Below are 64893 nucleotides of genomic sequence, written 5' to 3'. Positions count from 1 at the left end.
TTTTCCATCTTAAAAGAATCATGGTCACGTAGAAAACATCTACGCATATATGGATAGACTAATGAAAGTATATCATTTCGGTTAGTATCCCATTGTAGAGTAACATTAATACTATGTTTTTGCGGTCACAATCAATGAAAGCCGATGAATACACGATTCAGCATTAACAGTAAAAGTATTATAATGAAGGGAAATGTCATCCACTGACTGCAACACGCATATGATATTTTATTCTTTTATTATATTCTCCCGAATGAAGTTCATTATTTTGAAACATTTTCCATCTCATTTTGTAGACATAAGTGAAGATAAATAACAGATATATTTGTATAAGCAGATTTTGACATATCAAGTGTTTGATAACATTGGAATTATCCATCCTTGCAAATATTACCACCAGTCATTGTTTCATCTAATTCACATGGGATGACTAGAAATAATATGCTTCCTAGGACAAAGTTACTTGCAAAGTATTGTTCAAAAATCTTGGATAAACAAACATGAAGTCATCCTATTTTGTAGTGTCATACATTAGATCAACTAATATAACGAAATTTCACGAAATCTACTTAGTTTCCAGGTAACTCTACTTGTTAAATATCTTACAGAGAAGCGAAATAATCTCTTAATGTAATTCTAATATTCATGACATCCTTTAGTATTCTGTAAACAAAGAACTACTTCTGATAAGCGGAAGAAACGATACTAATTGGAATTTTGAGTTTCCCTTGTCAACCTTTATGGTATACTTTCTTTTGGTTCGAATTATTTGCGTGTACTTTAAATGTAAGCGTACCATTCATATATAAAAAAATTATTTTCATAGTATAGACCGAATGGATATAATAATAGTGCTTTCACACTGTTGATTCTAATATTTCAAGGAGTAATATGGTTAACTTAGCTTACTACTTTACTGCAGTGGTATGATTTGTTCGTTTTGGTTAGCGTTCTTTTAGCAAGGTTGTTTTCTAGGAGTTGGGGTTGCTGACCCCATACCCAACTCCCCAGCTTTACCCAGGCTTAGGACCGGCAATGACCGTAGAAGAGCTACGGCATGAAAATTACTTACTGTATTTCAGTAATCCTAATCTGAACAAAATTATGAAACACTTAGAGAAGAATATTCGTTTCCCCAACCATAAATGACTCTTTAGTTAAACATCTTGTGCATAAAGAACACCTTCAATACTTAATTATATGTTCTCATGGTCAGTTTATAGACTGGGAATTCGATTATTTTCTGAAATTTATTTGGCTTGAATTTATGGAGTCGTTTCTGTTGTGAATTTATGTCCGGCTTTTATCACGTGATTTATCCACCGATCAAAATACGACTTGTACAATCCTAGCACTGTGCCAAACCAATGGCTTTCGAGCGGTATGAGCAGCCTAGCGTCCTTATTGGTCCTATTTCCGCCTAGCCCGTCCACTTGAGTTCAGAACACCAATACCAGCTTCCATTATGTGAATCGAATCATTTATTTCAGACATACTGGGTTTATGTATCAATCAAACAGACCGCAATGCACTATAAAATAGGAAATAACATTTGTACACAATAAAGCCAAAAAGTGGCTATGAACGTGGAAGGCAGTGGTTAATAAACTGAACATAGCTTAAGAACCGTAAATCGTACAATAATGAATTATAGGTCAAAATAGAGCTTATAATAAGAGGAATATAAATATATATAATCTAATTATTGAATAGTTATACCATCAGAATGTATAGATAATATTAGTCAATTAATATGTCTCAGAAGTTACTCGTGATTTAATCTTCGCTCCGATATAACAGTTGATAAGCAGAGATAAAGCGACATATTAAACAATAAGAAAATAAACTTGATGTATTGTCTATAGGAATCCGTTTGGTTTGACAGCAGTAACTCCATGTTAATTTACGTCAAATATGAAATATATACTAGTGAACATTTAATGACTATTTTACACTTAGTTGATTACAACAAACTACTTGCCACAAGTGTGGTTGTTGGCGATTTAAAGCAAATTCCATTAGTTCACACCGATAAGAATTCTGAGATCCAAGTTATGTAGTCCAGAGAAATATTGTTTTGAATTAATTCATAGTGATATTATAGTAAAACCTTACTCATAATTATTGTTCGATTCAAGTTGTCTTGGTCAAGACATTCTATTATTAATTTCATGCAATTGGTTCCCTTTATGAATCTAAATAAAGCAAGAACAAATATTGGTGCAGAATAGTATGAATTCATATTATTTCGAGGTTTCTCGTCAGCTGCTTACAAACCAAAAAATGTGATAGAATTTTTACATTGAGGTAGAGTGAAAACAAATGACATAGATGAGTGTAAATAACTGGGTTACAATAATAACTATATATATATATATATATATATATATATATATATATGCTAGAACAGGTCAGAGGTCAAAGGAATTAATTCGGGTTGGGTGGTGTAATAATGCAATTGAATAATCATAAGATAGGTTACGTAATAATAATTAAATAGAGTATGAAAAGTTAAGATAATTTAGGAGGATCAGGTGGTGGAAATGCGTAAATAATAATGTGGCTTAAGAATTATGTAATAGGGAGGAATATAAATATTTTAAAATAAATAAAATATTATTGTTATTTTATTTTTATTTATTTTAAAATATTTATATTCCTCCCTATTACATAATTCTTAAGCCACATTATTATTTACGCATTTCCACCACCTGATCCTCCTAAATTATCTTAACTTTTCATACTCTATTTAATTATTATTACGTAACCTATCTTATGATTATTCAATTGCATTATTACACCACCCAACCCGAATTAATTCCTTTGACCTCTGACCTGTTCTAGCATATATATATATATATATATATATATATATATATATATAGTTATTATTGTAACCCAGTTATTTACACTCATCTATGTCATTTGTTTTCACTCTACCTCAATGTAAAAATTCTATCACATTTTTTGGTTTGTAAGCAGCTGACGAGAAACCTCGAAATAATATGAATTCATACTATTCTGCACCAATATTTGTTCTTGCTTTATTTAAATTCTATTATTAGTTTGTCAGTTGTGCTTCTTTGAAAAATAATAGAAATGGATGAATACCCCTTGCCTTTTTAGTGAAAACAAACTTTTTCAACAAGCAAACTGAGGTAACGATCAACTATTTTGTAATAAACTCATTAATGGATATCCATAATACAAATTATTCATGAGATCCAACTAGGTAGATTACATACCACATATCTAAGGCCACACATGTATACATTAGATATCAATTACTATAGCGACTACTCATATTGATGGCGTCTTATGGATTTTTTAAAAGAAAGTTAATTAACTTCAGTTAATTGGAAAAAATATCATTTTTTAAATGAGATAAATGTTAGTCATTTAGTAAATAGAGTTAATTCTTCACTTCTATCTATGCAATTGACATCATGTTCCCTCTAGATGATGAATATAACTTACTTACTTACTTACGTCTGTTACTCCTAATGCAGCATACGCCGCCAACCAGCATTCTCCAACCCACTCTGTCCTGGGCCTTCTTTTCTAGTTCCATCCAATTCTTGTTCATTTTTCTCATGTCTGTCTCCATTTCTCGGCGTAATGTGTTTTTTGGTCATCCTCTTCTCATTTGGTCATGAGGATTCCATGTGAGGGCTTGCCTTGCGGCGCAGTTAGGTGCCTTCCTCAATGTGTATCCTACTCACTTCCAGCGCTTCTTCCTGATTTCTTCCTCCTCTGAAAGCTGATCTGTTCTCTCCCACAGTAGGTTGTTGCTAATAGTGTCCGGCCAACGGATCTGAGGTACTCTGCGTAGACAGCTGTCAATAAAGACCTGTATCTTCTGGATGATGGCTTTCGTAGTTCTCCAGGTCTCCGCATCATACAGTAGAATCGTCTTGACATTTGTATTGAAAATCCTGACCTTCGTGTTGGTTGACAGTTGCTTTGAGTTCCAGATGTTCTTCAGTTGTAAATATGCTGCTCTTGCTTTGCCGATCCGCGCCTTCACATCTGCATCAGATCCATCGTGTTCATCAACGATTCTGCTCAGATATTTAAAGGTTTTTACATCTTCCAAATCTTCTCCGTCAATTGTGACTGGAGTGGTGCATGCTGTGTTGTATCGGAGAATCTTGCTTTTCCCTTTGTGTATATTGAGACCTACTGTTGCTGAGGCTGCTATGACACTGAATATTACAGATAACGAATATAATGCTAAGTGTCAGATCTGTTCTGACTAATACAGATTTAGAACTAGAAGTAGATGTAGAAGAACAGAAAGGAAGCCTGAGCATTCATACAACCTGGACCGTTTTTTCCCAGACAACTACATTTGACCCTATTTTTTTCAATGGTTGAGATCATGAGTCAGCTAAAGCTAGACCACTATGGAAAACCTGGAAGCACTGGATGGCCGTTTCGTCCTGCTGTGGGACTCCTCAGCAGTGCACATCGGCGATCCTGCCTCCCGTGAGATTCGAAGCCAAGACCTATCAGTCTCGCGAGCGAGCGCTTAACCACTAGACCACTGAGCTGGCATCCAACGGTGTCGATGTCTAACTTTAACAAATCCGCGAAGTTGAGCGACACATTCACTATCGTCTTCAGTGTGTTACTGTCTCACAACAGACCCGGTCGAACTCCACTGGTCATTGCATCTCATTAGATTTCCAGGGTTCAAATCTCACGAGGTGGGATCGTGGATGCGCACTGCTAAAGAGTCCCACAATAGACGAAACGGCTGTCAAGTTCTTCCAGGTTTTCCATGGTGATCTAGTTTCAAATGACTCATGATCATAACTATTAAAATTGCTTTAATATCCACAAAACATCTGATATTTACATTTTATACTACCGGTAATATTTACACTTACGATTTCGTTGTTTTCACACCATGAGTGAGGGGAATCGAACATTTATAACATGAATTTCAAGAACATTTAGACATCATGAAATGTGTAGATTTTAGCATAACGACTGTTGAAATGAAGTAGATTATCAAAACTTGTGATTCGGTAGTGATGTAGACTCATTCGATATTCAAGCAGTTTTAGATTATGGACACTTAAGTAAATCATTATTCACAGAATAGATTTAGCATCTCACGCCTAAACGATCAGATATAGATAACTGTTGTGAAAAACGGATCGCCAAAATTACTAATTAAAATAAGTCGTTAAGAGGATGATATTATATTATAGTAAATGAGAACACAAATAAGGGGGGGCAACCAAATGTATTTTGATACATTACAAATCTTGGTAAGATCTAAAACTCATACAGTAAATAATTCACTTGCAAAATATCCATCAATTATCTCAGACCTTGTTGTTTCTTCGTTTCCATACCAATCATTCTCTGCTCACGTTCTCTTCTTTTCCATTATTTCAAACTTCTTCCTCCAAGCATTCTATTTTCGATTGGTAATACCTATTACTTATATCTGTCGATATTAGTAGTACACATCAAAATATCTTTTAAAGACCACTAATTTAATATCACTTCGTACAATTTAAATACAGAGCTATACTTCACTGTTCAGAAAATCACTATAATAACGAGATGGAAACCTTTATGGTACGTAGTTCCAAAAATAGAAAACTGTTAGTATAGTATCAGATATTAGTTACTTAAATTTATCTACCAATTAATTTTATCGTCTAATAAATGCAAAGAATTACTCAGTGACCGAAATAATCAATATGTGATAATTTATTTGGAGCTTCATTATTGAATTATTATATTCAGCTATTTTATCCCAGTTCACAAATTGCAAATAGTACACATCTACATTTTCGCACTGCAACAAACTAGAACCATAAGCTAATTATCATAAGTTAAAAGAAACAAAAAAATACAATATTGACCTCATTTAGTACTTTCCATGAATAATACGTTTCTATGTTTGATTAAATTATCAAATGTAACAGATGGAGTTAATTTATTCTTAAAACGTGCAATTTCTTATTCTCCTGTAATTAATGTATCTTATGATAGAAGTTAATTAAATGTAACTAAGGTTTAATTAACTTAATCCAAATGATCACATTACAAAAAAAAAGTTTTTACTCATTCAAATAAACTTAATTAAATCTTTAATTTGATAACATTGATGGTAAATAATTCATCGTATCATGAACGGAAAATTATTACCCTAGTTTACAAATGGAATTATTGAAATAAAGGGAGATTGTTCATTTTGTTTATTTTATATATATAGTTATAACATTATATATACTTTTGGATGAAACAATAAAATACAACCTGAAATAAATGAAGGAATTGGTTAAAGTTAGACATTAACATCGTCGTTAGATGCCGGTTCAGTGATCTAGAGGTTAAGCACTCACGCACGAGACTGATAGTTCCTGGGTTGCAATCTCGTGGGGCGGGATCGTAGATGCTCACTGCTGAGGAGTCCTGCAGTACTACTAAACGGCCATCCAGTGCTTCCAGGTTTTCCAAGGTGGTCTAGCTTCGAATGAACGAATGGAACGTTGAAAAAGTTAAACAGCGTGTTTGGAATAGTCTTCTTTATTTACTTAATCAAATACGTTTTATGCTATAAAGTATGTAGAATTACTAAAGTCGACTGGAATAAAACTTTTGTAAAGTATTCAGAAGTTGTATTCATTTCGATTAAAATCAAGGAAAATATTTTCATCATTGTGTTAGTGCAATTTCGACAGTTGACACTTTAGTTATAAATGGCGTTCATACTTTTGTGTTTCATAAAATATTTTATCTAGTTTACCAAAGATGTAAAACAATACCCTACTGAGTTCTCATTCAAAGTTTGTAACTTAATATCCATCGCATTGTTAGAGTATTTGAACTTTTGAGGGCGTTTATAGATTGGTTACCACTAAGAGAGTAATGGCATAGTTCAACTGTTTTTATAAAACTATAGGATAAACCTAAGTGATTTTATTATTTCTGGATGATTAGTGAGTAGTTTTGTTTTAATAATAAATATCATTTTTGAAGATGAGAGTTACTGTTAGTTGACTAACAGTTTGTTATTTAAAATTATTAAGCATATGACTTTCATTTAAAAATAAAATTTTAACCATAATTAATTGCTATTCAAACTACTCAGCTGTCATTTAGAAAGTAGTATGATATTAAAACAAAAACCATTTATGACCTATCATATATATATCAATCATTTAGTCTAAGTATTTTTTATGCTGACTGTTTATAAACCTAGTAAAATGAAAACTTGGATGTTTTCAATTCATTAACAATATTATCAGTCTTAATAAGTCTTATCACTAAACATTATTTCCAGTATTCTAACAGGCTTGTAATTGAAGCTAACAATATCATGATGAAAAGAATTCAGATAGAAATAGCGATGTATACGAAAGTGAAATGTTAATGAGTAGTATGTTTAAATGGTAAAAAAAAATTAAATAAAAAGTAGAAGGTAATGAAATGATTGATTTGTAATATTCTAAATAAGTAGGAATTTAAAGTTATCTGCTTTGAAAAAGTCATTTACTCTAAGTCACGAAACGTAAGAAATTCTAGTATCCACTCCTTAGGACATCACAAATGTGTCTTCCAGTTCTGCTTTTTCTTTTCTAAATTTATCTCACTATCACAATGGAAAAGATGAGAAATTGGTTGATCAAGTAGTAAATATTCATCATCTGGGGTAGTTGAGATATATATTTTGAATGCTATCTACATCGACATTAGATGTTAACTGTCTTGAAAGTAAGTTAGAAGAACCAGAACAATGAGGTCATTAACCGTTGAAATGAGTTGTATGGATAGGTTCAAATCACTTGGTTAAAGCATGCTCAATAATCATAGCCACTGATTGGAGATATGAAGTGACATGGCTCAAAATATCTCTTGATGGTGTAAATGAATTTATTCTTGTATCGCAACTTTTTAATAACAATGATTAAATCATTTTCTAAACAGTCTACTAACATTATCAACTAGTAATTACATTGAATAACTTCTAGTTACGCTAATCATCATTTCTGTTACTATAAGTAAAAAGAGTATTAAGAGGATTATATCTATTTTAACGAATAGAATGAATCAATTATTAATAATAATAATTATTATTATTATATGTACTTTCTAAGTTTCAATACTAATGATCTGATATTATTGAAATGCGTTAGTGACAAAAATTGACCTTAGAAATAAGTATATAATCAATGTTGTCACATGATCCTAATATCATTTAGTAACGGTAACAATGAAACCGCTATGATATGTATTAGGTCATATGAAACAATATTTTTTTTATATTTGATATAATAAAATAAATTAAAAAAACTATTAACTAATTTAGTTAAAACTCTCAGCTGGAAAAAAGAAAATGAAACTAATTTATGAACCTTTTAAACTAACTGCTTAAAGTTCATTCAACCTTATTCAATGTCAATACACTGATTACAAAGTAATAATCAGTTTACAATTTGACTATGTACTTGGTCAGTTATCATTTATGTTTATTTAAACTAATCTGTATACACTACTATTACTAAAGAAAACATTTTCAACTTTATAAACTAATACTAATTATATTGTTTAGTAAATTAAAAGATAAAAAACATCTTTCCTTACTATTTCTTATTAATAAAAGTTAGCAAATATTGTTTATATGAAATACAATCTACTAAGAAATAGCAAATCATTTTAAGAATACTTTTCACTAAGAATTAGTGTCATTTGGAGAACTATTGAAAATAAGGTATTATCGAATTGATGTTTCGACTTTTTTTTGTAATCTGATAACAGTGTGCATACATGACTACGTGAAGTATTGAATTTCTGACTGTAAGTAAGAATCTCTCTATAGTATATTTTAATTGCAATTGAAAGCGTAACTAACTGAACTCTGACTCTATGATAGAGAAGTTTCCTAGCTACTTTCATGCTTAAGAGTTCTTATACAGTTTTCTGTGGGTTTTGAGGAGGCCTTAGAACTTAAGGTAAGTTTAAAACCTTCAAAGGTCAGTTAAGGAGTGTTTAGCTGCTTTCAGTGTCTCTTCTGTTGATGTCACTTGGAGGCACAAATTACCTTCAAATTGCACAAATGCTTCATATAACCACCGATTTATAATTTCTTAAACTATCATAAGCAAATGGGTACTATTACCATGGTATGACTTGCTAATTTAGAAAAGCTGAGCAGTGGGCAGGTTTTTTAATAATATAATTAATGATATATTTATTAAATGCCCAGGAGCGGAAAATTAATTTTCTGACGTTTTGTAACTTGGTGTAGTCGGCTTTTTCAGAGTAAACAAATTATTGAACTAAATTAACTGGACTTCAAACAGTACAAAGTAACAAAGTAAAATATTTTGTACAATAAAATGTAGGTCTGGCCAAGTCAATATCATGTCTCTCTAGTCAAGGTTACTGTTGTGCGGAGTACTTGTGTGTTGGTCTTTATTCTAGTGGTTGTGAAAAACGTTGTTTTGTAATATGTGAAAGTAAAATGGAGTTATCTAGTGTTACTGGTGTAAGATGTAAACATAATTACGTATGGTCGCTTAAATAAATGGTCCGCGTTTAATGGATTGTAATCCCTTCTTTCTATGAAGGGTTGTAGAAATTGGGAATATATATAAACTTTAGTTACTCGTCGTTTTTACTGTTGAAAAAGCCTTTTTAGGTATTATTGATGTATTTAATATTGATTTGATGGTCACTGAAAATGGCATGACTCTTCCATATAAAACGCACCGCAATTGACACGATCTAATCTGTGTGCACAATTCTGTTGACGTGAATGGAATCTTATTCTATATTCGAACTAAAGTATTTTGAAGTGTATCAGTTGTCCTGTAGTATGCTTCAATTTTGTGTATTCCTAAATTATTTGTAGTGTGTATCATCGTAGTAAAGTAATACTAAGTTACCAATTCAATTTATTTCATTAGAACTATTATCTAGTGATAAGTCGTTTCACTTTGGTGCTTTTTGAACCGTAAAATGTTGATTATGTGTTTCTGTTCTTTTCATCTTTTTATTACATGCTTCACATATCACTGCCTTCAAACTCATAACAGTTTTGTTAGACGTTTCTAAGGTTTCCACTATGGGATCGCTAAGTTGTCTATGAAAAACGTTTGATTATTGATGAATATTGTTTCCTCGTTTTTTGATTGTTTTCGACCAACACAAATAAAATAGTCGTCCAACCATATAACACAATTGTAAATCAATATGGATTTTTGAGACCACTCAATTGGATGCTATATTTAATAGTAATATAGACAGTAACACCACTTTCCAAACTGATGCTTTGATCAAAATAAGTGATATACATTAAATTCTAATTATTGATTGAACCCTACAGTTAGTAAACAGATTTCTATTAAAACATGATAATACAAGTTTTGTAGCAAGTATCCTTTTGAATGAAACTTCAATTTACAAACATAAAGTTCTATTTTGTCTGTGTTTATTGCAAACAGTTTTTTTCAATTTCATTTTCTCATCTTCAATAAACTTAAGTTGGCACCAGGACAATAATGATATTAACCAAAGAAAAAAGATCAAAGTTTTATCTTACAGTTAATTTAGAAGACAGAAATTCGTTAAGGGTTATTACAACTGAAAATTCAACAATTTCAAATAAAGAATAGAATTAATTCAATATAATGATATTAATAATGACTTAAGGAATATGAATATATACATCAATAAAAGAACAGAACGAGATTGGATAATAAAGTGTTCAAAGATTTCAAGTAACGAAAGAAGGTCGCCTAGTAATCTAGCGTTTAAACTAAACTACAAAAATAGATTCGCATCAATTCAGCCAAGAATGAAAAAGTATTGTGATGTATGCTATTTATGTCATCAGACATAAAACTAATCAGAAGTGGAATGCCTGACATCAGAAGGTTGAAAATATTTGTTTAATTGAAGAGAACAGGAATGTAAACAGAGAGTTATTGTAATAACAATAGGAATGGAAGTATGATGAAGTTTGTAACAGATAATTGATGGAAGATGTGCAAATGAAGTATTTATTATATGTTTTCCACATTTTACAAAAACATTCTATAATTTTGTACTCAACAATAGATTGGTTTCTCCCACCTGAGTGTTTCTTCACTACAGTATTATTCACACATCCATGAACGGAAGGCCGTTTGAAGAATATAATACGAAGCTTGTTTGAGTACGACATTTTTAACATAGACATTGAAGCTACTTTTATGAATCTACATTAATAACTCCTTCACATCCAATATACTTGTAAGGGTCTTCTTTTGAACTGTTAGAGTAGTTCAGGCCTGAACTTTGCGCTCAAAAGTAACATGTGCAATATTTTCATCTTTGGATAACCCTAACACCAATTCAAGTATATTTGTTGATTATCATCAATATCCTTTATATACAGTGATTAGTTACCTTCTAATAGTCTTTCACTATTATTATTGAGTTGTTATTATCACCTTCACGTCTTCTGTTTATTCATTATATCATTCAAATCGATATTTGTCTCTCATATTTCATCTACCCATTCTTCTTTCAACTTTAGATCATTACACAATCGTCTTTTTTGTACTTAAAGTCTCGAAACACTTTATGATGTTTTTCCCTGATTATTTATCATAAATCCTTTAAAATATTAGAGTCCACAGCTTTAACATGGTTTTACGTGATAATTTATCAATAAGACTGTTTAGTTTGTTTCATTGTTAAATTGTTTATTATATATAAGTATATAACAATCGTTTGGTTATTATTTTTTTTAACAATTCATAGATTACAGCCAGAAATTTCAATATGGACAAATACAGTTTGAGATTGTAATGTTATTTCCTCTTCCCTTCACAAATTGTGTATTGCTATATTTTATTTCTAAAAACTCAACCGAATAATTTATAAACAAAAAACACCTACTTTACCCTTGATTCAAAGGATAAAATTTACAGTTTCGGTAAAGGTGTTAGGCTAAAATGAATTGAATCTATTTCTTTTGTAGATTGTCAAAAGTATGTTTGGATCATGCACTATCCATCGTGTTTTGTATTAGCATAAAAACGTTCTTATGATATTCATTTGAACTTAGCTCATATGTAACAATACAACCTTATTTAATACATACATGCAAACCAAGCCGAAAAAGAATCATCACTCAAGTACCAAGGGTGAATGAGATTCATTTTCCCATCATTTTCTAAACCGATACTTGCATACAAGAAGGTATCTTCATTAAAGTAAAGTACAGGTGAATGACAAAATATGTTAATTTGTGCACTACACACAGGATGTACTACCTATTGCATATTGGTCGTAATTAACGACTGCTAATTCAAAGTAGTTTGTGTTTCATCAAATGATAAGAAGATAAAAAGACTTTTCAAACTATCACATAAAATCAGAAACATTGATGAATCAATTAGCTTTGACTGGTCAAGAGAATAAACTACTTAACCAGTGAAATAACTCCATCTAAGTTATACAATGAAAAAAAAATGTGTTCATATGACTTGCATTTATGGTTTTTATATATATACCACAAACACAATTCGGCTTCTCGAATTACTCAAAGGTGCTTAGTTACTAAAACTTTTAGCACGAATAATGGTTAGCTATCACAAACGTTATACATATCCAACATCTGAAATAAAGTGCAATTGAAAATATTCATACTACTTTTTATGTTCTTATTTTCAGATGTAAGATTTGACACAAATATATTCAATCTCTTAAAACTACTTAATGGCTCTGAGCAGAAAATTTTCAATGTTTAATTTGATATATTTTGTTAGTGAAACATATATTCCTGTATTTTGTCTGGAGTTACACTTTTAATGTATTTGATAGTTTATAATTCACTAGTATGGGGGTTGTGGAGATTATTACGTTTTTGATTGAGATCATGAACCGACTGATGTTAGACCACCACCTTTGGAAACCTGGAAGCACTGGACGGCCGTTTTGTCCTATTGTGGGACTCCTCAGCAGTGCGCATCCACGATCCCGCTCGCGGGATTCGAACCCAGAGCCTTCGGTCTCGCACGCGAACGCTTAACTAACTGGACCACTGAGCCGGCATCCAATGGTGATAGTGTCTAACATCAACCAATCCACGAAATTGCTTGACCAACTTCCATTGTACTGAGGTAGATACCTGTCTGTACCCGACATGGATTAGCTCCACTGATCACGGCTTCTCACTAGAACTCCGAGAATTCCCTCACGAAGCTAGTCACTAGTGAGCACATGTTGATTACTAGTATGGGGGTTGTGGAGATTATTACGTTTATAATTCAACTTAGTTGGCAGAACTAACTGTTGAACATAACTATGATTCAATCCTGAAACGTATATAGCAACAAGCTTCAATCATTAGAGACATTAGATTATTGATTTTTAAAAAAAGAAGACTTACAGTTTTTCCAAATCTACAAGTATATTTTCATAATAATAGTAATAATTACAATAATTTGATTACTTAACTTTTACCTAACCCATCACTTTACAATAATTATACTTGTCATTTTGTGTTAATAATCTAGATTATAGTGAATTATAATTGACTTTTTGTTTTTACAAAATACTTTCCTCCTTTTCTAAATCAAATATGAAAACCAAAAAAACAAAATGAGTAAAGAAACAACTGATCAGTTTATGAAGAAAATACAACAAAAATAAAAAGTAACAACCATTACTGTGTCATTAAATTCAATAACTAAATTGAATCAGATTGTCTATGTATATCTCATTGTCATAATATAGATTAATTCAAAAGTAACAAAATGAAATAAAAAAGATTCATTCAATTAACCATATACAAAAAGAATAAGTTTATATCAATTATTATAATAAGTGGAAACATGTACACGCAGACTAATTGATGGTGGTGATAAACACTTAAAAAATAATTGATTAATTGATTAAGTAATTAATCAATAATAATAATAATAACAATAAAGCAGCAACAACAACAAAAAGTTAAAAATAAATAATGAAAAAAAAATAAAATAAAATAGAAAGAGGGATGTTTATGGAAAATGTAAAAGAAGAAGCATATTCTTTATTCATAATGTATTTTAATCTATCATATTCCTCTTTATTCTATACAAATTTCTAAAGTACATACAGTTTTTGTTGTTGCTGTTGCTGTTCGTACTTAAAAATTATAACAAAACTGTTTACAAAATAAGATTTTATTCTATTTTTTTATTATTTATAACTTAGTCAATGTTGTTTTATCTTTGGTTTTTTTATTACCTAACAATAAAAAAAAATTATAAATCATAATATTCTTTAATGAAAGACACGGTATTATACAATACAGAAAAGATGTGGAATCATTGACAGCGTAATGTTTAATCAAAAAGATAGACTTTAATTAATTATTATAATGAACTCTAATTCTAACCTTTATTCATTATGAATGTATAGAATCATTAATTATTATAAACGAAAATACTAATAATAATCATAAATGCTGCTTTTCAATATTCTTAAAAGATGAAAATATCAAAGACAACAAAAAATAAGAACATTTTGAGATCATTCATGATCAACAGCGGTGGAGAAGATTTGTAACTAAGAGAATAAAAACTCCACCATTATCAACAATTGTATGAAAATTCTATGATTATGAAAATAGATTCTGTAATCTAGTTATGCAATTCTTTGATTTTTGTAATTTTTGGCAATTCTAATTTCTTTATATCATTAAGTTTAACATTTTGATTGATATGATCTTTATTAGTATTATTTTTATTAAATAAATCAATTGGATTTTTTTCATTCATTGATTGTTTAAATTCATTATGCTTTTTTTCTAATTCATTTCGATAATCTAATCGACGTTTTTCAAATTCTTCTGATAAATTCGGTAAACCAGAACCAAATACCCATGGATGAGCTAAAGTTTCACGAGCTGTTAATCTTGATTTTGGTGTAATAACTAAAAGTGAAGTGATCAAATCTTTGGCATCTTTACAGAAATATAATTGAATATCAGTAGTATGTAGATTGTGAATGACGGAAAGAGCGAGAGAGATAAAGAAACAAAACAAAACGTTATTACCAAGGTAAATAATGAATTATTTAAATGTAAAATGAGCAAGTTAGTTATATCATCTAGTAATGTAATGATTCTATCTAATATTTATTAAATGTCTCCATTTGTCTTAATTAAAAATAAGTTTATCATTAGATATTCACGCTTAATGACTTTATAAATTATTAATGAATATTTGATATTCATCTTAAACATTAGATACATATGATGCATATACAAAATTAATTTAAAAAATCAAATTTCTAAAAAAAACTAAGGAATGTTCTCTAGAAATAAGTTAAAGTCAATGCATTGCAATGACATAATAGTTTTCTTTTAAATAAATGTTTAATCCTATACTATAATGTACACAGACAAACCGATTATTAGTATGGTCTTTAGTTCAAGTAAGAATTATGGTAGATTAGATTATTTAAAAGAAATACCCACACTAATTATAGTTTTTAACTGAATTCAGTAATTTACTTTTTAACGGCTCATAACTATACGAATATTTTGAGCTGAAAACTTAAAATTCTAGAAATTTACTAAACTTTACTCATAGAAATTTGTTCAATACTATTGTATATGTTACCATGCAGAATCTTTTGAGGGAATTTCTGCTAGAAATATGAATGAATTCAAACAGAAACAGTAAATGTGTTTACGTGAAATATTGATATTCCTTTACTATTTATAATATCCAATAAGAGTTCATTATGTCCTGGAAAAACTAATGTCAAAATCAAATAAAAAAATTAATCCCTTAATCAATTAAAATTATATCGTATTTTAAATGTACAATTATGTCGAATAGTTCAAACAATATGGAACTTTATGTTTGGTACAAAATTGCTCTTAATAAATCAAGTTAGTTAAACTTCAAGAAAAATGTACATTTATAACTAACTGTAATACATATCATTTTCTCATTTTCTTTTTTAGTTTAACCTATGAAATCTATTATCAGTTTGTATAAATTTACTTATACAGTTTATCAGAGTGATCATTCATATTATGATAACTGCTTTCATCACAAATATCTAGCACTTCACTTGGTAGTGTTTGGCTTTTATCTTCACATTGAGGTTTAAGACTGCAATTGATCAGTCTGTTATTGGCATATGTGCATACTGAGAAGATAACGCGATGGCGTTTGAAGCGGATGGTACTGGATTCGAGTTCCAGAGTGAACATCAACTCTGAAATGCAGGTACATCCAGCTGACGAGTCTCAAATAGAACGAAGTGCGCGTCCTGGATTCCACTGCTAGCCACTATTCATCATTGCTTACAAAATATCTAGCACTTGTTCAGTGTTCATTAGTTTTAACTAGTTAAATTCGTAATAAAAACTAACTTCCAAACACAACTGAAAAAAAATAATCTCATTCAATTATATTTGTTTATTGGATATTTTGTTTTAAGATTTAGTGAAAGATGGCTACTTATCATTGTTTATCATTTAACCTACTGCATATTTTATCTTTATCTTACAATTTTAAAGAAAATGAATATCAATTTTTCATTTTGTTTTTTCTTTACCATATCAAATAATGTTCACCTTAAGTATTTGGATTGTCCAGGAATATCTATTTCGTTTGATGTATTAGTTATATATAATATTTTCTTTGGAAATTAATTTATTCCATATAATTATTTAACTAGACTATATTTCTTCAACCAGATGTAATAATAACTTCTTGAAAGTGATTATCTAATTAAAGGTAGAACAAAGTAATTCAAGCTTTTCAGTGGTGGCTACCTTTTAAGCACACTTGATTTGTGACTTTTCCTTACGGTATTTTTGTTCATTATTGCGTACACACAGTTTCATCCATTAAATGAGAACATAAACTACAAAATATAAATTATTTCAAAAAATCTGTGTAATCTTTTTTATGGCAGTGATTCAGATCATGATCGATCGTAGCTATGGAATCCTAATTTATGTTAAATAGTTTTCATAAATCACCCAAATGCCTATAATCTCCAAATTTTAATAAAAATCAGACATTACGCAACGAGAACGATGATTATTTGAAAAAACGGACTTACATGTTGATATATTATCCCAATAAGGACTCAGGAATACAAAATGACCTCGTTTTATACTTTCAAATAACTTTGACTGTCTTCGATCAGTACTACGAAATGGAGCGAACCCACATAACATAATATAGGTTATAATCCCCAACGCCCACATATCGACTTCAAGACCATAACCTAACGTTTGTGAGGAATGAGCAAAAATATACAGGAATGAAATGATAATACTGATTGTGTGCTTAAATGTCCGTTATAGTTAGAGCATTCTCTCAATTCTCCAGTACTTAATATACTAAAGCACAGTTTGTAGTAAAATAAAGATCAAATCAGATTATTATTTACATTGTTTTTGAATTACGATCAGAGATACCATCAACACTGACTGAATCTATGTAGTACATTCACTAAACAAAGGTTTATTTTTAAAGGGTATCCTGAATAGCGTTAGTAAGCGAGAAAGTCGGAGAAGCATAATCACTCATGATGTCCTATATACGTCTACTTCAACATACAAAATCTAGGTATGAATGATTTGATTAGGAGTATTGGTGATCATAAATAAACAAATGAATTGACTTCGAAGCTTTCATTATTATTCATAGTAAAATATTCAGGCCCAACTCAAAATGGAATTGAACATTTTAATATTGGTATACTAATATCAAAAGTAGACGTTTTTGGTGATGGGTCATACAGAAAGGTTCTGTGATGCTCATTTGCATTTGCATTTCTACTCAATCTTTTGTTTGGTTCACTTTTGAATACCTGGTTCTTTGATCTTCGTTATGTGGATTAATCGATCTAATTTAAATCCATTTAATCCATCTTACTTACACCTGTTACTCCTCGTGAAGGAGCATAGGTCGCTCACCAGCATTCTCCATCCAACCCTGTCCTGGGCAATCCTTTCCAGCTCCTTCCAGTTGTAATTCATCCTTTTCATATCTGCTTCTATTATCCGACGTAATGTGTTCTTTGGCCTTCCTCTTTTCCGCTTCCCTTCAGGATTCCAAGTCAGGGCTTGCCTCGTGATGCAGTTTGACGATTTGCGTAATGTATGTCCTATCCATTTCCATCGTCTTTTCCTAATTTCCTCTTCAGCTGGAAGTTGGTTTGTTCTCTCCCACACAAGGCTATTGCTGATGGTATCCGGCCAATGGATGTTGAGTATCTTGCGTAGACAGCTATTTATAAATACTTGTACTTTCTTGATTGTGGTTGTTGTAGTTCTCCAAGTTTCAGCTCCATACAGTAGAATTGCCTTGACGTTCGTATTGAAGATTCTCACTTTGATATTGGTTGAAAGTTGTTTTGAGTTCCATATGTTCTTCAATTGTAGGAATGCGGCCCTTGCTTTGCCAATCCTCGCCTTTACGTCTGCATCTGAACCTCCATGTCTATCGACGATGCTTCCCAGATATGTGAAGGATTCTACATCTTCCAGAGTTTCGCCATCAAGGGTGATTGGATTGCTGTTCTCCGCTTTGAATTTGAGGACCTTGGTTTTCCCTTTGTGTATGCTGAGGCCTACTGATGCAGAGACTGCTGCTACATTGGCTGTCTTTATCTGAATCTGTTCACGTGTACGTGATAGGAGGGCTAGGTCATCTGCGAAGTCCAGATCGTCTAATTGGTTCTGAGCTGTCCATTGTATTCCGTGTTTTCCTTCAGATGTTGAGGTCTTCATAATCCAGTCGACCACCAGAAGAAAGAGGAAGGGAGAGAGTAAACAGCCTTGTCTGACTCCGGTCCTTACTTGGAATGCATCTGTCAGCTGTCCTCCATGCACTACTTTGCACTGTAGTCCGTCGTATGAGTTCCGGATAATATTGACAATCTTCTCAGGAACTCCGTAGTGTCGAAGAAGTTTCCATAATGTCCTCCTATCTACACTGTCGAATGCCTTTTCATAATCAATGAAGTTGATGTATAGTGACGAGTTCCACTCAACTGATTGTTCGACGATGATCCGTAGTGTTGCAATTTGGTCTGTGCACGACCGATCCTTTCGGAATCCAGCTTGTTGATCTCGAAGTTGGGCATCTACTGCATCCTTCATCCGGTTCAGCAACACCCTGTTGAAGACTTTCTCTGGTATTGACAGTAGTGTAATGCCTCTGTAGTTTTCACATTTGCTCAGATCTCCTTTCTTTGGAATCTTGATGAGGTGTCCTTCTTTCCAGTCCATCGGCACTTGTTCCTCCTCCCAAATCTTTTTGAATAGAAGGTAAAGCATGCTTGTGGTTGCTTCGATGTCTGATTTCAGTGCTTCAGCTGGTATGTTGTCGGGTCCTGCTGCCTTCCCGTTCTTGATTTGTCTGACGGCCATTCTAATTTCTTCCGTCGTTGGTGGGTTGAGATCTATGGGAAGATCTATGTGTGCTGCTTCGATGTCCGGTGGATTCATTGGAGCCGGCCTATTCAGGAGTTCCTCGAAGTATTCTACCCATCTGTTTCGCTGTTGTTGAATTTCAGTGATTGGCTTGCCTTCTTTGTCTTTGACCGGCCTCTCTGGTTTACTGTATTTCCCTGATAGTTTCTTCGTTGTATCGTAGAGCTGTTTCATATTTCCTTCTCTAGCAGCTTTTTCTGCCGTCGTTGCTAATTCTTCCACGTATTTCTTCCTGTCGGCTCTAATGCTCCTCTTCACTTGCTTGTTTGCTTCTATGTATTCAGCTTGTGCTTGGACTTTCTCTGCTCGTGTTCGGCTGTTGTTAATTGCTGTCTTCTTGTTCTTCCTTTCTTTGATCTTGTCCAGTGTTTCTATAGAGATCCATTCCTTATGATGGTGTTTCTTTAGGCCCAGAACCTCTTGACACGTTGAAGTCAATGTTTCTTTGATGCCTTTCCAGTTGTCCTCCATAGTAGTTTCTTCTTCCTTCAGTAGATCTTGAAAGGCTTGGAATCTGTTGTTGAGAGCTATCTTGAATTCATCGAGTTTGTCAGTATCTCGAAGGAAGGCTGTATTGAACCTTTGTAGTGCTGTTTGTCCACTTGTCCAGTTCTCCTCCAGCTTCAGTTTTAAATTGGCTACAACTAGGTGGTGATCTGAAGCTACGTCAGCACCTCTCCTGGTTCTCACATCCTCCATTGTCCTTCGGAATTTTTTGTTGATGCAAATATGATCTATTTGGTTCTCTGTAGTGTGGTCCGGTGAGATCCATGTAGCCTTGTGTATACGTTTGTGTGGAAATATTGTGCCTCCTATGACTAATTTGTTGAATGCACACAAATTTGCAAATCTTTCTCCATTTTCGTTCCTCTCTCCCAGTCCATGTCGTCCCATAATATCTTCATATCCAGTGTTGTCTATTCCGACCTTGGCATTTAGATCTCCCATCAGAATGGTGAGGTCCTTTCTTGAGCATTTCTCTATGATTGACTGCAGCCGCTCGTAGAATTGATCTTTAATGTCGTCGTTGCTATCATTGGTGGGTGCATAACATTGGATAATATTCATTAAGATCCCCTCCTTCTTTGTTTTGAATGATGCTTTGATGATTGTGGGTCCGTGAGATTCCCATCCTACAAGTGAATTTCGTGCTACTTTGGGCAGCATTAGAACAGCTCCCTGAGTGTGTGGAGTATTTTCCTCTTCATGACCGGAGTATAGTATCATCTCTCCCGTAGCTAGCCTTTTCTGTCCAGCTTGAGTCCAGTGGGTTTCGCTGATTCCCAGTACTGCCAAGTTGTATCTCCTCATTTCCGTTGCTATTTGACTGGTCTTCCCGGTTTCCCACATTGTTCTAACGTTCCATGTACCTATAAAAATTTTTGCTCTAGTTGTTAGAAGGGGCATCGGCCTCGTGGCTTCCGAAGGAATTCGGCTTTCACCATGAAGCGTCATAATTCTTCTAAATGAAGACCTTCTAACTCTCAGGGCAGAGTTAAAATGGTTTGAATTATTTTTTCTGGTAAGCGTTTTTTTAGCGAGTTAGTTTTCTACGGGATGGGGACGCTAACCCCATGCCCAACCCTCCTCCTTTACCCGGGCTTGGGACCGGCAGTAACTCTAGAAGAGCTACAGGCGGAGTTATTTAATCCATCTAGCCCGCATAAATGAATGTTTGGCAAGTGATATGTAGAGGTTTAAATGAAGCGTCTGTAGAAGTTGTTTGTCGTGACTACGTAGCCTGATAAACAGTCATCCAAGTCAAGATGGAAATTAGGTACGCTCAATAATTAAATAGAAAGATTATAATTCTAAAGCCAAAAATATTAAAATCACTATCAAATAGATAAGAACAGGGGTTAATTTATAGATTGAAGGTCGTCTGAAAAAGAAAATGAATAAACCCATTTTCAGATGTTAGAGAGGGATTAAAATAGTTGATACAATACTTATATCTAGCTTCTGATATTAGTTCAAAATCATTGTACTACTTCGATTTTTTACTTAATTACATATTTTTAATTCGTACTAAGTATCAGAGATACGGACGTTTTGCGGAAAACTCGTTAGAAAATCTCAGAAGTGTTTTCTTTATTTCTCTGTATATTGATGCTTGAATTTATACAGACTAAGTAGAAACTATTAAAATTAATAAAATCTAGAAATCTAACCACTTTTCTGTGTAAGACATGGTATTCGAAGGGCTAAACCTAAACAACTTCATTTTTATTTTGGCTTAAAATTCCTGTAAATGACGTCGTCATTTACAACAGAAATAGTTTGTACTACCATGTGTACCAACTGACTAGATGGAATTTAAACGTTTATACACCCAATGTATATTAATTTCTGTTCACTGGTAAGATTAAAATGCTTTTACGCATTCAACTGATGAAAATTAAAGAACTAAGCATTAATTTCAATTTATTCCATAAAATTCAACCTGCTAAATTTAGTTCAATAACACGAAGATTTCATATTCCATTACATTCGAACTGGATCTTTTAACAAAACTCGTTTGTAATGTCAATGTTGTATAAGATTTTATTATTCAGATTCATTTATTATATATTTGTTTGGCATATTTATTCAACATCTCAAGTTTTAGGATACATTGTTCAACAAAACAGATAAAATACAGAAACATGTATGTGTTTGGTTGTTGCCATGAGCACTTTATGTTTACTGTCGTCTATTTTTATACAATAAGAACAAATATTTCAATGCAAATCTATCTGGTTTTAAAACTTAAAGATTATTGTTAACTTCTTAGTTGGTTCGTGGTATTTAAAGAATAGTTAAATTTAAACTAGTTGTTTGCATCTGAAAATAATATCATCTAAAAAATTATTCAAAATGAGATAGGGATGAACAGTTATGACCACTTGTAACACCATACAAGGTTGAATCTAAGACTTACAATTCTCAGCATAAACAAGATGCTTTCAAATCATCAAGCTAGAAATCCTATTGTCCATATTCGTAAGTTTAACAATTAATGATTGGTCAATATAACTAATATAATCATCCAGTATTATATCACGAATGAATTTCAATAAGCGATTAGTGTAAAACAGTTCTTTTTTAGTTATTTGTGATTTTTTGAATGATTTTCATTTTTTATATATGACAAACCTATTTTCACATTAATAATAATTTTCGACAGAAAATTGATTATCTAGTGATGATGGCACTTAGTACATAAAAGTTGTATTTATTAGTTTAAGAGTGTTAATTACATTTAAAAAATATATAAGCTAATAAATTTACTTGATGTTGATTACTTGTACATTCTCATTGTTGTTTAGGACTGCAATTGATCAGTTTCTTGTTAGCATATGTACATCCTGTGAGGACTGCCTCGATATAGCCTTAAGTCACAAGCTTTATAAGCAAAGATGGATAGTGACTAGCAGTGGAATCCATGACGCGTTTCGTCCTATTCGAGACTCGTCGACTGGATGTGCCTACGTCTGAGTTAATGTTCACCCTGGGACTTGAACCCAGTACCGTTCGCTTAAAACGCCATCGTGTAATCCAGTTGGCTGATATTTTTCACTATTTCGAATAACTCAATTTTATGTTTAACTATAGTTTCTGCTGAAAACTTACATGTATTTACCGGTAAGCTAGTAGATCTAGTCCTATAGACCATTTTAAATCTGAAATCATATTAGATAATCACTAAAGTATCATCAAATTAATTATTTTTAACAATTTATGGTTAATTCTCATTTTATGTATTACTATTCAATTAGTCTATATCACTAGTTTCTCCTGAATCGTATTTAGATTTGTAATGCATTTGACTACATTTTGCTTCTGTTTTTAAGCTTGTAGATATTTTTTTCTTGCTAATATAAAATATTCCAAATCCAGTCAGTACACACTTTCTACAGATTTTACCATTGGGATACACACCCACATTTTGTTTGTCTTCTTTCCTTTCTTTGTTATATATATATATGCAGAAGTAACTAGTTTTTTGTGTTACGCAGAAGTATTTCATAATCTTCAGCTATGTTTACTTTTATTCATTTTATGTAAAAAAAAGTAGTTTCGACAGAAATAATACCTGATTCTTCTAATATTTCTGGAGCAATATATGTTGGAGTTCCGCATACAGTGTACATACTTTTTTTCACCACTAAGGCTAGTCCAAAATCGGCAAGTTTGACTCGTATTTGACCGTTTTTCTGTCGTAATAACTTTTATGAAAAAGGAAAGATAGAATAACAGGAGCGAATGAATTTACTCGAATTTTTTGTTGAACTTAATAATAATTCTACTTCCAATTTCCTGACAAAACAACGTATAAAAATATTTACGATTCGTTATATATATATATATATATATATATATATATATATATATATATAAATGCACACTGCTGCGGAGTTTCACATCAGGACGAAACAGCCGTTCAGTGATCCTAGGTCCACATAATGGTCTAGCTAAGATCACTTTATGACCTAAACTGAGAGAATTCTGCAAATAGATAAATAAATAAATAAATAAACTTTTTTGTGCTCTTTAAGTCTTAAATATGTGAAATATTTGGGATGAAAAACACGTTATAAAAAAGTTGCTGCATGTGATTTTTAGATGGAGGAAGTAAATCAATGTAGTGATAAGTATCTTTGACTATTTTACTTATTTGATTTTTAATAAATAAGGATCCTGAATTTATAAAAAAGTAAGATTTTTATCCCGAATAATCTTATGAATTGTTTTCAGTAAAACTAAAACACTTAAAATAGAAACAAACGATTTCACCGTCTATTTTCTTTGTATTTATTCTTTCTTTGTAAAAGACTTCGATTTTGTCAATAATTCAGTATTATTTGAGGAATAATCCAAGAATGTATACTTCTAACTTAATGAAATATCACACAGTGATTTTGTGGTTTTTTCAAATAATTTTAATTCGTTATACACAGTATTAAGAGTTAAGTATAAAATTCCTGTCCATCCACTTGCTTATTCACTTTCTAAATCATAAGAACTGAACAACTTATGCAATTAGTTTTCAAAAACAAACGGTCCAATAAACGTTTGGAGGTGATCAAAATGAATTAAAGAGAGTTGAAAAATAAATAAAAGCTTACCAATATGTTTTCAGGTTTTAAATCTCGATGCACAATAGATCGACAATGTAAATAAAATAAAGCACTAGCTAAATCAGATACTATTCCAGCAGCTATTGGTTCAGTGAACTTTGTTGCTTGAGTAATTCCGTCAAACAGATCACCATCCTACAAAAAATGTTTTCAAAATCAAATGAAATAATGCCATCTAAGTAATGCGTCTATAAATAAGGACATAATTATCAGATTAAACTAAACATTTGTAGTAGTATAATTAGTTTAAATAAACAAATAGAACAAGAGAAACGGTTTAGGATCTTCTGTTTTGCACCCTAAAGTTACGAATCTCGTCTGAGTTGCACTGTCTACATAAAAATATTTTGTTGATAGAATTTATTTCGACTATACTAAAAGAATGTGATTTTGAAAGTTCGATTTCTGTTCTGTAACTCACTTGAATCAATGATGGAAAAGTTGAATATCCGAGTTAAATAATTCATTCCATTATCAATAGTAACCTTAACTTTTTATACTTTTATGGTTAACACTTGAACACGTAGATAGCATATAGAAAATCTCAAAGAAAAGACTGTTGACATAATGAAGGTTAGATAAAAACACTTACAAAGAGGTGGTCGAATTTTTATTTTAATAACTTAGAGGCGGTTAGGAACTTTATAAAACCAAATGAAGCCATCTCAATATTATAATACATACCTTGCAATCTACCCGTGGATCCTTTACATATTTGAAGTCATCAGAATCAACTGTAAAAGTCTGATTCACGTATTCAAAGTGTGTTTACAACGGTCAACAAATGCATCACCACATTTATAATCTGCATGTTACATACTCTAGACCTATAATCCCCTTGTCTTATTTCTTCCCTGCCGAATTCTTAACTAATGAGTTTGAAAAGATAACTTTGAAATATTCCAAAATATAAAAAACAGTAATTTTATTAATCCATCACATTTTGTCCATTCGAACAATTCGATGATAAGTAATCAACCAATTATAATTATGAATTAACTAAAACTATCAGCTTAAAGGCAGCTGAAACAAATGCAACAAAATAGGATGGTTCATAGGATGCTGTGAACATATTTAATATCAATATAAAATAATGAGAATTCATTTATCAATATTGAATTTTGTAATTGTTTTGTTGAAAACGTTTGGTCCTATGTAATGTATCATAATTTTCCACTTACCATATATCGCCTTTTCCTTATTTAAACAAAACTAACGTGAAGAAATAACATTCCTCTCATATACTGCTTATTGTAATTATTGTCTGGTTGTTTTATTTGGTCTCTTGAGAACCTGCAACCTATCTCATACCATAAATAATCATTCACCTGTGTAATCTAGCGTAACCGAAGATCATTTAAAAGCTTATAAATATGATATTAAACTTCTTACAGATAGACTACATGACGCCAATACACAGCTAAAGTTTCTATGTTTACAAATTAATCTAGATTAAATGTACACTCACAAGAGTACAATGAAGGTTACAGACTAAAAGATAGAGACGAAAGAAGGTGACGCAAATTTCAACGTGAAACTATTTAAATTTAATAGTTCTACTTCATAAAATATTTAAATGAAATTGACATCTTATAACCCCGTTTATCTTAAATGATAAAGACGTCTTGCAGAGAATACATCAGGATTTTAAGGAGAAAAGCAAGAAGTCAATCTTTATGTTTACAGCACGGAAAGTATGTGAGTTCAGGAATTGTTATCGAGATTTTTATTGAGGTTTTTAATGGTGATCTGACAATAATCGGTTCATGATCTCAGTAAAAACTCGACAATCTCCACAACCCTATATTGAAAATTTAAGAGCTGTCATTTGAGTAGTTAGAAAACATTTAGAAGCAGATAAAACTATCATTTACTAAATAAAACGGTTTAAATGATTTAAACGATGGGTCACTTTTCTAGTAAATCTCAAGGCTACAATAAACCACATAAAAATAATATACTTTCTACCGAATCTGCTGTACATGATTGCTGCTATGAATTTACGATAGTCATTTTAAAAATGAATATCAGGTTGACATATTCTAAGATGAAAAAGGAAGGAATTAATTTACAAACCTAAAACATTCAATTGAATTTTGCATGAGTTTGTTGTAGTCAAAAAGTTCCAACTGAAACTAAAATTCATTTGGACATGAATGAATACAGCATCATTCTTATTTTATCCTCATCCCTTAAAATTAACCGGCATTAATTACTCTATCAAAACCAGTATTCTTATTACAATAATTCATTTGTTTACTCTTTATGTACTACTCACTATTAAAGGTAATGCCTATGGTTATTTGGTTAACGCATTCAATTGTTAGCCATTTTCCCACAGACTCATACTCTTCACCGTCTTTTGTAAAACAAAGTTATTATCTCTAGATTTATGTTTTCCGTATGAGCACGGACTTTTCTTTCCTCACTTGATTCGATTTATGGAATAAAAGACATTAAAATATTTTGAAATTCATTTCATAACTGAATTCTGTATATTGAACTTATCTTTGTCAGTAGATGGAAATGAGCTGATTCTAAAGTCATATTCAAAAGTTTCATTAGTTTTATTTCAAGAAATCTGTATAATTAAACACTAGTATAAACTTCAAAACTGTTGTGCTACATGGATATACAGGTTAGAAAATAATCCAAAAAGAATTAGAGTGTTTGAATTCTAATGGAACTTTGTTGCTGAATATAGTGAGATAAGTTTTCCTAATTGAACTACAAAAGATAAGTAACATCACTTCAGCTAAGCATACATTGGAAACTAAGACAAATGTTCCATACTAATATGAGACTTCTTGAATGTGTGCACCTATAATAAAAAAAATGGGAAGATTACAGAGATTCAAGATCGAAGTCGAACACATCACATATAGACTACTGGTTGTCGAGCTAAAGTTGATTCGTGATGTAAATCATTTTTGAAGCAAATAATTTTCACACATTTTCCATCAGATAGAGCGTTTTATTGACCATCGTGTACGGACCATGACTCTAATGAACAGTTTTTCAAACTATACTGTTATATTTGTTTTGTCATTTCTGAATTCATTTATGCTGTCAAATGAGTCCATTTCAAGGATAACCGAATTGAAGGAATGAAAGATATGTTTAGATGATAATGGTATGAAGTAATTAGATACACCACAAACAAATTTTCCAAGTCATCTTAGTATGGCTACGTAAATATACGCATACGTTTTCATCGAATGCTTAATAGATGGAAAACTCATGACACTCTATTGTAGAATTAATGGCTAAAACTCACAGATTTTTAGATCCATGTTCGGCTGAAGTTTGATATATTGTAGATAATACATAAAAATAGGCCAGTATATACATAATGATGTAATCAACGGACAAAATTCATGGAATTTGATTAGTTAAGAGTAATTTGATATCTTTTACCAAATCATATGACTTTTCTATTCACAACAAAATTATCTACAATGTTCACTTAAAGCTTTTTTCATTGGTTCCTTTGTCAGCGTTTCCTTATTTTGAATAGTTCTATCATATTTTGTGTTATTTCAAAGTACTTTCTGCTGTGTATTAGAACGATTGTTTTTATTTATGTTTAGTTAATTTACTGTAATATGGTTGAACAAATGTATATTAACGTATCTTAATGTGTATTATAAACGAATGAATAACTATTGAATAGATTATAAGCCCACAAAATTTATTTATTGTTTAAATCTGTCATATGATGAATAAAACTAATCCGCAAAGCTATATCCAGATTGACAACTAAAGCCTTTGAATGTGATAAATATAGACGTCTTCGTATATTTATTTCAAGATATGTGTAACTTCTTGCGATATACATATAAAACAACACTTAGTGATCATAAAAAAAGTAAATTAAACTAACAAGAACTATAGGCTGTGAAAATTCGTCATATACTATCTAAAATGAAATAAAACTACTCAAATAGATATTATTTCACATATATTTACAACATTATGTTTATATTTTCAGATATAAAAACATTGTTATTATTATGTTTAAAATTCTCAGGAAGTATACATTGAAAGAAGAAACGATAAGAATAAAAGTTATTAGTTGTTTTAAATTATTTATTCAATTTCCATAAGTTATACAAAGAAAATACAAAAACCAATTAATTACTGGGTTTGAGTCCCGGAGTGAACATCAACTCTGGGATGCAGGTACATCCAGCTGACGAATCCCAAATACGGCGAAATGCGTATCCTGAATTCCCCTGCTAACCACTATCCATCATTGTATAAAAACTAATTTTTATTTGTGTTCGTTTTATTTAACTCATTAAAAAAATTTTTAAAGTATTTTTATGTTAGCAACTTAAATTATTGCTATAAACAAATACTTTAAACAAAGAGGGGTTTTTTTTACATTGTAGTAATTTAATAATTGAATGCATTAGTCAATTGAAGCTAGACCACTATAGAAAACCTAGAATCACTAGATGTCCGTTCCATCCTAGTATGGGACTCCTCAGTAGTGCACATCCACGATCCCACCCCCCGCGACATTCGAACCCAGGACCTACCAGTTTCGCGTGCGAACGCTTAACCTTTATACCACTGAGCTGGCATCCATACTAGGATGAAACGGCCATCCAGTGCTTTCAGGTTTTCCATGGTGGTCTGGCTTCAATCGACTCATTAATTCAATTATAAAATATTTTAAACATCAATTTTCTATCTATCACTCTATCCGCCTATCTATCATATATGATTAGCTTCATCAGAGTTTGAGAATTAAACAACTCTAGTCATCAGTACTAAATTCACTCTGATAAGGAATCGAGCTAATGGAATAATTACTGGATCAATAAAAATCATTCTATAATACATATGTTTAAAATAACAACCATATCATACTACACTATTTCAATGGTTATATATTTCTTATCATCACTTACATAAATAAATAAAGTCACTAACTTTTAAAGTTATGGTTTTTTTATTAACTGAGATAGTTTTATGAGAATTAATAGATAAACTTAACAATGAAATATGTGAAGAATGCACTTAACATTTCTCAAATTAATATTTTTTACTTCGTTCATATCATTCTCCACAATATAGGTTCTCCTAACAAAACACTTATTATAGTGAGTAGTTACACTATCATTTCTTTTATCTTATGTTATCTATGGACAACAGGGTGGACAACATCACAAAAGTCTAATACGGCCTTTCTTCAGGATACTAACAAACTCAATAAATTCAAGAGAGTCCTCAGCAACAAGTTCCAGGCCTTTCATGATCTACTCAATGGAGAAGGAACCACTATGGAGAGCAACTGGAAGGGGATCAAAGAGGCAATCACTTCAACATGTCATGAGGTCCTGGGTCACAAGGAGCACCACCACAGGGAATGGATCACTGTTGATACACTGGATAAGATTCAAGAAAGGAGGAACAAGAAGGCAGCAATCAATACCAGCTAAACAGGAGCAGAGAAAGCCAAGGCAAAGCTGAATACACAGAAGTAAACAAGTAAGTAAAGAGGAGCATCAGAACCGACAAATGTAAATATGTGGGAGATATAACAACGACGGCGAAAAAGGCTGCAAGAGAAAGAGACATGAGACAATTATATGATACAACAAAGAAACTCGCTGAAAGTTAACGTAAACCAGGAAGGCTATGTAATCACCAACTTCTACCAGCCCCACTGAACCCACCCAACATTGGATCAGCATGCATGGGCCCCACAATCAATTTTGCACCGCCAACCACTGAAGAGACCAACATGGCCATCAGACAAATCAAGAGTGATAAAGGAACGGGACCAGACAGCATTCCAGGAGAGGCACTGAAAGAAGACGTAGCAGTAACTGCAAAGATACTCCACATTCTCATCAGCAGGATTTGGGATGAGGAACAAGTACTAACAAACTGGGAAAAAGGACTTCTGGTCAAAATACCAAAGAAAGGCGATCACAGCAAGTGTGATAACTACAGGGACATCACTCTTCTCTTAATACCAGGAAAAGTCTTCAACAGGGTATTGTTAAACAAGATGAAGGACTGCGTAGACGCCCAACCTCGTGACCAACATTCAGGATTCCATAAGGATAGATCGTGTACAGACCAAATCGCAACTCTACGGATCATTGTGAAACAATCAATTGAACGGAATCCATCACTTTACATCGACTTCATTGACTACGAAAAAGCACTTGACAGCATAGACAGAACAACACTATGGAAGCTTCTTCGATACTACGGCGTGCCTGAGAAGATAGTCAATATCATACAGAATTCCTATGATGGATTAAACTGCAAAGCCGTGCATGGAGGACAGGTCACAGACCCGTTCGAATTAAAGACCGGTGTCGGGCAAGGTTGCTTACATGTATGTATGTATGAATAAAAGGTAATCAAACTCACTTTAATAAATTCCATAACAAGCCATATTTCACTTGCAGTTTCAAATTCCTCATATAAACGTACAATATTTGGATGACGACAATGATGTAATATATGAATTTCGTTTAGTAACATGGCTTCTTTACCCGTAAGTTTACTTTTCTCAATTATTTTTAAAGCATACTGATCATTTGTATCCCGCCTTTTTCCTAGTTTGACAATAGCAAAATTACCATCACCTAGTTTACGACCAACTTGATAACGTTTCGATAAATAATCAGGATCTTTTTGTAATAAAGAAAAATACAAAGTAATAGAAATTATTGATTTAGCAGTATTATGAAACATTGAGAATTAATGTTTAAATCTCCCCATGTAAGTAGAAGTCCTAAATGAAAGTACTGAATCCCTACGTTTACATACTTTCATAATCATCACTTACCGGATCTCATTGATATTATTTTATCTTACTTTTATGTAGACAGCCTTTGTGGATTATTACCAAGTATGTTATAGTATTTTGAACCCTTGTTTTAAGTAAAAGGCTAGCCTAACATAGCTGTGTATGCTTGGTTCATCAAACTATTCATTTCATATACAATATTTTAAAATACTTGGTTCTATGGTGAAGCTAAATGGCATCTTCAATAGTTCCCAACATACTAGGGAGTTAATAAATCTTTGTAAAGCCTTGTACTTAATTCAGAACCCAACCACAGTTGACGCTCAAGCATTCGACGATTTTAAATAATAGTAGCAGGAATTTCTGGTTCGAAAGTGCTTTATATCTCGTTGCTTTAAGCATATGTACTTTGTGAAACATAGGATATGATGCCCATAACATGCATTCCTTCACTTTCGTTCGATTTCCGAAAAAATATAACAATTAGTTTAAAAGTCATTGTTAACAAAATACAAGTTAAAATCATCCTTGTTATGGGATTTAATTATTCACCAGAAATAGTTTAAATTCCTGGGATACGCTAATTGTAAGCACTAAACTCAATAACGTTTAGGATTTGTATATTTAATATTTGAGGTTTACCATCATTTTACGTAACTAAGAACAGTAAGATGAAGCTCAGCAGCTGAATAAAAGAAGGTAAAATCATTTTTAAAATGACAAACATTGTAAGATGTTTTTGAAAGAAATAAAGGCTGAGAAGTACTTAAAAACTTTAGACTAGGTAGGTAAAGCATCTGATTATTGCGATAGGATACGTAGTGGAAGTATTTAAGGAGATTTCATTGCTTCATTTATCGTAATTTTATCGTATTTTTGGGCTTCGAAAAATTCGAACTCTTACAATCAATCACTAAGTCTGTACCTTCTCGTACACTAACATTCAACGGTGAGAAGCCTTACGAACTAGTTTAATTCCTGGGGTAATACACATTTTACAAACTTCACAAATACATCCCTGTAGAAACAGCGTAGTTTACTACCGATTTTGACCATTCTACCCATCTTTATATACTTTTAACAAACACAAACGTATGTGATATATGCTTCATATCAAGCATTCATAAATTTTTAGTGAAACAGATGATCTATGTGGTTTCTTCAGCTGGAAACTTTATTTACCTTTTCAGACGTCTCGTAGATGTTTGTCACTTATACTCAACATATAGTCCGTTACAAATGCGTGTTAAAGCAAGTTGGCATATCACATCAACAAGATAAGATGAATTCAACAAGACCAAGAGACCAAAATGATGCTCGTAACAGTGAAAAAAACAACTAAATATCGGTGAATACGGTTCAAAAGAAAGGGATAAATTCAAGAAATGCAATGTATGATATAAAAGTTAGGCTCGATGTTCTGAGAAAGATGAAGAAGGAAGGCTCCTAAGCCGCTGCCACTGATTCCGAGACATATCATGCAACGCCACCAGTCACAAAGATTACAGTTTCCACACAGATTCATATCAAATAGTTTCCCTATTACAACGCGAATCATTCCATCAGTTAGTGATTTTACTGACTGATGTCATGTCATGATTTGGCCGCCCTTAGCTTTCTTTCAGCCTATTCCTACTCCCGCAAACACTAAATTCTGAGGTATTTCAAAGCTGGACATATGTAATAAATACCCTAACCACCTCATTCGGTGATTTCCAACCTACTGGGTTTGTTTCATTTACGAAGGTCCATAAATTGTTTACCAAGTACAAAGAAAACACTGTGAAATATTCATTTACAGTTTTCAGGACAATTCTGTGCGACAGAATAATTTACCCTCACATTTCAACTGACCAAAATATCTTAAGGTAATCAGTTAGTATATGAATAAATATTTATGTAATAACTTCAACACTTGAATTTAGTAAACAGATAAACTCCATTTATTGACAATATGAAACAATTTTATCGACTCCTGTGCTTCAGAATGTTTACGAATAAACTCAATATTTTCTTTCTTATGAAATATAATCCTTTTTAATTGGTAAAATATAAATTTCAAATGTGCAAACTAGTTTTAGTCTGTTGATTTTTTGTATAAAATTGGGCATAAAAAAGAAACAATCATAGCATACATTTCATAGTAAATATAAAATAAACTGTAATTTATGCCATGTAATGAGGATGTTTATAACAGGTTTTTCCGTATTTATTTATATTTAATGCAAATCATAGTTAAATAAAATACTTGAAATCATGTATGACTGAAGTTCATTAACACAACGAATACTTAATATTATTATCATACAATAAACTATTTTGTGATAACACAATAACAAAAACACTAGAAATAATAACATAACAATACGTAAATTAACAATTTATGTAAAATAACTATTTTTTGTTTTGAACATCTACTAATATAAACAAAAGATGATTAGAGTTATACTTTAGATTGCTATTTGTCAAACAATATTACAAACTGATTGAAGTTAAACATGTAAACCATCGGATGACAGATCAATAGGGCGAGACTCTAATTTATGGACGAGTCAATCAGAAGCGTTTTAGGGATTTCAAGGTTATGGCCCCAACTTCAGTGCTTAATGCTAACGTACGATCGGTTTACAGGGAATTTTGTACAAAACGTGATAATTGAACGACTATAACATATAAAACGGCGAGACTATAATTTATGAACAAATCAATCGGGTATAAGATAACAGATCTCAGATTTTAACGCGAAAGCCTTTCATACATTTGGCCAACTAGATTTCTGGCACTATAGCTGATGTCAGTTCGTGATGGAAACCCCATATATAATTCTTAACTAAGGTAAATTATGATAATTATCGCGAACTGGATAAAAAAGCACCAGTAACACTGACTGCAGCCAGGTACTACAATGCATACGGATATTTGAAGAGCGTACAGACTCATACATAGGCCAGTTTATGTGCATCGTGTCATTGTCCACAAGTGGCATTTTGTGTACTCAAAAACCGGTGTGACCATAAACAATATTGAAGCTATATGGTCGAGGCTGGAAGAGTTTTTGAGACTTTATCATGGCTCCAGAGGCTGACTATTCTGTAGCCGTACGGATGATTTCCTCTACTACATGCATTACGATCTTAGAACCTCTTCCTAACCTTGACAAGTTTTTGAACCACGTATAAGAAGTGTATCCTCTTTATCTCCTTGGTTGTTTATAATATATTTTTACTCCATACTGACTGTTTGCTGATTGGCTAATATTTCTCAAGATCACTTAAGATTCGTTCAAAGGTCGTCCATAATTAGAGTCTCTCCGAATTGGTGTAGAATTCTATACTAGGACGAGACAACTGTCTAATATTTCCTAGTTTTTGGAAATTATTCAAATAATATCAATAAGTAATATGAAGTATGGTATTTTAAAACTAGTTACAGATACTATGACTAACTACTTAAAACTATCGAATTTTAATCATTTAAAAGTTGTACATCAAACGATTGTTAAGTAATTTTTGATCACATAAATTTGTCCTATTACTGTTAAATACTTATGAATTAAATGTAAGTTATTTAATATAACACGTTTATGATAGAATCAGAATGATTCAACTTATATTCTCTTGAAATAAACTCAAATAATCTTTATGTTTAAATGATCTGTGAACAAATGAATGATATATAGGTATATGAATATATGATAAATACTGGAGATTTTAGACTAAATATTATTATCATACCTGAAACATATGTTACTCCAACTGCCGTATAAACTGATTTCAATTTATCATTATTTGGTTTTTTAAATCCACTAACTGTAAAACAATTTGCAACTAATTTTTGTTGTGTACTATCAGAAACATCTAATATTTTGACAGAAGTGATATGATTAATATTAGTAGCAGCAGTTGTGGTAATGTTATTATTAACTACATCTGGTGCGTTTGTATTCAAATTTTGTTGCGTTATAATATCTCTGTTAGCATTACATCTAGTGATATCATTGTTATTCTGTTCTGGTACTGGATTTATATCTTTATCAAATGTTTTGTTCATTAGAATTTCGGAGGACTTTTGTTTTACATTTAGAAGACCATGTGCAACGGACAATGATTTTTCTGTAAGAATAAAATGATATTCGAGATTTATCAACAAATAATAATAGAATAAAGTTTCGTTAAAAAAGGTATTTATTTGAACCGAATTGCTTTGACTTCAAGTGAAGTGATAATTTGAACAAAGAAAACATTCCTGAAGAAATAGCCATTATAAACAACTGATCTAGTTTGTTCCATATTTTTTTAATAATTCATATTTCTTTAACTAGAGAAATAGGCTAGTTGATACCTATATATTTGTACATCATACCATATATTATTATTTTATCGGCTAATGAAGATTTAATATGGTGTTTCGAGTGATAAGGATCGCGTATAAATCCATTTATAGTTGTAAAAATTATTCGAATATGTACAAACATTATTCATTGAAGTACAAAATTATCTAGTTGTTAAATTAGATTCTACTAAGTAAGATGAAGAGATAAAAGTAGACTGATCTAAGTTTACAGTCTACACAGTTGAATATAGAGTATATGTTGAATTCTAATTAAGAACGAATGAAACAAAATGGTAATTAGCCACTTCTACAGCTTATTATACTTTCATATGAATAGATTCACAAAAGGTAACTTGAAATTGTTAAGCAACTTTTTAATCCATAAATTATTAATAACTTAACGATTACACGTACATCGTGTTTTACCTTATCTATAGCCCAAAATACTATTCATGACAGATGAAGCAAACAGAACAACTGACAAATCCACATATATTTACTTCCATTTTTAAATTATTCGGTATTAAAATGTCTAATCAGAAATTATAGGTCATTTAAAGTAACTAAATCAGAAAGTTACTTTTAAACAAATTTACTGATACAGATTAATTATTCTCTAGATTTTATCATAATGTTTCAACATTAACAATATGTTATATTTTACCTCTAGATGAGTTAATGTAACATATTACTATCTAATGAGATGTAAGATTGCAAATAATTTATTATCAGTCAAAGTTCCTACAACACCTGTATATGGTACTTTCCTCTTCTTATGTAATAACTAAAATACATTTGTCAAAAATTAATGATATGACTCCAAGTAGGTTTTATATAAATATCATGGAATTTTATTGAGTTCTATGGTGTAAGCGCCTATTATTGAAGGTATTAGGTTACTCAACATATATATTATTTGTATCAAAGGCTTGACCGTAATATAGCAATAAAGATAATATTAGCAATGAGATTTGCTCAAACTTCCGATCGCGTTCAAGTTATTGACTTCCATCATACTTCGTAGGTTGTTCAAAACCCGAGAAAGATTGACTCGCGAAGAGCAGGCTGATTTTCGTTCCAGTCGAGGATGTATTGGTCATATCTTCACTCTTCACCAAATGTTAGAACACCGTCATACTTATCAAACGCCAATAATCGTAGTGTTTCTTGACATCAGGGCTGTTCTCTGAGATTGTCTATGGAAGAAGGGTGTGCCTGAGAAGTTTATTAACATTTTAGAAGCCCTATATACAAACACCCCAGGTAGAGTGAGGGCATACAACCACCTTTCTCCATTGTTCCATTCGAGCAGTGGAGTTAGGCAGGGTCACCCAATCTCACCATTCCTTTTCAACTTTGCCATCGATGACATTCTGCAAACAGCTCTGATGGGTGTAAGTAATGGTGGTGTGGATCTGTTGCCTGAAGAAAGACTTATCGACCTTGAGTATGCGGATGATATTTTCTTACTGTGCGATAATGCCCAAGCCATGCAATCCGCACTTAATCAGTTGTCAGTCAATGTCCGTAGGTACGGTATGTAGTTTGGACCTTCGAAGTGCGTAGTACTTCTACAAGACTGACAGGATTCTAATCCTATACTCACTCTGGATGGTGAGCGGATAGAAGTAGTCGAGAAGTTCGTGTATCTGGGTAGCTGCATAAATGCTGGTGGTGGCGTGAGTGATGAGATCAATGCACGTATAGTGAAAGCCAGAGCGGCTTATGCCAATCTGGGCCATCTTTGGCGCCTTCGTGATGTTAGTCTGGCTGTAAAAGGTCGGATCTACAACGCGTCGGTGATAACAGTTTCGCTCTATGCTTGTGAAACCTGGCCTCTCCGAGTTGAGGATGTTTTTGGTCATCGCTGTCTCCGAAGGATTGCTGACATCCAGTGGCAACATCATGTTAGTAATCTAGAGGTTCGGCATCGTGTGTTCGTGCACAGGTACGATAATCAAAATGGTTTCACCATCTTGAAACATCGACTTCGGTGGCTTGGACATGTTCTCCGAGTGTCGTCTCACAGAATTCCACGTCATGCATTTTTTGCCGATGCTGGAACTGGTTGGAAAAAGCGGAGAGGTGGTCAATGTTTGACATGGTGTCTTGGTATGAAAGAAAGCTGCAAAGGACTGGCTTCTGTTGGTCCTTCACGACTCCCTGGCTGGGGTCCTAGAGATGGTGCGACACAGTGGCTAGAGACGTTATCAGATATGGCTCAGAATAGAAGCCAGTGGTGATCGTGCTGTAACCTTCTTTTACTTTATTCATAAAAAGTGGTTGTACCTTCCTTAACTGAAAGATTTCTTCTGAATGTTCCTTTCCGTTTCCCCCATTATTATGATTATTATTATTACACTACCTTACACTAATCCATTCTTTATTGTTCCTCTTTTTACACTCCTCACCTTTTTTTCTCTTCGAATTCTCATTGTTTTGTGTGGCGCATATATATTTGGTGCTCTCTTGTACCAATAGTTATGTGTTCAAATGATAAATAATAATCTAACAAACTATTGACTGTTTCCTGATTATATATTATTACTAAATATGGTTTATTTTCTGTTTACTTGCTGTGTCATGTAAATCATTATTCAAATCTAATTTTACTCATCAAACTTGTATAAAAATATTTTAACCATTTTGAGTGGTATTTTATCACATTGAACATACCATAGTAACTATGGAACATAATATACATGAGCTACCGAGTTTAGGTAGCCAATAATTGTCCAAGAGACATAATATTTGTATCATTACTAGTAAATGCCTGGGTCATCCCGTTTTTGAAATCCAGGACTACATTTTATGTAGTCCTTGCTCAAGTATGTGCATCTTCTGCTGATTGCCTTAATGTAGCCACTTCGTCACAAGATATTTAGAATAGTTGGGTTATGCAATATATTATAATCACAAAATGAATTCATTATGCCTAATTCATCGTATATACACTGCAATTTGACGTTGAACGCTTTCGTTACTAATGCGTATGATAAACACGAGTTGTCAGTAATGTGTCAATAAATCACATCAATTCTAACATAAATAAATTTGTACATATCTTGTTTATTCATGAACTTAGTAAAATTATACTCGAAATCAACCTAAAGGATTCAACTACTTACTTTCGGCTGAAATTTCCGTTTGAATCCCAGGTGAGTGATTATTTTTCGTGGCATCCGAAATATGATCCATTTTCTGGAGTTTAGTTTCTATCTCTATGTTGTTGTCTTTATCACTAATAATATGATTTTCATGGATTTTGGATTTATCAGTGATTAATATTGATGTGTTAATGTCAACTAATGATTGTCCATTCTCAATAAATCCCTTATTACTGCAGTGATTAGTATTATCATTTGTTTTTACATTATGATTTGACTGTAATAACTGATGAGATTGTTTACCAAATGTGATATTGCTGATGTTTCTTTGTGTTTTATTGATGACACTACTCGTGTTACCATCTTTATTTTTAGTAATACTAGATGCATTATTATTAGTGACCGATGTGTTTGTTTTCGGTTGTTGATTTAATTTAAATTGTTGTGCAATGAATGACTGATTCGTTAATTTAGAAGAATGCTGTATTAGCTCCTCTGTATGTGGTCCAATCTTATTGATCTGTGCATTATTATTATCAATAGCAGTAGTATATGTATTCATGGTTAATTTGGTTGAATTATTATTTAGATTTTGGACTTTATCTTTATGACAGTTAGTTAATGTCAAAAGATCCTCCTCTTGAGTTCTAATTTCTAGTGAAGTTCGATCAGCCACCTGGTGAATTGGAGGAAAAAAAGCGAAAAGATAAAATACACCACGATATTTTTACTCTATAACTACAGAAAATACAAAGTAAATAAAATAGACGTATTGTTTATAAGTTATTTGTAGACGTCAATCTAATGTACTGCTAAATCAATAGTTCCAGATTTATCAACCTCGATCAATTTTAATAACCACCTAATCACTATGACATTAGTTATTTTCATTAAGTGAGTACAACGGTTTGGTTACCATCTAGGCTATGTTGATAACTAATTAGAATAAAAACAGATAAACTATTGACGTATATTTGCGCTAACTTCATGAATCATTATTATATATAACATAGTTTTGTTGTAGAAAGAAAAATGTGTTAATATCAAATGTTATTACTCGCAAATGTCAGTTACATTAACTACATTACGAAAAGATGGGTGTTTTTAATCATGGAGGCCTGTAGCATTGTGTATTCAGGGATATTTAAACTGACTTCCAGTAACGGAGGTTTACATGTTGAACGCCATCTTTAGACTTAATTTATCTATTCAGAAACACGGATGAAATATATTTTGTAAATTTCCAGGATGTTATTTGACTAGATAAACGAGGTTTCTTTTGTAAATTGTTTCCAGTGAAAATATTAAGATCTGCCAGTGAAACGTATTTTAGTGGAGCAAACGCTGGTTCACTGAATAACTTCAGTATTATTGTGATTCATCTATTTTACATTCAGTTAGCCATCGTAAATATAATCACCTAATTTTATAAAGTCTAAGAACTGTACATTATCTAGACAAATATTGGAAATTATTTTCTTTAAAAACGTCGAAGTGTCATATCTATCTCTTACAGACAGATAAGTGATTTAATTTAACTGGTGTCAATAGCATGAATAACAAACATTGTGAGATGAAGTGAATTCACTTAATTTTGTGTGTTCTGGATCCTCGACATAAACAGAGGGAAAGTGGTTCACCAACTTAACCTAACCAATGTGTCCAAAAAAGGTGTTTTGTTTAACTGAGCAATAACTTAATGATGTAACTTTTATAATTTTGCATCTTTTTGGGCAGATATTTCTATCTAAAACCTTCACAAACATTCTTCTACCTATCACTTTAGATTTGAGTATTTAAATGTCTTCGTCATTCATCATAGTTACGTTTTCATGCCTGTATTATAGTTTTTAAAACAGGTAGCTTAGCTATTTTTGTTAATACTCAGAAATCTATTAAGTTAGTATCAATTAGTCTTTTAAATATCTGTCTTTTATAATTTTATTTATTATTGTCTCATTAAAAGTATTATCATCAAAAACATTTCACTACTATTTACACAACTTATCTATCACTTTCACTCTCCGACTAAAACTTTGGACAGGGTCCTTGTGGCTGATTGTGTCAGAACCTGTCTCTGACTTATTACATCCACACACTATGAACCAAACTTGGATTATTGTGAAAATCACATGTCAACACTATATATTTGACATCAAATCAGATTTATTACGTACAAAGTTTGTTTAGTTAGTGAGAGATTTTAAGGCACACATAATCAAATATATTCACTTGATTGAGTGATTACACTAGTTGGTTAATCGTCTTTTCAGGGATTATTCATAATTGTACATTGCTAGTTAAATCGAAATATTTTGCAAGAAAATTTGTTATTCAAATGTAAGTGTCAGCTATGAGAATTTTTGAAGAAATTGTAAATTACGATCAGAGATTAATCCATACTACTAATAAATACAGGGTGGAAGGTTTTATGTTAACGATTCAAGTAGAACACAGTATCAATGAATCACTAGCCTGGTATCCAATGGTTTATATATTCAACTTCAGTTGATTTTGTTATATCCTGCGCAAAGTCCTGAGCGAACAGTATTAAAGTCTCCATAACTAGGAGGACAGATTTGTTCATTATGTGTCATAGGAAATAATGGTTCACTAGCTAACATCATTTTATGATGACACTTTCAAATTATGTGACTATCTTCACACAACCTTATCATTATATTAACTGTTGAGCAACTCACTTAAAAAAATACTTCATTCTGACATATAAATAAACCTTAGTCTAGTAAAATTCATATCAATTCAAGGGAATTTTAAATAAATAACTTGACTTAAAGCTATTTACAATTCCATAGATCACAGTCAATTAGAGTGAAATTAGAAAATTAAAAGCACACTTAACTTCTCATTATTTACTTAATCAAAATCATTGAAAACCAAGTGAGAGTTGTTCCCAATTGTATTAACTAATTAATTCTGAGTGAACGCCTTGAAAAAAGAAAATCATATCTTCCAGTCGAGTGAAAAAACGGTTAGCCATATACACAAAGATTTTTAAAAAAAACCATCTATGAATTACTTGAACCAACATTTACAACCAAGGTCATCTCATAATTCTTAATCAACTCAGATAAAACTTAATTAATTTGCTATTTTTTATAAATAAGAAAACACTTAATTAGCAATACATTATTTGTTTCCATCTAATTACTTTATCAACATAGTGATTTTCTGGTAATTTATTTTCTTTCATAGCCAGTTCATGACGACGATTTTCAGTTCGTTGAAGAACTCTTTCACCAATCTGTAAACAGTTATGATATCTTGATAATAGTTTACTTAAACTATCCGGTTTTTTCAACTGATGATTTCTATGTTGTTGTTGAAGTAGTGAAGTTGACAATAAAAAAGGAGAATGAAAGGGATACACTGGAATTTGATATGATTTCTGTTGATTTCTTGAAAGATTCTGTTGATAAACTGAATAATAGAACGGTGAAAATGATGTGACTGAATTCACATGAAGTAACGTATTATTCATATCGTTATTAATGTCGTCCGGTTTTAATACTTGAGGTTTTATTAATTTTTTTGAATTGAAAGTGTTCTCATGTAATTTTATACTGGATTTATTACTTAATGATAATTCTTCATAGAATTTTTCTGGATGAAAGGAATTATTCTCCCCTACATTTGAAGGAGGGGAATAATCTACTTTAAAACTGAAAAGAAAAGAGACATAAAAGAAATATTTTAAGAAAGAAAATGAGATCAAGTTAAAACTACACTCCCATCAGATTCAGATGTGACATTCGCCTAATAAATTGATTTATTCAGATTTATTCGATATCAAACATATTAATTCTTATTTTTTGAAATTGATGCTATAATGTCAACTTGAAAAATGGTACAATTTCTAGAAACAACTACGGAACTTATCCTGTCTCATTTTAATGTATCAATTTGATTCCGATAATGCAATGGGAAGACAAAGGTTATCAGGATTATGTGATATATTTGCGAAATACATTTCGAACAATCTGATCCTATATATACTTGTTAAGACATTTTATATCAAAAATAAAAGGTCAACTAGACAAATTAAAAAGTAAGTAGAAACAAAGATAATAATAACGTACATAAAACAATGTGAAAAGCATGATCGATAATAAATCAATGTTACCAGGATAGGTTGGGGATGAGAATAAATCGTTTTTGAAAATCTAAACGTTTCACTTTCTGTACAGCCAAGGCTTCAATAAACCTTAGTATACGCCCTTGAAGGCTTTTGTACAAAAGTGCAAAGGCTGACCTGATATCGACATTATGACCGGTCTCAATCAACTGTTTCGCAATGGAGGAAAATGTTTGTCTATCCTGTGGCCTTATTTAACCATTATATGTCCAGCCACACTTACTTTCAGATCACGATTGTTCCCTCCTATGTACGTGTTTCCGCACATACATGTAAATTGATAGACACAATTGGGATGTGACACAATCACCTACGTACTACCTTCCCATTGCATTATCGACATTTATCAAGGGGACCAGTTACTAATTTGATTTCTTTTCAGAATTGTAAAAATTGAACTTTTCAAATCGCATATTTTAACTATTTAGTGGCTTTATAAGATCAATTTTAAGTCATACAGAAATTTATTAGTGGCATAAAAGTCATTATTAAAGACTGAAATTTCAGCTTTCCATGATCATTAACTCACATTTGAGAACTAAATAATAAATTATAGTATACAAATGATGTATTACAAAGTAAGAAATTTACAAAATCTCATAGCATACTTTGAGTAATTGTGATTTGGTTTTACATAATCAGGATGTTGTTGAGGGGAATTGATTTGTTTTAGCAGTTTTGAATGAGTTTCTATAGTTGATAATTTATTTGATTTATCTTTAATAAAATTAATAGAATTATTTGTGGATGAAATAGATTGTTCTCCATGAATTTGCTCTTCATCAATTTTGGGTAAAATGTTATTATTAATTGTTAACTCATCAAATCCACTATCTTTTTTCTCATTTTCTATAAATGATTCGTTCGACGAATATTTCATATTGGAAATGATATTATTTGTTTTCAATGATAATTTTTGCTTTGATTTTGGAATCTCAAATAATAAATGCTTGTTTGCATCAAACTGTTGACTGGATTTTGTTCCAAAACCTCGACTTCGTAAACGACGCTCCCATTGGTAAACTACACTGGATGGATCAGGATGATCTGGCCAAAATTCCGATAAAATAGCCTATCAAAATATAAAAATACTTCTAGTAAGGTGTGAATTTTTCGCACTTCTACAATAATTACGCTTTCTATAAATCCGACATTTCTGTTTTACAGTTTATAAATAAAAGACGAAAACGTTTACAAACAACTAACAAGTTTCAGAAAACAATGAACTGACCGTAAAATGAGTTCCTTTTCACTAACGTATCATAGCAGCTTTCAAACAATATCCATAATTCATAATTATCAACAGAATAAATATCAAGCACATATAGGGAGAATAGAGAATTGGAATATGGCAATCAAAGAGTGAAAATTCTACTGTTGTTTTACAGAGGATAAATTCATATTGTTCATGAACAACAGCCATTAAAACAAAATTTCATTAATACGGCTAGCCAACGTTATAAATTAAGTGACAGTATCTTATTCCCAGACTTAAGGATGGTGAGTAGATGAAATATGATGTGAAAACAAGGTTTGTGCAATGAAACATCAATTGAACAAGATTTACTTTTAAACGTTCGTGCAGATCAAATACTAGACCGTTTTAGAAAACCTTTGTTCATTTGATCTATTAATATTGATGAAGATAGAGCAAACCTGCTTATCAAGGTCGGATAACTAAAACGATTGATAACTAAATGAGAACCAGGCATGAGAAAAACCTCAAGTAATGACAGTCTCTATCATAACACTTTTTTAAAAATTGGAATACGGAGGTCATGTTGTTCACGGGATTTAAACTTAACTGGCGAGAAGTCCTCTTTTTACTAAAACTAAATGACTATCATCAACAGTTTTTGGTTTCCAACGTTCAGAGAAACAATCATGCTATATGGATTCTATCCTATATAACTCCCAGCCTTAGCGCTGCCGATGGAGAGTTAAAACGAGTGCTGAATTAGGCAAAATTGTTGCTAGATTTATGAACAAATCGCAAACTAAATGATGTGTCAAAGGTGAATTGAAAAATCCCAACTCAATATTCAGAAAGAAGTGTTCTCTGTCTTCCTTTTATTCTTAGTAGAGTCAGGGTTTAAAGCTCCTGAAGTGTCCCAAAGCAATGAGGATTCGTTACCAATCACTATCTTATTCTCTATAATTACCTAGCTGGAGTCGATCTTTGATCTTAACTATCTTTTAAATATCTTTCATTCCATAAATTTATTAATAGCCTGTTTAAACTTAAACAAATCCTATGGAAATAAAGATTAGCTTGTTTTTTTTTAACTCCAAATCATTTTTTGGATTATTCATTACTATTTTCATAGAGAATTCTGCTTAAAATGTGTGTTAAGTTACCAATCATCATTATATTAGTTATTATATCATTGTTGACTGTACAGTCATAATTAAACCTTGACTGAAACAGAATTTATCTTTAGTGAGGAAGAATGTATTTGTAAAATCTCAGCGAATGAATTTGTAGTAAATCCAACGTTTCGCCTGGCAATCTGGTCCTTGAAAAAGCTTAGACCAGATTGCCAGGCGAAACGTTGGATTTACTACAAATTCATTCGCTGAGATTTTACAAATACATTCTTCCTCATTAATGTCTCACATTAACTCAGCGCTAAAATACTGTGAAACCATTCGTTCAAATTTAGATGTAAGTTCTTGTAAAATTTGTCTTTAATTGTTTTTAATTCCAAATAGAAATGTTAACATCACAAACATGTGCGCATCATTACCAACTTTCGATTTGATCATTCAAAATAAACTAAACATGGGGTAGATTGTTAATAATAAAAACAATATATTTGTAACTAAATTTTTCTGTTGATTGTCATATTACAAACATATTACTTTTATTATTGATCAACATGAATTAAACAAAATGATTAGTTCAATTTAAACACTTAATTAGTAACACAAATTTGAAATAAGTAATGCTGGGTTTAACTGTCTTCATTATCAGAGTCTTGTATCAATAAATCTATTCAATGAAAACACATAATCAACTTACTGATTTTAGTATCATTTAAAATCCTTTCAAAACTCTCTAATAAATCAAAGTTAGTGAGCATTAACATTATCATCATTTCGTGAATACGAGAGTAAAATAAACGAAATACTGATTTTTGTAAATGAAGTTTTAAGTAAGTAGTAAACAGTGATATATTCATCTAGTCCTCGTGTAAGTCTAGTTGTTATTTATCCTTCTATCAGGAAACTTTACTGAGTTATAACTATGAGAAAACGTTTTTTATCAATGCGCATGTCACTAATGTTCTACATTGTTTATGACCGGTTGCATATGTAAACAAACAATCAGTACCTGAGTTTATGGTAGTTGATATATTCATTCTACCTTTAGTGTTAACAGTGAGTACGATTTTATTATTTAAAAATATTGTATAAAAGTTCACAATCAAAAAATTAGTTTTCATCTACACTAAGTTGACATATCAAGCAGAATTACTTTATCTTCATCTAGGAAATCTATACTTCGTTAGATAGTTTACTGAATTAATATATCGTCTAGTTGTACAAATAACCTACTTATATGTTAATTTCAGGTTTTAATAATGAAATCTGTTAAACACATTTTGTAAAAAACACTTATCACGGGTAGTTTTTCTGATCTTTATGCATAGATTCCTATAATTTAATTACGTATTTCAATAAAGAATGTCTTACTCTTGTTTCTAATCTATCTTTCAGTGACTGTGTTGTCTCACTTTATTTTTATAAAATCGCATGTAGACAGACATTCAAGTCATGTGAAATAATCGATTTAATACTGATCTTGCCATATACGTTTACATGTTGTTTCATGTGGTTCATACTAAACCTTAAAATCAGATAATAGACTAATAATAACAGAGTAATTAACTGTTTTAATTCATTTAAAACGTCTTGCCAGTTATCATAATCGACCTTCAGAGATTCATATTAATAAACAAGTGTATTTTGGAGTAAAATGTCAGTGCTCGATATTGTGTAACATTTGACAACGTACAGAAGGTAAGGTTACAGTCGCTTCACTTATCAAAATCTCCAGTCTACTTTTCAAAATTATCACCTTCTGTTCCAGTTCGTCAAGATCAAACAGACTAGGGATTAACACTGATTAGAAGATTAAAGCTAAGATAAAGATAAATCTTTAACTAAATAGTTTTTCGATTTTATTAAATAATCCCTTTCACTGACTCAGTTGTTTTAAGTCTGTGTTAGATCAGTATAATGACTAATTTTATTGATATCCAAAATACTTTTAGAATTTGTTTTATAGCTTCTTTATCTTAGAACTGAACACACATATTAACAGTGTGTTTAAGTTTATGAACGTTAATTATGACCTATCTATTATTTTATTCACCATCTATAAATGTGCATTATTACTGAAAAATCCGGAAACGTCTACATACACTCTTTTGTTTTACATTTTATAAAAATCTTTTAAAAAATAAATATCATCCAAGAAGGTATTCAGTAGCTTGAGAACTTAAAACCTATAAGCCATTACAAAATGTGTTTATACCTAAGTGTAATACACATTGGGTTTAGATTTTAAAATGTGAAATATCTAATTATAAAACAGACCTCTTGATTTCTTTTGTTCTTGTTAGTTTCGAGTAAAACTAAGTAATGAAGAAAGCTAAAATATAAACTCTTACCTTAAAACAAGAACTTGATACCTGTCACTTTTGAAATCTATTGCTCACTTACTTTTTATAATAATCAAACTCATACATATAATTCCTGTTGGTGAAGTGATTACTAAAATGTCGCTTTCTGTACTGATTTCTTAGGATTAATATAAACTAGTTAAATGAAAAAAATGAGTAGTCATTAAGTTTTATTTACTTTTTCGATAGACATGAAGCAGTGCATGATTGAAGTCGATCAAAATGACTCTATAGATAAACATTCAAAGAAGTCAATATTTTTCTACTATTATATATCGTGAGACTGTTTCTATCGCGACTGTTTGATTGTTAGCATTAAGTAATTTGTGAATACATGATTTCGTAGTGTAAATGTAAGTAAAATCATAATTTCATTTTATGATTAATTCAATTATTCTTTTTTTAACATAAAAGTCATTCCTAATCTATAACCATGAGTTAATCATTAGCTCATTGTGTAATTTACCTATGGATAAATATTTAATTCGTTTATATTAATGATTTACAATATATATTACCAATAAATTGTTGAAACAATCCATTCTGTACTGGTGAATAACTCATTTACTAGTTTCTAATAAAACTAACATTTTAACATATGGAATTAGTTACTGTCATGTTAGATATCACCAGAGTAGTAACTATTAAGTTTGTTTTCATACATACTGATCATCATGATTGTAATTGGTAGTTCTATCAGGACTGTATCAGGACTCAATATAGTGTTTGGATCTAAAGTTGTTACATCATGTACTTATACTTGATATTATCCTGAAATAAGAGTTTGTTTACTTTTTAATTTTATACTGAAGACATTGACTGAAATCAGTGACAACAACACTTCTTTTTGAATAAAATTTTGTGGTCTAGATAAAGTAACATTGTGAGACGACCTTTGAACGAGTTCTAAGTGACCTTGAGAAATATTGGCCAATCAGAAAACAGCTGGTATACGGCAAAAATACATTATATAAAATCAAAGAATTAAAGTGGACACATTTCATTTACATGATTCAAAAACTTGTCAAGGTTAGGAAGAGGTTCAGAGGTTCTAAAATCGTAATTCATGTAGTAGAGGAAATCATCCATACGGCTACAGAATAGTCGGCCTCTGGAGCCACGATAAAGTCTCAAAAACTCTTCCAGCCTCGACCATATAGCTTCAATATTGTTTGTGTGCATTCCAGTTGTTGGGTCCACAAAATGCCACATATAGATAACGACAAAATGCACATAACCAAGTAAATGTAGGCGTCTGTAGATTCTCTAATCATCTGTATATATTGTAGCACCCGGCTGTCGCCAGTGATACTGGTGCTTTTTTATCCAGTCGTAGTTTGTCATAGTCTCAATCTGGATCGGGCGAAAAAATTCTGTTCTAGCAGACGTCTTCCTCCAACACATATTATATTGAAAGACAAAATTATTACGGTAGTCTGAATGAGGTACACAAGTCGTTTGATTACCACACTCACAAATAAACGAAATTTTAGTAGTCCCATTTGTTGTAGCCGCTCAATTATAACGTTTTCTATAAAATCCTCTGGGAACCAATCGTACGTGAGCATCAGGTACTGAAATTGGAGTCGTAACCTTGAAATCTCCCAAAACGCTTCTGATTGGCTCGTCCATAAATTATAGTCTCGCCTTTTCGCCTATTAGATTATAATAACTAGGATACTGTTTCCTCTGAAACAGTATTTTTTAAAAATCAATTTAATTGAAACAAATTTTTCTAAGTGAACTTTAACCGTACTGATGTTTATTCTTATGCTGAAATTAGATGTAAAGAAAGCGAAAAAATAATAACTGGCAATTTATGTACTCAATTATAATGATATTCAGCATGACAAATTTTAAAACAGAACATTGGTAAAAAATATCGGTTAAAATCCCTATCACTAATCAATATTTGAAATACAATATGTAACGAAGACATTTCTTATTAACAGATGTATTAGCAAGCCATCTATTGAACTTTGTTAAGGAGCGTGGACGACAAATAATCATGATAACGTCCTAATCCAAAAGATTATAATACGAAGTTATATCGTATAGGCAGGAAACAATATAAGATTCTATTACCTCCCTAGAGTGGGTATAATTAAAAAGAATGTAAAACCGCTTTATTAAGCATATATTATTGTTAAATAAATGAGCAAAGCTATAAAATATCTTTTCCATACTTTTTATATTTTCTTGAAAAATGAAACAACCGATTTAATATTAATTAAAATTTAATATCTAAATATGTATTATTCATTCTAAAAATCTAATAATACTATGAAAACAGTCCAGTTTCTTATGGGAAAAGCAATGAATTGATCAACAAACTGTACTATTAAAGTGTAAGTATAAATAAACATAATTTATATGTTATTGTTTTCTGATACCTAAAATAATTCACAAATTTTAACAACAATATACATAGTAGATTACTTTGAACATAATTTTACCAATCAAAACTCATTGCATAGTAATTGTCATCACTGAATAACACTAACTGTGGAACTACTCAAAACAAATAGATATTTAAAAAATGTTTTGCCCTACTTTTTAACTCCATTCACGGTTAGTACATTTAATCTACACTAATAAGAAAACCTTCATTAGTACGTAAGTCATGCTTGTAAAGATATGTGAGTTACTGGTTTATTACTGCATATAATTATAGATCGGCACAATGCTCTCTGGCTTACTATAAAGCATAATTTCGTCTCATTGAATGATGAAAGTAACATTTAAATTACGTTTCCATTTAATACTTTCCCGTTTCATCCTAGTTATCAATAAACAAACAAAACACTAACACGTTACTCAACAGTCCTTCTAAATGTTTCTTTTATATGAGCATGAGCGTTAAAATTAGTTTGGAATAAGTTTCAGAAAAAAAACGAGAAGTAAATGTATAATTTTATAGAACATTTAGACCTTGATACATTTTTTTTGAAAAAATCTTTAAATCTGCAGAACAAAGCACTGATCACATTATTTCGTGAACATATGTAAGAACAATGTTTCTTTTAATTTCTATCTTAATTAATGAGTTGTTTTTTCTTGAAAATTTCCAATACAACATGCACAGAAATCCCTTGATCATAAGATATATCGACAAAAACGTTTAAGTATAAAATGTATCGTTCAACAGAAAATACATAATACATTCTCTTTAAAATTATTTGTTAACCATGAATAAGTAAATTACAATGAGGTAATAATTCGTTTGAAACTCATTATATACATTTACATCAATTGATTTATTCATAAGTTATGCCATAAAATACTACTAATCTATTCTTGTATATTTTTTCACAAAAATCCATTCATATATTAGTTATTTCCAATTGTTATCGTTAACTTGCTTTAAACAATTCCTTTTTTTTTAAATAGGAAAACTATTCTTCTTTTCAAACGTTCTTTTAATGCAACATCAATATATAATCATAGGTTGTATCTTGTTAAGGAATAGAATAATAATTATTATTATTAACAATAATAGTAATATGTAGAGTAAAGGGAATATAAATTCTCTGTAGAATGTAAAAAAAAAGTAATTTCAGTGATAATAATGCAAAAGTTAGCATTTACTGAAGTTTTTTAATTTTATTTAAAGTTTGAAATTTATTTGTTCACATAAACTCAAAGAAAATAATAAAAATGGTTGGTTTTATGCTTAATAGGTTGGTTGGTTGGTTAGTTGATTGTCAAAAATGTCATAACTATCATGATCACTATTAATGCTTGTTTGTTTTTCTTTAAATAATATTAATTATATTAGATAAAGTTATGGAAGACTGAACAAAGGGAGAGGGAAAGATGGGAAAAAAAACAAAAGAGAGTGTGCGTAAAAACTCAAATGTGAAATGTAAAATAAAAACAGAAACATTTTATCAGATTGTAAAATTGTCCTAGAAATAGAATATAGCGATAGAAATAAATGTTATTATTGTTATTACAAGTGTTTTAATCAATCTCTATTGTTTACGAGTGAAATTTCTAAAAGAGGAAAGCAATACTATTTTAGTAAATATTTATTATTAACCTTTTAGGTATAGCTTTTATTTTGAGGATCATAATAATTATTATTGTTAGCAATGAAATGCCTAATATATTTTATTCTGTCTCCATGTAAAATAGCCGTTAGAATTATTTGCCCACCTTTTTATCACTTCTCCAAAAATAGTATATTTGATTCATATAGAATCCTCAAATAATCACACATAAGAGTATTTATATAACGAATAAAAAAAAGATTAATAATGAAAATACCTACAAACGCATTTATTAGTACTGTTACAGCTGAAGAGAAAGATGAAAGTTCAAAATTTACCCAAAATGTCTTTATTTAGAAGTGTGATGAATATCCAAAACAAATTTGAATGTAAAAGATAGTGTGAAGTGTACAATCAGATATGAGGTGAATTGTTAAGTGGATAAGTCTTTTTGCCTATGAATCAATATGTTCATCTTTTTAAGTACTTAAATATATATGTATTATGTATTCTGTACAAACACATGTATCTACGATACCTTTTTCTAAAAAATGTTACGATCAGTGTGTTGGTTTTATTTAAAATAAAACAAAACATTGATGTCAATAATTCAAAGTACTTAAAGTAATATCAAATTATTTATAGTATCATTTACCACTAGCTTTCTTGAACTCGGTGAACCTTGACAAGGAGCGAATGTGCAAAACAATCAGCTTACAAAGGTTAGTGTTGTTCTGATGTTCTATGTAACTCATTAGATCAAACTACCTACTGGCTTTGTTGACAACAATACTGTTTATGACGTTATACAATCATAACTAACGTCATAGATAAGCATCACGCTACATCGGAATTTCAATAAATCTTAAAATGTTAAACGTTTGATTTCATTCAAGTTGTTTAAATATTATGAGCTTGTTGTGAAACATAGAGTTTCCAGGTTCAGCCCCAGAAGTACTGACTTCAAGTGAAGACCCACTGAATCATTTTAAAATAATATCGATACTTATGGTTATTAATACAAAACAAATGTCCTTTCTGTTGTGCGGAATAATAATTTTTCATGAATTTATGTGTATTATAGGTTTACTGACTTTGTATGTGGGACACGGTTAATGAAATTTAGTACGACTGTTAATTTGGTCATTTAAGTGTATCTTTTTGTATACAAATAATGTTATTCACTGAAATGTTGAAATTAATGAGAAAACACAGTAATGGATGAATCATCAACATTTCCCAAAAGTCCTCACAAATAAACAGTAAAGAAAAATATTTAATTTGTTATACTTATGATGTGATAGTTATTTAATATCAAATTTAATAGTAAAAACTTATATTAAATAAGCTTGATAGTTGTCAAAGATAAACACAACACAATGATTTGTTATCAACTATTGACAAATGTTATGTTTGTCTAATGGTTAGTGGCAACGTCTAAGGCGGCTGATGTGAGTTTGGATCTCGTAAAAAGTATCAGTTGTATTGGGATTCGAGGTACGCTTTCATGGTGAATCCCAATCAGTATGAAACCTAGGTTTAGTGTTTCCTGTAGAATACTTCCAACTATCAAAGAAGTAAACTGTTTGTATTTGTTTTATAAAACGAAAATCTGCATATCTTGCCATAAGCTTCAATCTTTACAGTTTTATTGCTACTAATTTAAGATGAAATCACTGTTAGTGTAACTAAAATGTTCAAAAAGATTCTTTTATCTATGATCATAATTGATGTGATACTTTTTTATCACCTGTAAATATTACAGTGGACTGTTGTTTCTCTATTTTAAATTATTTAAATTTATGTAACTGAATTGTGTATGTTATCGTTAGAAAATTTAAAACTTTCCCCATTAGATTTAACTAAACTGGAAGCTACTGACGAATTTATAAAATTAAAAAGAAAGTTCAAGTATGCTTGTAATTTTCTTAGATGCAAATGTAGTGTGCACTACTTATATACTTAAGTAGTATATAACGATAGTCTGTACGATAGAATGTAGTTCAGTAGAAGATCGAGAAGGAAAGAAGAGGAACAGGAAGTAATCGGTATGAAAATGCTGGAACAATGAAATCTGAGACGATGGACTGATACTTACAAAAGGAACGGTCAAGTTAGAGACAATTGATTGATACTTTGCAAATCAAATATTCACCGTATGGTTGTCAGATCTTAGTGAGATATTCTGTAATTTTGTATTCAAATACATTCGATTGTCTCCACTCGTGTTCTTGTTCACTACACAATTGATAATAATAATTACTATTATTATTTTTGGACAAGTTTAATAATGCCAAAAATTTGTTTATTTTTTTGTTTCTCTCTGATTCTACATATTAGTGATATTTGATTTTTCCTTTTACGTTCCAATTTATTTTTCCGTTAAAAGTATGAGTTAATTAGTGGATCAAAGCGTTAGATAAGGAATACATAAAAGTTTATTTCCATGATTTCTTATTATTCATTAAAGAAATTCCAACTTCTTTAATTTATCGGTATTTATTTTAAATTCCCCACCTTCATAAACACTTTTTATCCAAATAACCTACCTTTTTAACATTGTCTCGAAATTGTTTCAAGAAAGTTGACTTTCCAACACATTAGATAATAGTTATTACGACAGAATGTATTTTATAAAATTGTATATAAAGTTATATTGTTAAAAATAATAATAATGTGTATGTGGGTTTCGAGATCGTCTTTGTAGTAGACTGTCTCGAGCTCAACCTGAAGGTCCTTGGTTTGGTCTCTGGTAGGATCATGGATGTCTCGAAATACGAAGAATCATCTATCTAGTTTTACATTTTATTTAGTGATTCTTTAGTTGAAGTCACTTTGTGATTAACATTGTTTTAAATGTTAACTGCTTTCTACAATCACTCAACCAATATGCATTTGTGTACAAGTTATCTTTTCTAAAAGACGGTGTCCTGTGGTATTAAAATTGTTTCTTTTTTACATGCACCTTAAACACTAATTCTAGTGATTTTCACCCCATTGGTTGAAATAATTACCAAACATCTATTTTTCATTAAATGATTGGAATCTACTGGTAGGTTGTCGTAAACCTAGGTTTCTCCAGTTTTGAAAGAACTGATAGTTACCGTAAAATTTAAACTCGCGCAACTTCTGTAATCCAAATATTTTGCCAAGTTTACACACCGTCCAAAAATAATGTTCTCATTTTAATTGTTAACTAAATGTCCCTGGCCGCATTTGTACTTCAATTCTTAAGCATCTGACCGTTAGAAGATATACGTATTATTATTTTGAATCTCAAGATAATTTATTAATAACTTGTATAAAAAATTTAAACAATGATATCTACATCATTTAGAGCCAATCGTCTGAAAGAATCTGCACCTTATCGATTTGCAACTTGTTCACCTGCACACTGTTTTGCAAAAATAATTCAAACCATCACATTTTGTTTGGTCGGGTTTTATTATATATGGCTACACTAGGGTTTGACGTTTAAAAAAAGTTAAAATGAATTTAGATGCCAACATTTAACATACTCTTATATCTTCTGGTTTTAGTTCCGCAGCATTATTCTTTACAGCATTACCATTTCTGTCCCAATTTGAAAGTAATCCATAGTGAAATGATTGTTGACAATTATTGCAATTCACGGATTGGTGAGTATAATCATTAATATAATTATTAGTCCTAGTAGTAGTATTATCCACATTGTTACTTTTGTTCAATTCAGTATGAATATTTCCAAACATTTTATGGAATCCAGACGCAATGAAAACCTTGTCCTTACGAAATAATTCATTCACAGATCTTATTTCGCGACCAGTTAATGAATACAAATTTCTAATAGGATCATTATGCCAGCGTGAACCAAATGCTTCAGTTAGTTCGCACATTACTTGACCCAATGTATGCACCGATCTTCGAGCCATGATAACCTTCAGTGTACAGAAAAACCATTTTAAAACAAATAGCAGTTATTACGACATTACACGACTTATTTATTAATTACATACAGAAATACAACAAATTATACTGTTTAAACAATTCATTTAATACTGAAAATAGAACCCAGCAAGAAATAGGTGTACATATAAGATAATATAAAAACTGTAATTGTTCAATAATTTGAAATTCTAATGAATAATTTACGATGGTTCTTAAAAACAAAATCACATGGCTTAAAAACTTTAAACTACTGTATTTACTTATTATTGTAATAGCAAGAAGAAAAAATATATAAGAAGTTTCGTATGTTAGTGTGTGTTCGTATAGTAACTGAAGATCATGGTGTGTGATAAATAATGATGGGCGTGTGCACACGTCTTATCATTCAAAAAGCGTTGACAATACTTCATTCAAAGACAAATTTCTTTATAAGTAAATGGTTCTAAAGATCGTTTCATTTACGATGGCCCTGGTTACCTCTATATTACTGTATTTCCCTCTACGTTTAATTTTATAGTGTCTCGTTCACTGCTTTATGTCCATTTCTATCTATACATCTCACGTTATCTTCAGCTTTTTACTCCTAAATACATTACACTAATATTTATTTATTTCGTTCGCCATATGATCCCCTTTAATGAATCCTTATTATTATTTATAATGACTTTAGATATACTTCTTGAGCAATAAAATTAAGATCTCCCATCTTATAGTTGTGTTTTTGAAATTTAGTCTTTCATATATTATATGATTTTCAACTTAATTATTCATTTACTGATTATTAATATATTTCATTCATTACTGCAAAGTTCACTTTCACTAATTATACGTATGCGTACTAATATACATCCGGAATTCCATATCTTCCGTTTTTGTTAGCTTCAATTTTCTAAAGCTTCTCACTACCGGATGAATGTTAACATAATACAAATCGGGGTGCAAATAATTATTTCTAGTTAATATATCATTTTATTTGATAAATTACATGATAGATGTATTTTTTTGTTTTCCAAATGATTTGTGTTTGTAAATACTTTGTCACAATAAACTCATTTTAAAAGGATTATTTTACAGAGCTTTATACCAAATATCTTTGAACTTACAGTCAAACTTGTACGTCCTTTCCCACCAGGATTACAACGTACAACAGTTATTCTGCGTCCGCCGTATTTTTGATTGTCAGTTGGTAAAAGGCGTAGTATTTTTGTTATTTTTATTGTGTTTTTATTATTCAACGTTTTATCAGTATTGCGATCATTGTCAATTAATTGCCCATCATAACCAGGGACACGAGAGACTTTACTAATATCTAATTTATTTGTGACACTACTGAAGTCCTTGGCATAAAAATTATGTTTTACAGATGAGGTGATTTTTAAGTTCGTGCAAATATTATCACGATGATTGATTTCAGGTAATATTATTTTCGATATGCGATTCGATTTTGTTAATTCTTTAACTTTAGGCCTCTTAAGTAACGGATTAATTTTGGATAAATCATTCATTTGTATGTTTAGATCTAAAATACACATTTAAAAAAGTATTCGCAAAATTGAATGCTTGTGAATAACTTAATGAATTATAAGTAGTTTAAAAACGTATAACATTTTATATCATAACACTTGATCAAGACATATATAAATATGGTGTTTAGGAAGATGTGTTTGTCTCAGTCTGACACCTAGAGAAATGAATATCTGCTTTTTCAACTTTAGGAGTTTTTGACACTTTCTATCCATGAAATTAAACGATATCGAAGTCACGGTATGAAGGTTTAATGCAAATCATATTTTTGCCGTTAAGTCAAAACTCCATGGATTACATCTCAAACTTCAACTAATTCGTGACACAGCATAAGCATCATCTAGTGTCATGAAGAAATATCTTCTTTACCCTCAACCTGATGGTACTGGACTCTTTCCAGTATTCGTTTGTGGATGTGCAAAACCGAGGAATTCTAAACAGAAATGTACAACATAGCCACTGCTTTTCACTGTTCAATAGTTCTCCACAAAATGTCAGTCGAATAGAAACTGCTTAATTTTCGAAGATACGCTTTGAGTGGGTTTCTAATAAACGCAAATGAATATATAATTCAAAATCAAAAATATTCGTTGACAGTTTTATTTTATATAACATATTATGTCGTGATTTGATCACTCATTATTCAAGAGATCTGACTTTTCACTTTTCAAAACTAACTTGCTTTTTACATATCACATTTGGAAAAAAAACCTTGACTTTTAATGTCCATTTTCTTGCACTAATATTTTTGTAACATATGTCTATACAAATCGACAATAACTTTGAAAAATATTAAATGAAGTACACATAAACTACTATATTTGTGAATATTATCAAGTAGTAGGATTCACGAGGCTGGATCCACTTCACTTGAAACTCACCAAATGGATATGTGCATATCTTTATCTCGATGTTCATATTGGGATTCAGATTCAGAGTTTATTACTTTAAACATCAATTATTTATCCACCAAAATATGGTCTACATTTTCCTGCTATTGAGATTATGAACTTCAATCAATCAATCGATCTCTCTCAACAAGTCTACACCCTGAATGGATGTTTTGATATTATGAGGTGAAAAAGTTCGAGTAAATTTTTGGTAGAACTAGGCTAACACCTTGAATTACACTAGCCTTCACAGTACAAATCTACCCTAAAACCTGTTTTCATGGGTAATAACGAGACATTTGCTTAGGTCACACGTTTACCAACACATAATAATTAAAATCCAGTCACTGATATCAACAGTGGGATGATGCGAACCCTTATTATTAAAAATAAGTGGATAAAATAAAATTTCGAAAGATCACTCTAAGTGTCATAAATACATTAGGAAAAAAAATGCTTTTAGATGTTATTGTAGCAAATATAATAAAAAAACTTAACTGAATACCACCTAGTTGTAAGGAAACTATACACCGAACTAAAAAAGATGATTACTTGGCCCTCACATACTTTTGGTAAACAAGAAAAGAAAAGCAAGTCATAAACATACATATCAATAACAAAAAATTCGGAAACGCAAAACGACGAAATTATGCGGATTAACTAAAAGGGAGTGGAATACAATTTAAAAGATCAAGCGTTTATATGTAAATACGCTATCATTATGTTGATCAACTAGCACTTAATACAACAATATGAGGTACAGATTTTTGGCTTGAGGCAGTCATGAATAAACATTACCTTAAATATTATTTATTTCATGTCTTCTCATGAACTTCTTGAGACTTAAGACAATGGTGGCCTATTCATATATGAATCATTTACATTCTTCAGTTACAATCAAGATGAATTATTACTTTAAATGATAATACGATTGATATGAAGTAATTAAAACTAGTGACAGTGACTAATTATTGTTCGATGAATTACTAATTGGGTGTTTGCTGACATCATAATAGATGAGGCAGTCAAAAAGAACAAAGATAACTACTTCTAGTGGGTGTGTAAACAACGTCTCAGTGTAACAGATAAGAAATTAGCTGATGATGGTGATTTTTTATAGTGGATGGGTCAAGAGTGAAATAACAGTGCATGAAATTGTAAATATTGTATTGTGTCTTCGGCAGTATATATCACATTCCTGTCAAAAATAGTCATTCACGCAAATTAACACCATGCTGATCCAAATAAGTTGGTACCTTTAGCGATACTATTTTAACTATCATTTTATTCCAATATACATACAGTGACAAATAAAGTTGAAATTATTTCTCTAGAAATATAATTTAACTTTTTTCCAGAAACTGATGTTTAAGAAAGCAAAAACACTATGAGAGTCAATTTCTAATATCAGTTATTTACGCACAAACAAATATTCACAAAAACAGTTCGAAAAACACATATTCAGACATCATAATCAACAAACCTCTTTTAAGTAGTAAAGCACGAGTCATATATATATATATATATATATATATAGTTTCATAGATCAAACAGTTCTATACATTAAATGTTTAAAGTAAAACTAATGGTAAACATAATTCCGACGAACACAATACTATATCGCTGACCCTTACGTAGTGAAGCAAAATGTAGACGGTATCACTGTACATACTATTTTTCTAAGACTCTTGAAAAATGTGATTTATTAACAACATTTTGACGATTATTTCTCACCCCATACCAACTTTGCTTCCAAACTAACCTACTTTTTAATTTTATGGCTATTTAATTTAGTCGCTTTCTAAATATTTAATTGAATGTAATAAACATTTATGCCTCAAATCTAGTCCATTTTGCAATTATATGTGTGAAAATGACTCATTATATCACTGATGTTTCGTAAAAATACATCAAAAGTTCGTCAAGTAAAACTTAGATAAACACAAACGTCGGAAAACAAAGGTTACAAGAATTATGTAGACCTGAACTACATACCTATATCGTACTCGTGCCGAGTTGAACAGAGGTTTTGGGTCTTTAGATAAAGTTGGCAGCCATCAACCTGATACCAGTAAACCCTTTTGGAGAATGTCATTGGATTCTTTCGTGTTTAAACTAATAATTTGGAAGATAATTTAGAGTATTTCAAACTGGGATGCCTACTGCTACACTGCAAGTCCAAAATGAGTTTTATTTCTACGATGCCACAAATCATGATCAAAATAGTGCAAAAACATCTTGCAGATAGCTTTAATGATTGAGAAACTGACGACTGTTCTGAAACTTATTGTTTGATATGATCAATATTGAGATTTTAAGCCATATTGTGCAGTTGAAGTATATTGTAGTTTAATCAAGATACACTCCTTTCCTAGTTATCCGGCAACATTATTTAGTCCTGCCCGAATTGTTGCGATTTAAAATTTATCTTTTCAAGGTAAATACTTACAGAACGATTCTGGAAATCAATTGTTTTTGCCCGATAACATTTTATTGTTTGGTTTGTGATACTCAAAGACATTGTCGAAAATCAAAATGTCATTTTTCAGAGTATTGTAATACTGTACTTCATGGCGACATTTTCATTCTATGTTTCTGTTTTCACTTATGGTTAGTATAAGCGAAATATAACGTCAACTACAGTAACTCTGCAAGAATTCTGTCTTTTGCTACGTATAGGATACATACCATCAGGTTAAACTATGGAATTTCATATCGCTTGTTCGTCGGTTACTCGGAAAGCATAGTTTCTTGACCTTAAGTCGTCGTGAATCTTGGTCTTATTTTAAAATATGTTATTTCTGCGAAATAAGAACATTTTGTAGTATTGAATGACTGCTGACATAAACAACACTTCCAGTTACTTAATTAAAAACATTAAAACTTTCACATAAGCACACGACTACTCTCAATGTAACATAACTTATCTAATTATACCGTATCCTTCAAGGAAAGCTTTGTGGCCGTTCAAATGTTTTGAACGGAAGCTCCATCATTTCCATCAACAACTACATTGAATCATCCCAACGGCTTATGAGTAAACTAGAAAACTTCATTGACTAAATCTGTCATAGAAACGACATGATCTTTTAAATACTATTAGATAACTTTATTCAAACTTACCACTGTGTGTTTCAATATGGATTAATCAGACATTACGAAGACTAAACATGTCCGGTGACAATCCCCAAATTTTGAGGATTTCCCAAAAATTTCCCCAAAGTTGGGAGCTTGGGTTAATAGGATATTCTACGTCATGACGGGAACAATTTTCTAGAAGAACAACTGTAACATGTTAAATCAAAAATAAAGTTTTGTTGCATATATCAAGCACGATTATTTACCGTTGCAATGATAAATGAGGAATTTATTCAACGTTATAGTATCAAACTTGCAAGACAATAGAACTAACCCTTATCATCTGTTTTCCCCAGTAGGTATGAATTTTTCAATTTTTGAAAAGGTTCATTACCAGCGCATACATAAAGCCCACCACTACAAAGCTGTGATACTGAGTGCACAGAGTTTCTACCACGTGGAGTTAGAACTCTTTTGATTTTTTGGCCTCTTAGCAAAAACTGTGACAACTGGAGGTTCAAAAATTCTAAAAATCTTGTAAATTCGCCATACAATTTTGAATCAACGAGTATCAACTTCCCATGAAAAGAGGAATTCCCGTTTATCAAAAATATTATCCTTTTTACATCAGCTTTCTCCGACAGTTTTATATCACAACTCAGATTGCGATTAAAGGTAGCATGACTTTCATACATGAGCACTTTGAAGTGAGAAGATACTAGACTCAGTTGTTATCATTATTCACTATTGAAGTAAACATCCCGAAATCTCAAAAAGAATCTGTAGTGTGCAAGAAGTGTTCTGATTGACCTAAAAGTTTTTGACGCAGATAAACAAAATTTTCGAAATACATAATTATATTAGAAAAGGTGTAAAAGCTGATAAATCGTTTATTTTTGTGTTTTATACAAATGATTTAAGAGGAAAAATCACCTTATTAAGAGTACCGGAATAATTAAACATTAAGTTTGATGTTACATTCTGACTAGCAATGCCTTTCCAATTTGAGCTATTTGAGCATGTAACAGCTTGTGGCCTAATGTCGATTCAATGTTCTGTTAATGGACGATGCAGCAGATTCATAACTACTTTATATTATTTTACTTCACAGTAATTTACAAAGGATATCAATGTCAAGCTACGGACAGCTTTTCACATTTAAGTCTGTGGCATTTTAAATTGTAATGATCGTGATCACCATAGTTCCTAAATTGATTACGTCAAATACAAAAGAACCCAATCACAGGTGATGATGTCATTGAATAACTTCGCTTTCTCTACAGAACAATCATATACAACTACTGGAAGAAAGATGACGCGTTGGCTGTCCTTACATGACAGAATCCAAAACCGTTCCTAAATAAACCCGTAGATTGTAAATTATACTTTCAATTTGTATAGCAGGACTGTTGAGGCAGTTTTAAAGCGAAAAAGTATATCAAAGCTTGTTATTGTCTCATCCAGTACTATTTGAAATCAAGGAATATATGCATCTCCTTACATCAGTCAGAATATATTGCACGTAGGATAATAAGGAAGATCTTCGCTACGTCGTTTTGTATAACTCATCACTGATTATCCGTAGAGTTATTGAGAGGTCAATTTATAGCAGGACAAACCACGAATGTTATCTGCTACAATTGAACTAGACAGTAAAATTGGGGGAGAGTCACTACAAACTCCGTATAAATGATCGCACGATACTGATTAGATTAGTAAATAAATAACTAGGCACAAATTCATCTTTACCGTGGTGTAATGTTTAAAAATGTAAGTTGCTTTACTAGGACACTCTGAATTTTTCACTTTTTGGTGCATGCTTCAGCCTCCGACATAGGCTATTAAGGGATTGCTGTGGACTCTAACAACCCCAAAAATTATCAAGGATGGGTAATTGTCCACAGTGATACGAAATTAAAATTACTGTCATAAACGTCAACAGATGGAGGTAGTATGTCAGGCAATATACATGTGGCAATGATATGTTAGATGTGATGTTCAGTCAGATAATCATATCCGTGATGACAAAAGTAGCAAAAACGTTTTCTGCTAGCGGTCAAGTCACAGTTTCCTAACAACTGGTGGTTTTCACTCTGAATGTAAAGTATAAGCTATTTTTACAGCGTTGATCGGAAATATATTTAGATTTTTCAAATTGAGAAACGTTTAAACCTTTTAAATGCTCTTAGTATAATAATTGTTTTCAATAAGATCTCACCACCAGATGCAATAATAATCCATAGCAACGCACTTTCTACTTGCATCCTTTTGATCCTGAAAAACCTACAAGTCCAGCAGTATTAGTGTTATAGCTGTGAAAATGATGCTGATTAGAGGACAGCGAATTATTTATCGGACCAGAGACGCACAAACACGTAGAACGGCCTAGGGTTCTGATTGGTCCCGCTTCCCCGTCTAACCCAGCCAGTTGAGTCCAGAACGCAAGGCACAGCCTCGGACATATGAATCATTATATTTCAAACACACTCTGTTTATATACTAACCAAGCAGACCACATCGTACCATAAAATAGAAAATAACATTGTACAATATTGACCAGTAGGAAAATGACACGTGAAATAAACACTGACCAATAAGAGAATAATACCATCTCCAAGTCCAAGAATAGCATTAGACTTGATGATGTGTTTCCCAAGGTAAGATTGCTCTCAATTCAGAAAACTTCACACAGTGTTACTTTCTTAAAGGAAATTCACCACGTAGATGATGAATGACCCATTGTCTTCACTTCTGTGACCATTTCACCTAACGTCACGAATCACGTAACGTTGTCGTGCTGTAGCACTTTTACTATATGTACCAAGCATTTAATGAAATATCCGACCGTGTGCTGTATGATAAACCATATGTCGTTGGAATTTGTGGAGACGAAGTTGATATGTAGCATGACCACGTCTTGACTATTATATCCGAGTTTCTGACTCTGGCTCGTTTGAAACATGAATATTCAATAAATTCGTAATTTTTGGGACAAATGACGGGAACCAAATAGTTAAGATTTATTTGCGTATTATGAGCTTATCAAACACTGTCCACCAATCAGTATAATGATAGATTTCACAACAAATCTTCAGCAGATAGGCCTCAGAAGTCAAAGGGCGAAACAACAGATCAAGCGTAAAATAGAAGTCAAAAGATCAAAATTAAGAAAAACATATCAAACTAGGTAAAAAGTATAATATCCCCATATATACCTTCCAGTAAATTGAATACTTCGCGTTCCTCCTGTAATATGCATGACAAAGTTACTACGTCTCGATTATATTTCCATGTTAACCCTTATTGACCTACAATTATTTTTGTCCACTACCCAAAGTGTGAAATGCAAATCTCAGTTCATATATATTCAGTATGACATTGTATATCGTAGGAATTCAATTTCTTCTACTCTCACGGTATCACTTCACCTGTAATTGCTCCGACGCTTGTTCCGTATCAGATTTATCAATTTATTGCTGAGAGTCACCAGAGTATAGGTAACCTAAGAGGTAAATGAAGAATGAGGGATTAATAACTGATTTGTAAGTAACATCTGATAACCTCAGAAATTTCGAATTCGTTCTCATCATGTGCGAAATAAGAATCCATATATTGTTGAAGTGTAAAGTAAAATGCAACTATGATAATCAGTAGTGATTTGATAAAAAAATGTTCAACACATCCCACTAAAATGTCACATTGATAATTTCATGAATTTTGAGCAGTAGCTAGATGGTCATCGGTCTGTCCAGGTCAGAATAGCTCAAGAAATAATGTTTTGATATATAATAGACCATTTATTTCTATTCATATTTTCAGATTGACGG

General features: G+C 31.4%; 1 protein-coding gene across 2 annotated transcripts; it reads right to left on the bottom strand.

Annotated features, from left to right (window-relative positions):
* Window positions 1–13448: 13448 nt before the first annotated feature.
* On the bottom strand, window positions 13449–61851 carry DCLK3_1 (Serine/threonine-protein kinase dclk3). 2 transcript variants are annotated; one of them, XM_035730765.2, is made up of 12 exons: window positions 61401–61851; window positions 56678–57093; window positions 55166–55564; window positions 43576–44039; window positions 41984–42494; window positions 38833–39487; window positions 35107–35484; window positions 30991–31253; window positions 24583–24729; window positions 23550–23682; window positions 17092–17259; window positions 13449–14968 (listed from the first exon to the last, which is right to left on the bottom strand). In XM_035730765.2, exons 1-12 carry the CDS (start codon window positions 61759–61761, stop codon window positions 14646–14648), a joined length of 4218 nt encoding a protein of 1405 aa, XP_035586310.2. In that variant the 5' UTR covers window positions 61762–61851; the 3' UTR covers window positions 13449–14645. The 2 variants fall into 2 exon arrangements, with proteins under 2 accessions (XP_035586310.2, XP_051074177.1); XM_051218325.1 differs by lacking the exons at window positions 13449–14968; window positions 17092–17259; window positions 23550–23682; ... (4 more) ...; window positions 41984–42494; window positions 43576–44039 and adding an exon at window positions 48076–49428 and having other exon boundaries at window positions 59984–61851.
* Between the last annotated feature and the right edge of the window lie 3042 nt (window positions 61852–64893).

Source organism: Schistosoma haematobium, chromosome 1 (assembly GCF_000699445.3).
Source record: "Schistosoma haematobium chromosome 1, whole genome shotgun sequence".
NCBI lineage: Eukaryota > Metazoa > Platyhelminthes > Trematoda > Strigeidida > Schistosomatidae > Schistosoma > Schistosoma haematobium.
This window is presented reverse-complemented; position numbering and strand designations above follow the sequence as displayed.

What these genes read in the sequence shown, in the direction of transcription:
- DCLK3_1 (XM_035730765.2), bottom strand. Translation starts at nt 61,761, where the DNA reads ATGTATGAAAGTCATGCTACCTTTAATCGCAATCTGAGTTGTGATATA. An exon ending in AAAATCACTATGTTGATAAA is followed by an intron (nt 39,488 to 41,983) that starts GTAATTAGATGG and finishes CCAATTCACCAG; the next exon opens with GTGGCTGATCGAACTTCACT. An exon ending in TTGTTATGGAATTTATTAAA is followed by an intron (nt 24,730 to 30,990) that starts GTGAGTTTGATT and finishes CATTTTTTGTAG; the next exon opens with GATGGTGATCTGTTTGACGG.